The sequence below is a fragment of the Rutidosis leptorrhynchoides genome, chromosome 11 (genome assembly GCF_046630445.1).
Source record: "Rutidosis leptorrhynchoides isolate AG116_Rl617_1_P2 chromosome 11, CSIRO_AGI_Rlap_v1, whole genome shotgun sequence".
NCBI classification, from domain to species: Eukaryota; Viridiplantae; Streptophyta; class Magnoliopsida; order Asterales; family Asteraceae; genus Rutidosis; species Rutidosis leptorrhynchoides.
Window position 1 is genome coordinate 336,950,154 of NC_092343.1, and position 72,089 is coordinate 337,022,242.

General features: G+C 34.0%; 2 protein-coding genes across 2 annotated transcripts; both read right to left on the bottom strand.

The window, feature by feature from the left end:
* Nucleotides 1–26,002: 26,002 nt before the first annotated feature.
* LOC139875801 (uncharacterized) lies at nucleotides 26,003–26,533 on the bottom strand. Its single transcript, XM_071863097.1, has one exon. The coding sequence runs from the start codon at nucleotides 26,531–26,533 to the stop codon at nucleotides 26,003–26,005; it is 531 nt and encodes a 176-aa protein (XP_071719198.1).
* Nucleotides 26,534–26,751: 218 nt separating this feature from the next.
* LOC139875802 (uncharacterized) lies at nucleotides 26,752–39,183 on the bottom strand. The gene is made up of 8 exons (XM_071863098.1): nucleotides 39,167–39,183; nucleotides 38,767–39,048; nucleotides 38,644–38,703; nucleotides 38,271–38,578; nucleotides 37,911–37,975; nucleotides 37,256–37,599; nucleotides 36,458–37,157; nucleotides 26,752–27,099 (listed from the first exon to the last, which is right to left on the bottom strand). Exons 1-8 carry the CDS (start codon nucleotides 39,181–39,183, stop codon nucleotides 26,752–26,754), a joined length of 2,124 nt encoding a protein of 707 aa, XP_071719199.1.
* Nucleotides 39,184–72,089: the final 32,906 nt, after the last annotated feature.

Below are 72,089 nucleotides of genomic sequence, written 5' to 3' on the forward strand. Positions count from 1 at the left end.
CAAGTAACTTGAGTTAGTAACCTTGTTCATAACCTTATTCGATTCATATTTATATAGCTATCTTATTTTGTGTTGTAAAATTTTAACAACAAGAACATAGTTTGAATGATTTCAAACTTGTTTGCAAACTAAATAGATCCTTCTAACTTAACTTTTAAAACACTTCAAGACCTGTAATATATCATAATGATATGCTAACTTAACAAGATATAACTTGGTTTTACAAAGAACACCTTAAAAACTGAATCTACGTCGTCGGAGTGCAACCGGGGGCTGTTTTGGGTTGGATAAATAAAAACTATCTTGAACTTTGAATTAGAAGTTCATGTTCTGGAAAAATGATATTTCTTATGAATATGTTAACACATAAAAATTTCATGGTTTAACTCAAAGTGTAAGTATTTTTTAGAAAAATGATCATTAAATGTTGTTTTAATGATGGAAAATGATCACTTTCATAAGTTTCACCAAAGTTTGATCTATAACCTGTGATTTTGAATACAAACTAAGGTATTATCAGTTCATATTCTTAAAATTTGACTCGATCCAAGGAAGTGGCAAGTTGAACCAACAAAAACGGAGTTGTAATGAAGAAACAACGACTAAAACAAGATAGGGTATCCGAAGCTAGTTTAGCTACGAAAATATTTGGAGAAAATTAAATTAATCATATATTTCTAATTAATATGATATTTCATATATATTTACTTATGATTTGATTTTATATATTTCAGGACCACCCGTAAACAACACGAGAAGATTAATCATAAGACCTCATGATTGTACGAAACACGTCATTTGACAACACTGTACTTTATGTACGCAACACGTCACTTGACAACATGGTACCATGGGTCGAGATTAATTCTGATCAATATGAATACGATGGGGTCTTTATTTATTTTATTTAAGCAACTAATTGTGGACCACTAATATCGGACTGCTAACTACGGACTAAGAAAATATTTAAAGTATTAAAAGTGTATATATATATATATATGTAACGATTACTTAAAAAGAAAATATGTTGATATATTATATATATGGTTAGGTTCGTGATATCTATCGGAGACCAAGTCGTGATAAATACCTTCAAGGCAAAAGTGAGTATATAGTCCCACTTTTAAACTCTAAATATTTCGGGATGAGAATACATGCATTTTATGATTTACGTTATGGACACAAGTGATTAAAAATATATATTCTACGTTGAGTTGTACCACTAACATACTTCCCTGTAACTTGGTAACTATTATTTACATGAGGTATTGTAAACGCGAATCCTGTTGATAGATCTATCGGGCCTGACAACCCCAACCGGACTGGACGACCAGTATTCAACGGTTGCACAGTACTTCGTTTCGGTAACTACACTTGGTACGGTGTAGTAAGATTTCATAATAAAGGGAATATGCGACGTTGATTAAATGTTAAGTATGGTTATCAAGTGCTCAACAACTTAGAATATTTTTATTAAAACGTTTATATATGAAATCTTGTGGTCTATATTTATAACGCTGCCGGCATTAAACCTATATCTCACCAACTTTATGTTGACGTTTTAAGCATGTTTATTCTCAGGTGATAACTAAAAGTTTCCGCTGCAACATGTTGAATTTAAGCAAGATCTTGAGTATGCATATTTGTGTCAAAAATAAAACTGCATATCGGAGGATTTGTAATGTAAAATATGTTGGAGGTCGTATTGTTATTATCACATGTAAAGTTTGTAAGTCTAAGATTATCGCTAAACGATAATCATTATTAAGTTGTTTAAACCTTGTATTTGTAATAAAAGCTATGGTTTGTATTGTGAAAACGAATGCAGTTTTTGAAAAATGTCGCATATAGAGGTCAATACCTCGCGATAAAATCATATGTTATTGTATTCGTCCTTATGGTTAAGGTCGGGTTATGACATGCCGCGACCTAACGACACCGCGAAAATAAAACCGTCCGTTTCGGCCATATCATAAGTAGAAGTAAGTTTTTGGCGCCGCTGCCGGGGACTTATTTTCTGTCTGTTAAGGTAATCGTTGATTCTATTGAGATATCTGAGATTCTTGAGTGGTGTCTAAGAAAGACAATTATACACGGACTTGGTTATTGGATTTTCCGAACAGTCTCCAATTATATTGGAACCAAAAGGATCCTGCCTCTCAGGTCGTCTGCCTGGCCACTTGTTTTAAAGATAAATTGACAAGAATCACACATGCTTAGCAAACAGAGAGTTTGTCGGTATAGGATTTAAAGCCGCCATTATAGTAAACCCCTTTCATATAAATATAAAAATAAAAATATTAATTATGGTTTTTATTTCTGTAGTTTTCAGTTCAAACTTAACCGACTACGAAGAAAGTGCGAATGGCAGTTGCTCTCCCACGACTTCGAAAATCGGCGAAGTTTTTCTTTTTAAACCTAAAACAAATCTAAACCCTGATGAGTCTCATCAAGACTTAGTTCTTGATTCTTTTAGTCCAAGAAGCCAGATAATTTCATCTGACTTGGAGATTTCATTGCTTTTGGATAAGTTTTACTCAAATGAACCAGGATTCGACCCTCTTCACGATCCAAAAGGGAGGCTCAGTCTTAACGAACTCCTGATTATGGAAGATGAGATAAGGGAAGAATATCCAACTATTTTCAACTAACCAGACTTGTTCGAATTTAATCCTAAAGAGATACGAAACCCTGATAAAACAAACGCTCCGTTTATTGGAAATCTGTTAAATCCTAGTAGAAGGTTAGACTTCTATAGATAATTCGTTAGGCACCTCTATTCCTCAGACTTCCCATTTTCAACATTTCAAATCAATCTATTAAAAGAGCTGCGTTCTCAGACTCGTTCTCTTCACAAACTGTTAAAAGAATGTGGGGATGACCTTTTCGTCAAGTATCGGGATGCAGAAATTAATTTCAAATTTGATTTAGAATCATTCGTCGCTTTTCTCCCTCATTTCACCAATAAGGAAGTTTCTCCAATTCATATAAACCGTTATGTATCGGCAATGATATCTGAACTAGAATTTTGGATTGAAAGCAAGACACCTAACCCTATTTCAACCTACGGGAACCGAGATTTCTTTTACTTTGATCCAGCCTCATTTCTTATCAAAAGATTAATTGAAGCTTTTCCGGATTCTACCGAGGAAAGAATACATCAGAATTTCTTCGCAAAAAGAAAGGAAGTATATTCAGAACTCGTGAAAATCCTCACTATGTCAAAATTTCCATTTACAAACCCGCAAAGGAAGATCATTCAAGAAATATCTTCAAACTTTAAATTTACTATCGGTGATCCTGACTGCGCGGAAGATCTTTTATTTCAAGACACATTGGCAAAACTTATTTTTGAACTAAATTATAGAGATACTGGGCCAAGGGACGGAATTTCAAATACTAAAAAAGTTAAAAGGGCTTTGGTTAAACTTATGGACGATATCGGAGATTTACAGAAGCGCGAGCGTAAAATGTTAAGTGATTTCGAAATATTTTCAGTACACTCCGCGGATCTGCTCTGGATGGTCAAAGAAGCTTTAAACTTGTCTTTCTTTCCGCGTCATTTATGGAATTTAGTTGTAGAACCTGTGTAATTTGTGTTTTTAATAAAAATAAAATATTTTAATTTTTAGTTGTCTTTTCTTATTTTATTGCAATACACCTCAGAAAATATAAAAAAATTATATATAAAAATAACCGGATTAAAATCCGAGGTTTTATTTCATTTATCTTTTCTTAAAACCCTTTAAATTTTAAAATGATAAAAACTTAAAAATTGTGCAAGTCGGGTCGGGGAAATAAGCCCGCGAGCCACACGGGCCTTTTTCTTCTCCTTTCTTTCTCGTTTCCCTTTTATTTTGTGAGCTTCTTCTTCTCCCTCTGCCATCGAACCCGTCGCACACCACCACCATCCCAAAACCCTCAAAAATCAACCATTTTTAACAAATCAAAGCTTGAAACCTATTCTCTCGAGCCTCCTAAACACGATTCTACTATCAATTTCGAACAAAAGGTACTCTTTCTTGATAAAAATTCGAATTTTCTCTTAGGGTCAAATTTTTGACTTTTTAGAAAAACTTGATTTTTGACTCAATTTTGGATTCCTTTATGCTTAGATAGATAATGTGATTGCTTTGTGTTAGTTTTTAGGCTTGATTGAGGCAATTTAGATAGTTTTTGGCTCTAGACTTGTTACTTGAGGTTTTAGGGTGAAATTTGGTGAAATTCTTGGAAATTTGATGTTTTGCTAGCTCATTTAGGCTTAGTGATTCGTTAGGAGTGTTTAGAAACTGAATTTGGAACAAAGTAGGCTTGTTTACTTGAATTTGGTATTTTGATCAAACTACACGTAATTAGGACTTCGGTTTTTCCTATAGTTAAAACGTTTTTAAAACTTAGGATTGCCTTAAAACTAGTTCAAATGATGGAATCATTGATTTGCTCGATGTAGCTTAATCCTTGATTTTCCTTATTTTGTACGTTTTGAACAAAATGAATATTTTTCGGTCAAACGGCTCTAATCTTTGACTTTAACATGTTATAGCTCAAGTTTGATGTTTAAAAATATTTAAGGTAATTAAAAATGGTCTTTAGGATCATTGTATGCTTAAAAATCATCACATTTGGTTAAAAATTGCTTATTACGACTAAATGACTATAATTATTATTTATTGCATTATTTATTGTAATCACGAGTACGCTTTGAATTTTGCTCAAAAGTAAGATTATAGTTCGTTTAAATGTTGTTTGCGGTAATTTTGGCTATATTTGACTATAACAGGATTTTGGAAAACTCCATTTTTAAAGCCCTCATTTCGAATTTTTTTTCGAAAAATATAGGCATTTTGGGATTCTTAATCTTAATTTTTGGAGCATAACCTATTTTACTTAATTTTTGCAGATGGCCAATCGTCGAAATCATGTCGAGTTACCTCATTGTCTTCGTGGACAGGATAACCCGGAGGAAAATGAGCCCTTCATGAGAGTTTGGGTTAACCGAGAGAAATCGGGAAATAAGTACATAAACTGGACGATATTAGAACAGTGTGGTTGGGATGATGAGCTTAAAAGAATGTTGTCTTTCCAAGCCGAAGGGAGAACGCACAGGGCCTGGAAAATGTTGTTTGAGTTAAACGAAACAACATATAACGAGCCATATGTGGAGTTTATGGCTACATGGAGTTTTGATTCAACAGTTGATCCGGCTGATTATAATAATCAGGAATGCATCCACTTTCGGCATCGAAACCAAATGTATCACTTAACTCTTGCACAGTTTGCGAGACACCTAGAGTTGTACAAATCGACACAACTCAACCGGCGAATATTTAGGGATGGATTGACCACCTTGAATTACATGGATCACCAGACTTTTTGGCAAGAACATACCACAGATCACGGGCAATGGCAGTCAAGTAAAAAGGCGTCAAAGTTCGCCAACCCCGTGCTCCAAATCCTCCACCACCTAATCACCAAAACCCTCCATCCGAAAGCCAGATTTGGCGGTGCTGTTACAATCAGAGACATGCGCCTGATGCACGCCATCATGAACAACCAGAATCTACAGGTGGCGCATCTCCTAGCTCAGGCCCTCACCAGCGAGAAGAGTTCGGCAAGCACGGTTGTGCCAGTTTTAGGGGGTGTTGTGACTAAGTTACTCAGGAGCATGGGTGTTTTAGGGCATGTTGGACGGCTTAACTATACGATTGGGGCCGTATCAGAGGAGATTGGTGTATAAGTTGTTAAGTTACTGGAAGTATATTCGCGTGGAGGGTGAGCAGTTGATCATCCAATCGAACCCAGAGATACTCGATTCCGAAGAGCGGACGGTACCAAGGGTGAGAGTTCAGGGATTCAGACCTAACACTCAGACACGGGATGGCAGTAGGAGGCGAGGTTCCCAGGAACCTATGGATGAGGATGACCTGACGGCCCATGAGCTGCCCACTGACACCCGCCAACACTCATTAGTCGGAGAGGGTGATCGTCCGCGATATCCGCCGTACGGCTATCAGTACCACATGGGGGATGTGCCAGGATAGGAGAGTTGGTTTTCCCATCACGTGATCCTTGAAAATTTGGATCATTTTGTGCATTATGCGGGGAGGCAGTTCGACATCCCGCCATTTCCACATGAGTATCTGGTAATGCAAGCCTACCGTGATCCTAGGGGAGCAGGCCTGAGCCATCAGTTTTTAGGACCTACACCTGCACCTACTCATCATTATTCGCAGCGTACAGTGATCCCACCTACACCTCCAACACCACCTCCAGAGACTACAGGGGCCGAGAATTTTATTAATCAGATATTCAGCACTGACCCCCTTATCACGTCTACTGTTGGTCATAACCCTGTGTGGGACCAGGCATTGGAGCAGCGTACGACTGCAGGGGTTACGCAGGGTATCGATAATATGGATGTGAACCAGCAGTGGGGACAAGACAGAGGTTCACAGGATAGTATGGGTTGGCAGGTAGGGCCGATGGTGTTTACGAGCACGTCATTGTTGACTGGGTTAATCGCGAGATCAGATGAGATAGAATTCAGAATATCCTCGGGTGTGAATACAGCAGAGTTGGCAGATTAGTTTACCACAGACAAGGAACTGACCCGCGAGGGTCAATCTAGATTGAGGAACCCGAACAGAGCCCGTACCAGCGTGATCTACTCTCCCCCGTATTCGGCACCTCAGCAGTAATCCTGATTAACTTTTGGAACATTCTACTTTTATTACTGTTACTACATTCTACATTACATTATATTATGTTTCTGTACGCCCGGTTTCGGGCATAACTACTTTTATTTTTAGCATGTATGGTTGTATTTAGAATAAATATTGCATAATAAACTTCACAAAGCAAACGACGATCGAGGCCATACGAGGTGGATACTGGAGCAAAGACGACTTGAACGAGGATGACGTCGGCACAAGAATTGAAAAATCCATAATCAGCACGCCATCCGATTGCACGTCTTGAAACCATAGGGGAGTACTACGTCTTCATCACCTTTTCAAGTAGAATATACGCAAATTACTATACCACTTTAAAAACTAAGTGTGGGATTGGCAACCCCAATAACATAAACTTTTAATAACACAACGCCTCTTTTAAAAATTAAAGTGTAGGATACTCCGTATCCTTAACATTGAGGACAATGTTATTTTAAAGTGTGGGATAGCAAATGTTGCACATAATGATTCTTGTAAAATCCTCAAGTTTTTCACAAAATTTAAAACTTTTCGAATTATAAAACGCTAAGGATGATAAAATTCTATAAAAGATCAAAAATTTTTTGCTACAAAATAGACAAAAAGGGTAAAACAAGGTTGAAAACTTTTTGCGAAAAATCAAAATCAATTTTCTCAATAGAGCATTGCATAACAAAAGGCAAAATTCGACCTGCTATAATTGTTGTGAGGCACCCCCAAATAAGGCTTTATAAGCACTCATTTTTAGTGCTTCACTATATTTCCGTTGAGTGCGCCGATGTTAACAACTCGGAATCAGAACTTGCTCTTGATCTACATTTCAGAATCACACATTTTGACAAGGATGACTAAGTTAAAACCTCAGCTATTCATGAAGACAAAAACTGTAGCGACCCCGACAAATCGTCAAGTGACGGCGTCGGCTACGTGGGTCCCATTACCTGATTATAAGTCTTTAAGATAACGTTTGACCAAAATATGTCGCCTTCATTTCAAAATAAAGATTGTTTCAAAGTTTACAAGAATTGTTCAACCAAAAGTTAAGTTACAACGTTACAAGTACGATTGAAATCCAAGCGACACAGTTTAAAGTAAAGTCAAAAGACGTTCCACGAAAAGCATGTATACTCGACATCCAATGCAAGTATCAAATAATGAGCGGAAGCATGTATCACATATCGTGCAAGACCTGAGAAAAACATAGAAATCTGTCAACGAAAACGTTGGTGAGATCATAAATGTATTTGTAAAAGTATATTTTGAATCACAAGGTTTAGTATCAAGGCGTATACATCTCTAAAGATGTGTTTGTAAATCACACGATTTAGTATAAAGTGAATATCAAGCGTATACATCCCAAAGGATGTTGTCTGTATCACGAGCACCCAATTACCAAAACTTAACTGAATCTTCCCTCTGAATTTTTGAATATAGTGTTAGAACATACACTATGCACGTTGAAATTATATTTCATCCACTAACGGTAGCGAACCGTCTGAATGAGGGTTCGTTAAACCCGTATGGCCACACAACATAATCACTCGCTTACACTTACACCCTGCAAGTGGAACTAATGATAATTGGATTGAGGACTTTTGTTCAAACTCGTCTGTATCTTTGTATTCGTATTTGTGTTCAAAGTATAAAAGTATGAAAAGTATATATACATGTGAAATGTATATAAATATGTAATGTATATGTTTCTCAGCCCACGATTTAAAAGAATAAAAATTGTTGAAAAGGTGGGACTATGATCTCACCTCGAGTGCACGAGTATAAATGTACTTCACAAAGTAAACGTGTGCATGAAAGTTGCTTAGCCTTGACCTAAACAAGTAAGTTATATCAATTAACCGGTTACGACACAAGGTCGGGTGAAATGTGTTCAATTAGTCCTATGGCTCGTTACGACTCGATTAAATATAGCATGTGAATCACGTTGCCAAGTTTCATGCGAGAATCAAGTATAAAAGCATGTTAGAAAGGTTGTATAAGTATTTGGTTAAGTTTGATTAAAAGTCAACTTGGTCGGGTCAAAGTCAACAGAAAAGTCAACGGGGTCGGGTTGGGTATCCGACAATTTTTATAAGTTATATAATCATATATGAGCATGTTGGCCAAGTTTCATGTTAATCGGAGGTCCGTAGCATAGCAAACATTTTTGTGTCAAATGACCAAAGTAACAGCCAGTTTTAGTGTATCAGGACGGCGTCCCAATTTCCAGGACGGCGTCCTGATGTGAAGAGTGGGACGGCGTCCCAATTTCCAGGACGGCGTCCTGATATAAAGGGTGGGACGGCGTCTAGGTGGTTGGGACGGCGTCCCAAGAGACTTACAGACCCTGTCTGCAGAAACCACAAGGCACGAGCCAAACTTCAATCAATCCTAGTTTATGATCCGCAAACAATCAAGACATGTATTTTATATCACCGGAAAGCTCTTTCGACAAGGAACACAACTAGATACATTTCCTAAATCAAATTTATCATTTTAGACAACAAAATCTCGTCGAAAGTTCGTTAAACGTTCCAAAACAAGGTTTCAAGTTCATCAATTGCAATTCAAGTTTCGGGGATCCAATTTATACATATGATATGCCGTTTTGAAGGTAATGAAATATGTAATACGACTAAACACTTATCAATAACATTAATAAGCATTCAACGCATCAAAAGTTCGTTTTAAGAGTTGTCAAACCCTAACCAAACCTCAAAATCACTAATCATGTTAATGTAAGGTTTTCATGTCAATCAACACACCAAAACGAAGCTATTGAAGTAACTAACACTTTGAACACACAAACATTAACATCTAAACACGTTTCATCATCCAAAATCAAGGATTAAGCATACACTTTTCATTTTCAAGCTAGTTACACCAAAACATCAAGATCGAGCATACAAATCATATATTCATGTTATACACGAGCCATAGACACTAACTAACAACATATCAAGTCAAAACACGAATTTAGAGAAATTTAGTGTTTTAGAAATGTTACCCAAAATGGATGAAATTGGTACCAAATCGAAGAGGATGATGAGAGGATCACGAATATGTAATTTGTTTTGAAGTTTGCTTCCCGATCCGAATTTAGATGATGATTCTATGAAGTTGGGGTTTGTGTGTGTTCTTGCTAGAGAGAAAGAGAGAGAGGGAGATGATGGAAATGGTGGAGAAATGGGTTGACTAGTTGACCTAGTCAACTAGTTTGCCCATTTGGCAACTCCGGTCCCTCGAGTTTCAAGGCGGGTGCGGGATTTAACCGATCGAATATTTTTAAAACGCTCGAGTAAACGGGTGATGTCAAAATTAAATAGCGGGAATATAATGAATGTTACTCACGGAAACTATTAATTTAAATACGAAAGATTATGTTTTAAAAAAAAAAAACGGTGTTAAAATTAAATTTAACGGAAAAACGCGGGTTGTTACATTATCCACAACTCAAAAGAAATTTCGTCCCGAAATTTAGTTGGAAGTAGTAGTCGATATCTCTTACTCGGGACTTAGAGTAGTAACTCTACGAATGAGTGAAGGTACTTTCTTGGACATTCCACGAATCCGGATAGTCGGGGTGTTACGTTGTATTGAAGTTCGATTTCACGATCCATGATTTCAACCAGTTTTCCCATGAAGAGGAGTTTGTCATCAATAGTTGGTGCATCTAAAAGGATTACACATTCCTGTTCCGCATGACACGTTTCTAAGTTTGTTACACGAAATGTAGAGTAAACGGAAACTTAATTGAGTCGGCCGTTCTAAATGGTAGGAAGCGGCTCCAATACGCCCCAAGGTTTCAAAAGGTTCAATATTGCGGATATAACCTTCCTCGATTTCCCAAAATGAGTTACACCTTTCCAAGGTGCGGTTTCTCAATATTACGCGGTTACACACTGGGATTTGTGAGGTTTTCATCTAAGTTTGGTATAACTCTTTTGGGCGACTACGGGTCGTCTCGAGCCCTTCTCGGACTTGGATTATCTCAATTGTTGTTTCTTGGATGAGTTAAGATTCGGTGTTTTGTTTGCCACATGCTTTGGTCCAACGAATAGGGGTATGACATTAGCGGTCATATAGGGTTTCGGGAAGTGCGTGTGAACACACGAGTGGTAACTACTGTTGTAAGAGGGATCTACTAAAAGCGACCATGCAAGTTTGAAACATGTCTTTCGAAGACGTAAATCGTTCGTTTGTTCGGTTCGTCTGTTTGTGGGTGGTACGCGGTACTCATGCCTAAGCGGTCTCCAAGGTTTCTTGTAAAACTAGAAGTGAAACGAGTATTTCGATACGGGATAATTGACAAGGATACACCGTGTTGGAATAGAATCTCTTAAGATATGTTTGAACAAGTCAGTTAGGGTTCACAAAAAAAAATGTTCGTTAGGACTATTCACCCTCGTGGCGAATACTAATGTAATATGAAGAGTTTTTTTTTTTTTTTTTTTTTTTTTTTTTCTATCCATTGAGATATGTTACAAAAGTTTCCTTATACGGAAGTGCGAGCGATAAAGATAGGAGCGAAATGAGAACTTTGAATAGGATGAGCTTACATCTCGAGGTTGCCATAACGTGCCTCTAGTTGTCAAAAGTTGAAGTCTGAAAGAGAAACGAGGTAGTACACGTAGTTGTATTGTTCGGAGTTGAATAATAGTTGACCGATTATCAGAAACACAAGGGCGTTAAGTCAAGGAAGAGTGAAGTATCGTTGGATTGTGTGTTATCTTAAATTCCAGTAATATCAGACGGTAATGGTGAAATATCAGAGGTATGTAGTGTGGTACGTGATGACGAGAAAATTGATCGGATCCACAATTTAGTATTCGACTTCTTCGTGCAAAATAACGAATTTAACTAGAAATGTTGGTGTGAAGAATCACGCTCAAGATTCGGGCACGTAGAGGTTTATAGTTTTTCCTTAGTGAGTTAACGAGTTTAAAAGTCGTGTAACAAGAGAAAAGTCAGAAATGAATCTTCGGTAATAACAGACGAGATCTAAGATTTTACGAATACAAGTCTGAGTGGGGAGAGTTTCCTGATTACATGTGGCTTGATTTCGAGATTGATTGTAATGCCTTGACCATTAACATTATGGTCTAGAAAATTGGACTTCGTTCAACAGAAATTCTCACTCGGAGAATTTGGTACAAAGTTGCTCTTTTCTCAAAAGTTCGAGCTTAAGATGGTGATGTTGTTCGTTTTCTTCTTTACTTAAATAAGTTAAGATGTCATCTATAAATACGATAACAGATTAGTCTATATGAATTTGCATACGCGGTTCAAGAGGTTTATGGATACGGGCGAGCCCTAAATAAATCAAGCGGTACTAAGAGAGATTTACATCTAACTTTGCGAGTTCGGAAGGTGGCTTAGGAGACATCGTCTCACTTAACCCCCAATTGATGATAACCGGAACGGAGGTCGATTTGGAACATCCGGGATTCGTGCAAATAATCATGAGGTCATGGATGCGAGGGAGAGGGTATCGGTTTCCAACCGAAAAATTACTCAGTTCATAATAATCTATACAAGACGATGGGGAAACATTTTTTTTTTTTTTTTTTTTTTTTTTTTTTTTTTTTTTTTAACGAATATGTTCCGAGCTCCCTAGTTCTATAGGTGTCAAGTCAAAAGTTTTAATGTATATCCTCCAATAAAATTTATAGGCACACAATATTTTTCCGTTGGTCACTTAAATTGCCTAAGTAGTGTCTAGGGGAAAAAAGTGGAATGTAAAGAGCACTAGTCAAAGACTTGGTTAATAAACATCTAGTGGTAATCGAATCGAATAAGTATGAAATATACAGTTTGTTGTGAAGAAACGTACCCGTGACTAGTCCATCGTCGTCTCGGGCATCCTAGGTATCGATGTTGAAAGTTCAACGGCGTGCGTTGGGGTTGATTTTCTTATTTGGGCACGCACTCCTAAAATGACCCGGTTGGCCACATTCAAAACAAACACCCGTCTTGGGTGCATTGTGCTCCTTTTGGGCGACGGGAGCGGTATTCCTACAATCGTGGGCTACATGGCCACTTCTTTGACACTTCAAGCAAAATGGTTTGCCACATTCGCCTAAATGATGTTTGTAGCACTCGTTACAATACGGTAGGTGTCCGGTATAACCCCTCTTGCCGTCGGAGGTGTAAGGCTTCTTAGCAAAGTTGTTGTTGCTTGATTGAGAGGGTTCCCACTTCCTTTTGTTGCCGCCCGATTTATCCTCGGCCTTAGGTGCCGGAACTACGATTTCGTCAACCGTTTCAATTAGTTGGCGAGCCATGTTCATAGCGGCTTGATGAGTAGTGGGTTTGGATGACATCACCCCTTGTTTGATGCTTTTTGGAAGACCGAGCATGTAGAGCTCAATCCTTTGAGATTCGGGGTTAACAAGATTAGGACACATCAAGGATAGTTCGGCGAAGCGTTGATTATAAGCTTTAAGATCGTTTCCGACCGCTTTCAAAGCTCTTAGTTCTTCCTCAAGCTTTCGGGTTTCTTCGCGCGGAAAATATTCAACAATCATCTTTTCCTTTAGATCGGCCCAAGAGAGGGCATGAGCTTCATCGGTACCCACCGATTGAACATAGGTGTTCCACCATGTTAGAGCAATTCCGGAGAAAGTGTGAGTGGAGTATTTGACCTTGTCTTGGTCCCGACAACCGCTTATGCTAAAGACGGCTTCCGTTTGCTCAAACCATCGGGTGAGCACGACCGGTCCCCCGGTTCCATCAAAAGTGTGAGGTTTGCACCCCATGAAAGCTTTATAGGAGCATCCCTCGTTTGAGTTTCCGGCTCCATTGTTGTTGTTGTTGTTGTTGTTGTGGTTGTTATTATTATTGTTGTTGGATGAGTGACCGGCCATGGCCGCATCTACGGCGGTAGCTATCATCCGTTCGAGAGCTTGTTCGGGAGTTTCATTGCGGCGTACACGACGAGGAGCCATTGTTCCTTAAAGACACAAGAATATCGTTGGTTAGTATTTTCAACAATACTAACCGGAGTATGGAATAAGGATAGGGAGAAAATTTTCCTTGACTCGCCCTAAATTCTTTATGTCATAATGTCGGAACGTCCATGTGAATCACCGTAATATAATCCCGGAAATTATATTACCCTGATTCTCATGTGCATTTAACATTACTTCATAAAGTCAAGGTGGCGCGTCAACAAAATTTATCAACATAAGATCAAGATCGAATACGAGTTAGATATCATAGAAGAGTTCGAGTATAAATGCACAAATAGTCAAGTAATTCCTACTGCAGTCTATATGCCGGTTGTAGTCTAGATTCACCTATGTACCCTATGACTCGGGGTGGACACAAATGAACTCTAAATCCCTACAACCAAGGCTCTGATACCAACTGTAGCGACCCCGACAAATCGTCAAGTGACGGCGTCGGCTACGTGGGTCCCATTACCTGATTATAAGTCTTTAAGATAACGTTTGACCAAAATATGTCGCCTTCATTTCAAAATAAAGATTGTTTCAAAGTTTACAAGAATTGTTCAACCAAAAGTTAAGTTACAACGTTACAAGTACGATTGAAATCCAAGCGACACAGTTTAAAGTAAAGTCAAAAGACGTTCCACGAAAAGCATGTATACTCGACATCCAATGCAAGTATCAAATAATGAGCGGAAGCATGTATCACATATCGTGCAAGACCTGAGAAAAACATAGAAATCTGTCAACGAAAACGTTGGTGAGATCATAAATGTATTTGTAAAAGTATATTTTGAATCACAAGGTTTAGTATCAAGGCGTATACATCTCTAAAGATGTGTTTGTAAACCACACGATTTAGTATAAAGTGAATATCAAGCGTATACATCCCAAAGGATGTTGTCTGTATCACGAGCACCCAATTACCAAAACTTAACTGAATCTTCCCTCTGAATTTTTGAATATAGTGTTAGAACATACACTATGCACGTTGAAATTATATTTCATCCACTAACGGTAGCGAACCGTCTGAATGAGGGTTCGTTAAACCCGTATGGCCACACAACATAATCACTCGCTTACACTTACACCCTGCAAGTGGAACTAATGATAATTGGATTGAGGACTTTTGTTCAAACTCGTCTGTATCTTTGTATTCGTATTTGTGTTCAAAGTATAAAAGTATGAAAAGTATATATACATGTGAAATGTATATAAATATGTAATGTATATGTTTCTCAGCCCACGATTTAAAAGAATAAAAATTGTTGAAAAGGTGGGACTATGATCTCACCTCGAGTGCACGAGTATAAATGTACTTCACAAAGTAAACGTGTGCATGAAAGTTGCTTAGCCTTGACCTAAACAAGTAAGTTATATCAATTAACCGGTTACGACACAAGGTCGGGTGAAATGTGTTCAATTAGTCCTATGGCTCGTTACGACTCGATTAAATATAGCATGTGAATCACGTTGCCAAGTTTCATGCGAGAATCAAGTATAAAAGCATGTTAGAAAGGTTGTATAAGTATTTGGTTAAGTTTGATTAAAAGTCAACTTGGTCGGGTCAAAGTCAACAGAAAAGTCAACGGGGTCGGGTTGGGTATCCGACAATTTTTCTAAGTTATATAATCATATATGAGCATGTTGGCCAAGTTTCATGTTAATCGGAGGTCCGTAGCATAGCAAACATTTTTGTGTCAAATGACCAAAGTAACAGCCAGTTTTAGTGTATCAGGACGGCGTCCCAATTTCCAGGACGGCGTCCTGATGTGAAGAGTGGGACGGCGTCCCAATTTCCAGGACGGCGTCCTGATATAAAGGGTGGGACGGCGTCTAGGTGGTTGGGACGGCGTCCCAAGAGACTTACAGACCCTGTCTGCAGAAACCACAAGGCACGAGCCAAACTTCAATCAATCCTAGTTTATGATCCGCAAACAATCAAGACATGTATTTTATATCACCGGAAAGCTCTTTCGACAAGGAACACAACTAGATACATTTCCTAAATCAAATTTATCATTTTAGACAACAAAATCTCGTCGAAAGTTCGTTAAACGTTCCAAAACAAGGTTTCAAGTTCATCAATTGCAATTCAAGTTTCGGGGATCCAATTTATACATATCATATGCCGTTTTGAAGGTAATGAAATATGTAATACGACTAAACACTTATCAATAACATTAATAAGCATTCAACGCATCAAAAGTTCGTTTTAAGAGTTGTCAAACCCTAACCAAACCTCAAAATCACTAATCATGTTAATGTAAGGTTTTCATGTCAATCAACACACCAAAACGAAGCTATTGAAGTAACTAACACTTTGAACACACAAACATTAACATCTAAACACGTTTCATCATCCAAAATCAAGGATTAAGCATACACTTTTCATTTTCAAGCTAGTTACACCAAAACATCAAGATCGAGCATACAAATCATATATTCATGTTATACACGAGCCATAGACACTAACTAACAACATATCAAGTCAAAACACGAATTTAGAGAAATTTAGTGTTTTAGAAATGTTACCCAAAATGGATGAAATTGGTACCAAATCGAAGAGGATGATGAGAGGATCACGAATATGTAATTTGTTTTGAAGTTTGCTTCCCGATCCGAATTTAGATGATGATTCTATGAAGTTGGGGTTTGTGTGTGTTCTTGCTAGAGAGAAAGAGAGAGAGGGAGATGATGGAAATGGTGGAGAAATGGGTTGACTAGTTGACCTAGTCAACTAGTTTGCCCATTTGGCAACTCCGGTCCCTCGAGTTTCAAGGCGGGTGCGGGATTTAACCGATCGAATATTTTTAAAACGCTCGAGTAAACGGGTGATGTCAAAATTAAATAGCGGGAATATAATGAACGTTACTCACGGAAACTATTAATTTAAATACGAAAGATTATGTTTTAAAAAAAAAAACGGTGTTAAAATTAAATTTAACGGAAAAACGCGGGATGTTACAAAAACAAACTCCACCTTCGCTTCCACTTTCACTCCACAAATCCATTTCACCTTTCCTTATTTACTCTATCCGCTTCATACACGAATAAATCCCGACTAAATCATTCTTTTCGGGAAACCCTCCAAAATTGCAATAGAGAAAAAATGCAAGCATTCAAGCCAATTATCAAAGAAGATCGCCCAAAAGGAGACCTCGAAGAGAAAAGCAAAAGATGCTATCAAAAAAAAAATAATAAAAAAATAAAAATAAAAACTAGAGCAAAGTCTCTATGAATAAAGGCTCTGAGAAAGGGAGCAGAACCAGCAAAGATTCAAGAAAAGAACTCCTGGCAGTCAAAAAGAGGGATGCTCGCCAAGAAATTCCTGATAAAAGCTGAAGGGATCGTTAAATCAATCTTTCAAAAAGAAAACTCCTATCTATCAAAACCCTTCGTACTCTAGAAACATCAACCCCCCCCCCCCCGTTTCTTCAGAAGTTAAGCTGAGTCGATAACCGAAAATTATCGCAAATAAGTGATGGAGATTTGAGTCTTGATCAAGCCTATGATGAAGAATGTAAGCATGACTGGCTAAGAGTGACTTCATTTCTTAGAACTTTAGGACACCCTAAACACTTTAGTGAAATGAGTGACCCGAGTGAGATAGCCTCAGTTATGTAACCTCCTCTCATGCTTGCGGGAAAAGATTTGTAAATAGCAAAAAGAATAAAAGCCAAGTTTCCGCTCTTCCGTCTTGCGAAACAAAACAGCTTGATCACTACGAATTAAAGTCCTCACTTTTTAAGTTCAGAAGTTTGCTTAAGGATAAGTAAAGTCTAAGTGTGAGATATTTGATATCGGCTAAAAAGAAACGTTTTTACCCCCGATATTGAGTCCCAAAAGCATAAAGTTCGAAACTTTGTCGGAAAAATAATCGCTTTTTCGGTTAAACTTGTAGGCAAAGTAATTACAAAGACAATGCAAAAAGAATCAAGAGAAACGGAGCTAAAACGAAGATTCTAGAGCGAAAACGGTGAAAGACAAGAAATCAAGTTACGATCCAGGGAATTTAGACTGACCAGCAAGCCAAACGGCCTGCCAGTATGGAAACGGCCTACCAGATACGTGCCACCACACGAGCTCCCAAACGGATTGCCAGCCAAACGGCCAGCCAAATACGGCCTGCCAAACGGCCTGCCAAACGGCCTGCCAGACGTATTTGGCAAATTTTCAAGTCTAATAAAAGGGTCTTTGTCATTCATTCCAACACACATCTCTCTTCATGCTCTCACTACAATACACTTTCTCCCACTAGAGCTTTCAAGGCCTTCTCACCTCCGAGCGAGAAATTAAGTACCCGGAGGCGAACGCCGAAGATTGTAACAGGAGCGGGCTAGGGGTTGTCAGCACTTGTAATGGTTCAGATCTCGTCTGTAAACGGTGAACGCTTTCCTTAATTTAATAAAGTTATTATCTTGAGTTGCTTTCATCTTACATGATTATCTATCTGTTACAATTGTTTATCATATGTTGAATATTTTATCTGAAACTTGTCATATTGTTATGCTGAAACCTTGACAGTTTAGAGGTTTAATTTACAGATCACCCTTTCCGCTTATTCACGTGGCTATAACCTAGTATTAGGACCTGATCAACCCTAGGATACAAGGTAAGTAGTTATGTGTGCTTAACGTCACAATAGGGATATAGTACATACGTACGAATAACCATTTGTTCGTCATAGAAGAGCTGCCCATTTAGGTTGTGGTTAGAGTTAGCAATAGAGAGTTCAGTGAACACTAGCTTACTCAGAAGCATGATTCGCGTCAGAAGCAATGTTCTTGAGATGTTGTAAGATGATCCGGGGTTGAATAAGTGATCGCAAAGGAGAGACCTCTATCCCAATTAGCAGTACCTTAGGATATCTAAGATTGCACATCTGTTAATGTTAAGGCATAGCATAGTGATTTAGTGGTAGGATATTGCTTTAGTCAGACCAACTAGGATTAAGAAAAGCTGAGACGTTCCTTTATTGGGTAAACCACTTTGTTCATGTACCTAGGATTCTATCCATAAGGTCATTTAAACCTTTCAGGTTAGCGTTGGGAGTAGGGATACCTGTCTTAGCCAGAATCTTCAAAGCCTAAACTATTAGTGACAATCAGTTAGGTTCATAGCCAGTTGATTGAGGTTTAGTGTTTATCCTAGGAAGTTGAACTCTTGCAATAACTCCCCTTCAGGATTCTATTCTTCATACCTATCTTTACTTTTATTGTTTAATTACTATTTTACCTAGTTAATCTTAATCTATCACCTCTTGTCATTAGGGTTAACTATATAGGCACTTTTGTCCCACATTACTGAACAAACATACAAAAATGCGTATCTGAGTTATATTTACCACTTACTCGTTTAAAAGGAAGACAAGTAGGTGAGCTATAGCTTAGAACCCCAGCTAAATATAAATAAAAAACAACCACTACTCCTCCTTGTGATAGCTGATTCTGACGTGCCGCGACCTAACGACACCGAGAAAATAAAATCGTCCGTTTCGGCCATATCAGTTGCGCTACGAATTTCTCTCGGTATCTGTCACAAACCTTTGGATTAATTTTGGAAGTTTTTTTTTATTTTGATATTTGTGGGAGTAAAACATACTGCTCAATTTGCTGATGATACTCGCCAATATTCGGATTTAGGTAATAGTGTGTTGCTGATATCTCGGAAAGTTGTATTTTGGTTGTGACTGAAATATATGGCAGAATAATTAGTATCTTATCGTGTATGACTAACTTAAGAAATATATGTCATGGTATTGTAAAATGATTAAAAAGTAACAAAATGGTAAAGCGGCCATACAATAGGCGATGGGTTCGATGGTCAGTCACCTTATGACAATTTTTGTTTCAATTCTAGTGATACAATTTGAATTTTCTATGTGATTGGTCAAAAATCATTTAACCATTTAAATTGAAAAAAAATATATCATATAGAGTTTACAATTTAAATGGAGCACGGAGTATGTAATAGTTAGCCGATCATAAATCACATATTATGACCCAATAATACACATGGGGTACATGTCTATTGGACATAATAGGGCAACAAAATTATATACAAATACTATGCAAATAGAATATACGCAAATTACTATACCACTTTAAAAACTAAGTGTGGGATTGGCAACCCCAACAACATAAACTTTTAATAACACAACGCCTCTTTTAAAAATTAAAGTGTGGGATACTCCGTATCCTTAACATTGAGGACAATGTTATTTTAAAGTGTGGGATAGCAAATGTTGCACATAATGATTCTTGTAAAATCCTCAAGTTTTTCACAAAATTTAAAACTTTTCGAATTATAAAACGCTAAGGATGATAAAATTCTATAAAAGATCAAAAATTTTTGCTACAAAATTGACAAAAAGGGTAAAACAAGGTTGAAAACTATTTGCGAAAAATCAAAATCAATTTCCTCAATAGAGCATTGCATAACAAAAGGCGCAATTCGGCCTGCTATAATTATTGTGAGGCACCCCCAAATAAGGCTTTATAAGCACTCATTTTTAGTGCTTCACTATATTTCCGTTGAGTGCGCCGATGTTAACATCTCGGAATCAGAACTTGCTCTTGATCTACATTTCAGAATCACACATTTTGACAAGGATGACTAAGTTAAAACCTCAGCTATTCATGAAGACAAAAACAAACTCCACCTTCGCTTCCACTTTCACTCCACAAATCCATTTCACCTTTCCTTATTTACTCTATCCGCTTCATACACGAATAAATCCCGACTAAATCATTCTTTTCGGGAAACCCTCCAAAATTGCAATAGAGAAAAAATGCAAGCATTCAAGCCAATTATCAAAGAAGATCGCCCAAAAGGAGACCTCGAAGAGAAAAGCAAAAGATGCTATCAAAAAAATAATAATAAAAAAATAAAAATAAAAACTAGAGCAAAGTCTCTATGAATAAAGGCTCTGAGAAAGGGAGCAGAACCAGCAAAGATTCAAGAAAAGAACTCCTGGCAGTCAAAAAGAGGGATGCTCGCCAAGAAATTCCTGATAAAAGCTGAAGGGATCGTTAAATCAATCTTTCAAAAAGGAAACTCCTATCTATCAAAACCCTTTGTACTCTAGAAACTTCAACCCCCCCCCCCCCGGTTTCTTCAGAAGTTAAGCTGAGTCGATAACCGAAAATTCTCGCAAATAAGTGATGGAGATTTGAGTCTTGATCAAGCCTATGATGAAGAATGTAAGCATGACTGGCTAAGAGTGACTTCATTTCTTAGAACTTTAGGACACCCTAAACACTTTAGTGAAATGAGTGACCCGAGTGAGATAGCCTCAGTTATGTAACCTCCTCTCATGCTTGCGGGAAAAGATTTGAAAATAGCAAAAAGAATAAAAGCCAAGTTTCCGCTCTTCCGTCTTGCGGAACAAAACAGCTTGATCACTACGAATTAAAGTCCTCACTGTTTTAAGTTCAGAAGTTTGCTTGAGGATAAGCAAAGTCTAAGTGTGGGATATTTGATATCGGCTAAAAAGTCACGTTTTTACCCCCGATATTGAGTCCCAAAAGCATAAAGTTCGAAACTTTGTTAGAAAAATAATCGCTTTTTAGGTTAAACTTGTAGGTAAAGTAATTACAAAGACAATGCAAAAAGAATCAAGAGAAACGGAGCTAAAACGAAGATTCTAGAGCGAAAACGGTGAAAGACAAGAAATAAAGTTACGATCCAGGGAATTTAGACTGACCAGCAAGCCAAACGGCCTGCCAGTATGGAAACGGTCTGCCAGATACGTGCCACCACACGAGCTGCCAAACGGCTTGCCAGCCAAACGGCCAGCCAAATACGGCCTGCCAAACGGCCTGCCAAACGGCCTGCCAGACGTATTTGGCAAATTTTCAAGTCTAATAAAAGGGTCTTTGTCATTCATTCCAACACACACCTCTCTTCACTCTCTCACTACAATACACTTTCTTCCACTAGAGCTTTCAAGGCCTTCTCACCTCCGAGCGAGAAATTAAGTACCCGGAGGCGAACGCCGAAGATTGTAACAGGAGCGGGCTAGAGGTTGTCAGCACTTGTAATGGTTTAGATCTCGTCTGTAAACGGTGAACGCTTTCCTTAATTTAATAAAGTTATTATCTTGAGTTGCTTTCATCTTGCATGATTATCTATCTGTTACAATTGTTTATCATATGTTGAATATTTTATCTGAAACTTGTCATATTGTTATGCTGAAACCTTAACGGTTTAGAGGTTTAATTTAAGGATCACCCTTTCTGCTTATTCACGTGGCTATAACCTAGTATTAGGACCTGATCAACCCTAGGATACAAGGTAAGTAGTTATGTGTGCTTAACGTCACAATAGGGATATAGTACCTACGTACGAATAACCATTTGTTCGTCATAGAAGAGCTGCCCATTTAGGTTGTGGTTAGAGTTAGCAATAGAGAGTTCAGTGAACACTAGCTTACTCAGAAGCATGATTCGCATCAGAAGCAACGTTCTTGAGATGTTGTAAGATGATCCGGGGTTGAATAAGTGATCGCAAAGGAGAGACCTCTATCCCAATTAGCAGTACCTTAGGATATCTAAGATTGCACATCTGTTAATGTTAAGGCATAGCATAGTGATTTAGTGGTAGGATATTGCTTTAGTCAGACCAACTAGGATTAAGAAAAGCTGAGACGTTCCTTTATTGGGTAAACCACTTTGTTCATGTACCTAGGATTCTATCCATAAGGTCGTTTAAACCTTTCAGGTTAGCGTTGGGAGTAGGGATACCTGTCTTAGCCAGAATCTTCAAAGCCTAAACTATTAGTGACAATCAGTTAGGTTCATAGCCAGTTGATTGAGGTTTAGTGTTTATCCTAGGTAGTTGAACTCTTGCGATAACTCCCCTTCAGGATTCTATTCTTCATACCTATCTTTACTTTTATTGTTTAATTACTATTTTACCTAGTTAATCTTAATCTATCACCTCTTGTCATTAGGGTTAACTATATAGGCACTTTTGTCCCACATTACTGAACAAACATACAAAAATGCGTATCTGAGTTATATTTACCACTTACTCGTTTAAAAGGAAGACAAGTAGGTGAGCTATAGCTTGGAACCCCAGCTAAATATAAATAAAAAACAACCACTACTCCTCCTTGTGATAGCTGATTCTGACGTGCCGTGACCTAACGACACCGCGAAAATAAAACCGTCCGTTTCGGCCATATCAGTTGCACTGCGAATTTCTCTCGGTATCTGTCACAAACCTTTGGATTAATTTTGGAAGTTTTTTTTTATTTTGATATTTGTGGGAGTAAAACATACTGCTCAATTTGCTGATGATACTCGCCAATATTCGGATTTAGGTAATAGTGTGTTGCTGATATCTCGGAAAGTTGTATTTTGGTTGTGACTGAAATATATGGTAGAATAATTAGTATCTTATCGTGTATGACTAACTTAAGAAATATATGTCATGGTATTGTAAAATGATTAAAAAGTAACAAAATGGTAAAGCGGCCATACAATAGGCGATGGGTTCGATGGTCAGTCACCTTATGACAATTTTTGTTTCAATTCTAGTGATACAATTTGAATTTTCTATGTGATAGGTCAAAAATCATTTAACCATTTAAATTGAAAAAAAATATATCATATAGAGTTTACAATTTAAATGGAGCACGGAGTATGAAATAGTTAGCCGATCATAAATCACATATTATGACCCAATAATACACATGGGGTACATGTCTATTGGACATAATAGGGTAACAGAATTATATACAAATACTATGCAAATTAACATAAAAAAAAAATTGCCAACTATATTTGAGAATAATTGTAGGATGATGCAGATGCCGGAACCAAAGGACAAATATATACCTATAACAACCAGTCAATAGCTATATCAAAATATCTAAACCGCTCAAACTATTTTTCTTTCATTTCTTCTTTTTTTACTTTTGTACACAAATATTTGCTATGAACATCGTCAGGTAGTTAATTTGTATATGCTACTGTTAAAGTCTTCAAAGTTTTTATACTAAGTGAATATGATTTTGTAAGTCCAACTTGGTTAACTGTTTGTAACTCGCAATCTTTTCACGCTATTTATATATTTTCAGTTTTTTGTAAAAAAAAAAAAAAACAGATAATTCATCAGGTAGGTCAATGTTTTATTGGTCATAAGTTTAGCTTGCTGACCTATGTTGTCCTTCACCCAGCAAGAGCCAATTGCTATCATCACCGGTTTGGGCATGGCATTGTACGCTTCTATGTCGAAATTTGTAGCCATGTCATTCCATATGGTGAACTCAATCGTCATCTCACTGCATTAATATTGTTTCTTTTTTCAGGTATTTTTTTCAGATGTATGTATTGTTTATGTTACTGAAATATTTAATAAAGTTGAGGACTCATACCTTAAATCGATTATGTTCATAGAACGGCGTAGAATTAACTCTCCTTTTTTCCCACGACTTTCTTGAACATCTCCCACGTGCTGTATGCATCCTATATAGTCTGCATAGATAGTATGTTAGTTAGCGAGTTTAAGCTAAAAAGGAGCAGATGAATAATTTTATGATTGCATTTGAACCTGCGACTGTGTAGAGTTTGAGATGCGTGTATGGAGTAAATTCAAAAAAATGTAATGGGAAACCGACAGCTGGTATGTTTTCAAATCGGGTTTCTAGTCCGAAAGCTAAGGATGTGGGATTGGATATGGCTTGATCTATTTTTTGTGATGGTGTACATACGAAGTTCGATATCCTATAAGCCCTATTAACTTGAAGAACGCGTAGCAAAGTATTTCTGTTTCTCCAATCTATGTTAGCCTGAATAGCGTTTCCATGTACGTAACAAAATCAGATTTTTATTATTATATGCCACAATATTTAGTTTATATTCAAGTAACAAAATTTTGAACCACATTTTATCTTTATTAAATTACTTAATTAATCGAAATGTTATACTCTGTACCAAGTAAACACAGCACCGGTTGTTGCTAGAAACATTCTCGTACATAGTCATAGACAGATACCCATAGAACAGAAATAATACGACTCATTTTTGTTACCCATCATCACGGATTTTATACAACAATTCTTTTTCGCTATATAACTTGCATTATATTATATTGTATATCTAATGATCTAATAATTGTAAGCATCAAAATTCGTACAGGAGGAATACCATATGAGTGATTGTATTTATCGGATTTAAGCTATCACTATAAATATAATAATAAGTCGTATAAGTTGTGGAAATAAATGAAAATAAAGTATACGCTATTTGGTAGGTCATATCAGTAGAAATAAATTATAAACAAATTGTAGACACAAAATAACCTGCACATGGAAAAAATTGAAAATGCAGGTCCGCATTACATACGGGAAACTGAATAATAATTGTGACTTCTTTCTAATTTAAACAGTGATATCAGTTTCGGCAAATGAGCCTTTTATTAAGTATGGTTGTGTATCTAAACCGTTATAGGTGCTTAGAATGTGTACCTCCACATCAAGTAGTATGCAGGAATATCCATGAGGTCTAATTTCTTTTGGTCGCTTAGCTATCCCTAGCTTGTATACTATCGCTTCAATGACTTTCAATTTCTGACCCGGGCGTAGTGTTGAGATTGGTACCAGCTCTGCTTGTTGATTCATCCTGCAATAAGAGTAAAGGTTAAGGTGTTAGATACGTATAGGATTCGTAAGCAGTTAGTATAAATATGCAGTTATGTAAAGTACACTTGCTATCAATTTTGATATTAAAACTAACTACTTATTAATGAACTGTTTGCGTAAAATGGTTTGCAAAAAATCTTTATAGACAATGTTTTTAGTCACATTATGACTTTGACCATCTTCACTTTTTATAAGTATTTTGAGACCGTTCGGTGATGTTGCCCTTGAAAGAGCAACGTATAATTGCCCGTGACCAAATACGGGTTTTGGCAAATATATGCCAATCTTATTTAGGGATTGTCCAGGATTTTTGTTAATGGTCATTGCGTATGACAGCTTAACGGGATGTTGTATTCTTTTGAAAATATATGGTAAGACATTGTCATTGTATATTAGGGTAACTCTAGGGATGTGGACTTTCTGGCCAACCCTTGTTCCTGTGATGATCTCGCCTTCAATCAGGTTTGATAGTAATTGGGTTACTATCATTCTGGTTCCGTTGCATAAGCCTCCAGCAACATTTAAATTTCGAAGTAAAATGATCGGAACCCCAACTTTTAAACACAATTCATGTGGGGGAAGCCGTGGAAAATTTTGAGAGTTTAAGTATTCCGTTGGGTAGAGTAACTCAGTTTGTCCACAATCACTGCTATATGGGGTTGCTGTATCGCAACTTGTGTAAGTTCTTTGTGGACCTTCTATGCTTGCAAGAATCGTGTTGTTAATGGCATCAACCGTCTCATTTTTTGGACAAACGATTGCTTGTTGTTGTAATTTGCATCCAGAAATCGTAGCATACTTTCATCGTAAATGAATGATATAAGTTGTGAGAGACCGGCTTCGCCATTTGGTATACAAAATCTTTCTGGAATTTCGACCCAAGAAGCATTGTGAGGATCTGATTTATCCGGAACACCGATATTGCCATTCCCGATTTGTAATAACCATTTTTCGAAATTAGCATTGTCTTCTTTCTGTATCGTGGAAAGGTTTGGCTGATGCAGTCGCATATTTTCTTCTAAAGTGATGATTGTAAATTTCTTCCATAGGTAGGAATTTGCTATAGATGCATTAAGGATTTCACGTTTTCCGCATCTTTTCATGACATGAAGAGTTTGGCAGAAATCACCACCTAATATGAATGTTAGACTACCAAAAGGAATTTCTGGAGAATCGTAGATATCCCTTAACGTCCTATCGAGGGTTTCCAAACACTTTTGGTCATTCATTGGAACTTCATCCCAAATGATTAGTTCCGTTTTTTTAGAAGTGATGCCATTTGCGTTTTTTCCTTAATATTGCACATTCTCTCATTGGTCAAATCGATAGGAATCTTGAATCTTGAATGTGCGGTCCGACCGGCTGGCAGTAACAGGGAAGCAATCCCGGATGATGCCACGGCGAGCACTATTTTTCCATCAGCTTGAAAGGCGGTCGTAATTGCCTTCTAAAGAAAGGTTTCGCCCGTTCCGCCATGACCATAGACAAATATTAGTTCTTGCTTTCGACTGCTATTTGAACTGATGACTAAATTGTAGATCATTAGTTGCTTGTTATTTAATTTTGATTCAAGTATGATTTTTTCAGCAAGCAACGTTTCGCGATCGTAATTCTTTTCTTCCATTATAAGTCTGTTCTGAAGATCATCAAGCAGATGTTGAGGAATTCTAGGGAGACCAAAATCAGAAACGGACTTGGAATACTGACTTAATAAAATCTGCAATTCATAGAGAACGTAACCCTCTAATTCCTCTGAATTTACATATATCCTTGATATACGTAAGGATGACTTATACTGAAAGGACCCGTTCATATACATTATAAACGATTCACAATAGTTGATTACATCGCGAGGTATTTGACCTCTATATGATACGTTTTACAAACATTGCATTCGTTTTTAAAAGACAAACTTTCTTTACATCAAAAATTGACGGCATGCATACCATTTCATATTACATCCAACTATAATTGACTTAATATTAATCTTGATGAACTCAACGACTCGAATGCAACGTCTTTCAAAGTATGTCTTGAATGACTCCAAGTAATATCCTTAAAATGAGCTAATGCACAGCGGAAGATTTCTTTAATACCTGAGAATAAACATGTTTTAAAGTGTCAACCAAAAGGTTGGTGAGTTCATTAGTTTATCATAATCCATCATTTCCGTAATAGTAATAGACCACAAGATTTCAGTTTCTATAAATATCCGTACACTCGCAAGTGTATAAAAGTATTCTATAAGTTGTAGGCACCCGGTAACAAGCCTTAACGTTCATGTTTTACCCTCTGAAGTACACCAGATCAGGTGTGTTTAAAATAACCTCGAAGTACTAAAGCATCTCATAGTCAGGATGGGGTTTGTCAGGCCCAATAGATCTATCTTTAGGATTCGCGCCTACCGTACATAGACAAGTAGTTTAATGTTACCAAGCTAAGGGTATATTTCTGGTTTAAACCCACATAGAATTAGTTTTAGTACTTGTGCCTATTTCGTAAAATATTTATAAAAACAGCGCATGTATTCTCAGTCCCAAAAATATATATAAAAGGGAGCAAATGAAACTCACAATACTGTATTTCGTAGCAATTATGTATATGACGGCACTGAACAAGTGCAGGGTTTGTCTCGGATTCACGAACCTATATTAAGTATATATATTTATATGTTGGTCAATATCTGTCTAACAATTTAGGTCAAGTCATAGTGTATCACAATCCTAATGCTCGAGACCGACATGCAAAAGTCAACAAAAGTCAACTTGACCCAAAATGACTTCCAAAATCTATACATGTTTATTATATAACTTATATATAGTCGTTTTATATATTTAAATATATTTATCTGATCTTATTATACTAAATAATACAAGTCATTTATTAATAAATAAAAATTTATATTTAAATTCATATATGATAAAAATATACTTTTATATATCTCAAGTAATAAAATTTATAAAATTCACTTAATATCATAAAAATATAGTGGTATGTATTATTAATGTAATTATATTACGTGTGGTAAAAATATCTTTATACTCATATTTATTTGATTAAATAATATTGATAATAATAATAATGATAAAAATAATAAAATGATAGTTTCAATAAAAAAATTAATTTTTAGTAATAAATATTAAAATTAATAATAATTAATTTGACCATATCTTTTAATCCGTTCATTGAACCCACATGATTTCTAAATGAAAAGTTATTAATTTTTCTTTAGCTTTTCAACGACATGCATATCATATACCTTATCTCAGTAGCATATGTATCAAATTTGTGATTTATCATAAACTATTTAACGACGAAACTATGCATACAAACATGCATAATCATATATACTCGAGCACTAGTCATGGATACACTATTAATATATAAAAGATAAGATATGAATGCTCACGTATCAATATTGTGATTCAATATTGCAGGAAAGTACGTAGACGCAACGAAAATGATAAACGTTAGGTTGACCTCACGAGCAATACCCTTGAACAATACCCATAACCTCCATAGCTATAACCCATAATTTCCTTAGCTCCATCCCGTTTGAAAACTTATTTTGAAATCGTCTGAATATAACTCTATCGTAGTATTTTATGTATACTAATAATATCTTGAAATAATACTAAGTAAATATATATATGTAATTCGATTGAGAGAGTTTAGAGAAATATATTTTCAAGTTTCTATGAAATAATGAAACCTATTGAATTCTATTTATAATAGATTTTTGAATTATTAAAGTGAATTATTAAAGTATGAATTATTAAAGTGAATTATTAAAGTATGAATTATTAAAGTGAATTATTAAAGTATGAATTATTAAAGTGAATTATTAAAGTATGAATTATTAAAGTGAATTATTAAAGTATGAATTATTAAAGTGAATTATTAAAGTATGAATTATTAAAGTGAATTATTAAAGTATGAATTATTAAAGTTAAAGTAAAGTAAAAGTAAAGTAAAAGTAAAGTAAAGGTAAAGTTAAAGTATAGTAAAAATATAAAACTATGTACGTATAATACGCGTATAAATATATTTAATATTAATTTAAATCATTATATCATAAAACATTTTAGAAAAGTAGAATTATATATATTCATAATAGGTTTCAAGTTTTTAAATTACAGTCTGTTGGTGAAGAATGAGATAAAGTCCAAAGGTTTAATAAACGTATGAAATCATCTTAATGAAAAATGTCGAGTTACTTAACTTGTCGATATCCAACACCTAAGTTATTTACACTCCACTATCTTACTTATAGATCACTTTACCATTTTCCGAATATTGTCAAAAAGAATAGATTTCTTAAATCACAGTGGACCTCATAACATTGGCCCGTAATCATATCATAATGTATCTGATAATTCAATCATTTGATATTATCTCTTAATTCTGTTGATAAATATATTGAAACAAATACGTTCATGTAAAGTATCATATATATCAAATACTTTGTTAATGTTTTCAGTTATTATATATTATATATACATATCTATATACACATAATTGTTCGTGAATCGTCGAACACGTTCAAAGGGTAATTGATTACATGAATGTAGTTCCAAACTTTTTGAGATTCAACATTACAAATTCTGCTTATCGTGTCGGAAACATATAAAAGTTAGGTTTAAATTTGGTCGGAAATTTCCGGGTCGTCACAGTACCTACCCGTTAAAGAAATTTCGTCCCGAAATTTGATCGAGGTCGTCATGGCTAACTTTAAAAATGTTTTCATGACGAATATGAGTTTATAAATAGAGTTTTATCATCATTGAGTAATATAGATAAAACGATTTGATTACGCGAAAAGTATAAGTGAAGCTATCGCAAGAGAGTGAAATGAGTAAACGTATATTCGTTTTAACCGATGACATAGTTATGATTGATTTCTGGAATTCATGGAATTTAAAGAAAATCTTTGCAATAAGATTTGGTTCTTGGGCGATTAAGAAAATCAGGATCTTATTTGATTAAATGCGATAATCTGTCTCGATTTCTCTGTCTGATATTTTACTATAAATCCACCCCCTTCGTTTCTTTATTTCCACAGCTCACACCTTCTAGTCTTTCTCCCCAATTCATACTTTAAAGCATTCATTAATATGCTTCATCCAGTATTGATTCTTGATATACTCTTAACTTTCATATCTGTCATTCTTCTTTTTCATCTACCACCGGAGGAAGTTATTTTCTTCTACCATTACCTTGGGGTTATTGTGTTTTTCATTCTCCCGTGTCTTTATATTGCTATACGCATTGATATACTAGGTTTGTAATTTCGGGGTTGTTATCGGGCTTTATATTCTCCATTATATTTCGGAGCTTCATGCTTTCGTTTTCTCTTCCCGACCTTAAGTCAAGCGGATAATGGTCCAGAATTTGTAGATATGAATTTTTGGATGAACATAGTTAATGTTCCAAGAAGAAAATCGTAATGGCACGATCTTGATTTGGCAAATTACCAGAATATCCGAAAATATAGAGCTATCAAGATGATATGTTCTTAATATGTTTGGAAATTGGGTAGAATGTAAGAGTCGTGTAAATAGTACATGATGACGGTATGTTCTGTGAATCATCACTTTCCATTAGAAACTCAGTATAACTTACTGTAATATAATCACATTGATCAAGTGTCATTATATTATACTAACTAATGCTTCAGTTCCCAACACTACTTCAAAAACATTCCTATTTTAAATTCAAATTTTTTTTTTCTTCAGAATTTAGAAACTAACACAGTTTCTTTTTATGTTGTAACGCAGATATTGCGAATAGATAGAAGATTTCGGATAAGAATAGTTGTGAAAATATCTTCAGGAATATCGAAGATATTTATAATAAAAGATATGACGATATCTTAGAATTCTTAACATAGATGGATGATGAAGAAGATTTGTCTGTGAAGGTTTAGAATAAGAAGTAAGGTGTTTGCTAACGATTTCAGTAGACACTGAATCATTTGGATCCTTTGAAGGCAGGTTTAGTCTTTATGATTTATCCACAGCCTCTTTCATGGTCTGCTCAATCCGTTTTCCAGTTTCAAACCTTCTCTTTTTCTCAGCTTTACCACCATACTATTCTTTATCATCAAACTTTTGACTGTTAAAGTCGTTTACAGTTTTTGCTGCTTCATCAGTATTTTTCCAATTTCGGAGAACTAGTTCATAGTTTGGGATGTTTTTCAGAAAATTCACATTCGAAGTATGTAAGTCTAGGAGATAGACGTTATATGTATACATATAACTTTTGACGTAAAATTGTTGCGATATTCAAAATACTGATTGCTAATTCCCAGTAGTTGGTGTGACAATTATTGTTGCAGGATGTAGGTGAGTACATGATGGGGTTTTAATGAATAAGTATAGTGGCTTTTCGGAGAGGCTTAAGTCGAAGGTTAATGAAGTTGTTGATAAGTTTACTGCTAATGTGGCGAGATATGAAAGGTTCCCGGTAACAATGATGAAGGAGTAATTGTTATAATAAGGTTTATTCGTATAAACAAATGAAGGTGATTTGTTGAAGCTATGACAAAACTGTCTATTTTGGAAAGAGATTAAAACATTATATTTGGTAATAAATATCAAAGGATCTGACACGGATACGTGTTAAACTATAACTTTTGTTTCGAGAGCTTTTCAGGTGCATGACAGTGGGTAATGTGTGGTTGGATCATCATCTTGTATGTCTTTAAGAATTTCGAAGTGTTTGAACACATATTGTAATTGTTAATATACATATGATGTTCTAAGATTTTGAATGATACAAATATTTTTGTGAGTTCCATGAATAGAAATGAGGTTCTAGGACAGTTTTGAAGTCAAAGTATAGTTTTGAAAGATGTAGAAATCTAAGAGTGATGATTTCAGTTATATCTTGAATCGAATTCTGAGATTTCAAAATCAGAATATGTAATTAGATTTTGAATGAGTATGGTTGTTTTGATTTCTATAAAAGAATGTATATTGTTGTGAAAGTAGGGAGTATAATGGATGATTTGCTGAATCAGATTCGAAGAATGTAACATATTAATTGTGAATTTATATATCTCTCGGGTATTACCTACCCGTTAAAAAAATTTCACAATTAATATTTTGTACAAAAGAATTTTATTACAGTCTTTATGGAAATATATATGTGTATATTTCTTCAGATGTAATATTGATTTAATGAGTTAATATTAAATTAAACTCATTTGATTTATGGTTAAGGCTAGTATAGATAATTTCTAAACTTTAGAAATTACATAATCGCCGTAGAATGTTTCCCCAATGAAGTTATGAATCAATACTTCATCGTTGTGGTATTCCTTGGTATCTACATGGCGTATGACGTCGATGCTCGTGGGACAGATTGTGAAGTTGAGGTTTGCGATGCGGTTGTTGTTGGTGGTGGTAATGGTACTGTTGATGTTGTTGATGGTGGTACTGGTTATGCTGCTGGTGCTGCTGCTGGTGTTTGTAACCTTTGCACCATATTCTCCAAAGCCACTACCCGAGCGCGAAGCTCGTTGACTTCTTCTATTACACCGGGGTGATTGTCGGTTCAGACGAGCGGATAAATAAGATCTAGAATTTGGTGTAGTATACAATTATGACGAGATACTCTGGAAATGAGAGAGAAAATGGTGTTTCGGACAGGTTCGTCGGTAAGTGCTTCAGGTTCATTGCCAAGAGGGCAATGTGGTGGATGAAAGGGATCGCCTTCTTCTTATCTCCAATGGTTAAGTAGATTACGAACCCATCCCCAATTCATCCAGAATAGATGATGGCTAATTGGTTGATCCATTCCGGTCACACTGCTTTCGGAGCTCATGTGGAAATCCATATCGGCATAGCTGTCGGAATTCGAGGAACTCGAACTGGTTGAGGGATCCATCTTGTATGATCAGGGAAAGAATTTTTTGGTATGAAATAGATTGTAGAATTTAGATTTGGTATTCTTCAATACATAATTTACATATGTATATATAATACCAAAATCCCATAAATTACGGAGGAATCTTTGAAAGATGTCAGTCAAAGTTCACAGTAACATATATGCTAAGATAAGAATTCGTCTATACACTATTATGCAATAAATGTAGGAAAACGCGTCTAGACTTAAGAATGATAAGCAGGTAATTTCCTAAGGATGGTAAGTAGATGATTTCCGACTAAAAATGATAAGCAAAACTTTTGACATGCAGACACGGTCGAAGTCCAGACTCACTAATGCATCTTAACAACTATCAGTTAGACACACTAATGCAAGACCTGGTTCGCTAAGACCACCGCTCTGATACCAACTGAAAGGACCCGTTCATATACATTATAAACGATTCACAATAGTTGATTACATCGCGAGGTATTTGACCTCTATATGATACGTTTTACAAACATTGCATTCGTTTTTAAAAGACAAACTTTCTTTACATCAAAAATTGACGGCATGCATACCATTTCATATTACATCCAACTATAATTGACTTAATATTAATCTTGATGAACTCAACGACTCGAATGCAACGTCTTTCAAAGTATGTCTTGAATGACTCCAAGTAATATCCTTAAAATGAGCTAATGCACAGCGGAAGATTTCTTTAATACCTGAGAATAAACATGCTTTAAAGTGTCAACCAAAAGGTTGGTGAGTTCATTAGTTTATCATAATCCATCATTTCCGTAATAGTAATAGACCACAAGATTTTAGTTTCTATAAATATCCGTACACTCGCAAGTGTATAAAAGTATTCTATAAGTTGTAGGCACCCGGTAACAAGCCTTAACGTTCATGTTTTACCCTCTGAAGTACACCAGATCAGGTGTGTTTAAAATAACCTCGAAGTACTAAAGCATCTCATAGTCAGGATGGGGTTTGTCAGGCCCAATAGATCTATCTTTAGGATTCGCGCCTACCGTACATAGACAAGTAGTTTAATGTTACCAAGCTAAGGGTATATTTCTGGTTTAAACCCACATATAATTAGTTTTAGTACTTGTGCCTATTTCATAAAATATTTATAAAAACAGCGCATGTATTCTCAGTCCCAAAAATATATATAAAAGGGAGCAAATGAAACTCACAATACTGTATTTCGTAGCAATTATGTATATGACGGCACTGAACAAGTGCAGGGTTTGTCTCGGATTCACGAACCTATATTAAGTATATATATTTATGTGTTGGTCAATATCTGTCTAACAATTTAGGTCAAGTCATAGTGTATCACAATCCTAATGCTCGAGACCGACATGCAAAAGTCAACAAAAGTCAACTTGACCCAAAATGACTTCCAAAATCTATACATGTTTATTATATAACTTATATATAGTCATTTTATATATTTAAATATATTTATCTGATCTTATTATACTAAATAATACAAGTCATTTATTAATAAATAAAAATTTATATTTAAATTCATATATGATAAAAATATACTTTTATATATCTCAAGTAATAAAATTTATAAAATTCACTTAATATCATAAAAATATAGTGGTATGTATTATTAATGTAATTATATTACGTGTGGTAAAAATATCTTTATACTCATATTTATTTGATTAAATAATATTGATAATAATAATAATGATAAAAATAATAAAATGATAGTTTCAATAAAAATATTAATTTTTAGTAATAAATATTAAAATTAATAATAATTAATTTGACCATATCTTTTAATCCGTTCATTGAACCCACACGATTTCTAAATGAAAAGTTATTAATTTTTCTTTAGCTTTTCAACGACATGCATATCATATACCTTATCTCAGTAGCATATGTATCAAATTTGTGATTTATCATAAACTATTTAACGACGAAACTATGCATACAAACATGCATAATCATATATACTCGAGCACTAGTCATGGATACACTATTAATATATAAAAGATAAGATATGAATGCTCACGTATCAATATTGTGATTCAATATTGCAGGAAAGTACGTAGACGCAACGAAAATGATAAACGTTAGGTTGACCTCACGAGCAATACCCTTGAACAATACCCATAACCTCCATAGCTATAACCCATAATTTCCTTAGCTCCATCCCGTTTGAAAACTTATTTTGAAATCGTCTGAATATAATTCTATCGTAGTATTTTATGTATACTAATAATATCTTGAAATAATACTAAGTAAATATATATATGTAATTCGATTGAGAGAGTTTAGAGAAATATATTTTCAAGTTTCTATGAAATAATGAAACCTATTGAATTCTATTTATAATAGATTTTTGAATTATTAAAGTGAATTATTAAAGTATGAATTATTAAAGTGAATTATTAAAGTATGAATTATTAAAGTGAATTATTAAAGTATGAATTATTAAAGTGAATTATTAAAGTATGAATTATTAAAGTGAATTATTAAAGTATGAATTATTAAAGTGAATTATTAAAGTATGAATTATTAAAGTTAAAGTAAAGTAAAAGTAAAGTAAAAGTAAAGTAAAGGTAAAGTTAAAGTATAGTAAAAATATAAAACTATGTACGTATAATACGCGTATAAATATATTTAATATTAATTTAAATCATTATATCATAAAACATTTTAGAAAAGTAGAATTATATATATTCATAATAGGTTTCAAGTTTTTAAATTACAGTCTGTTGGTGAAGAATGGGATAAAGTCCAAAGGTTTAATAAACGTATGAAATCATCTTAATGAAAAATGTCGAGTTACTTAACTTGTCGATATCCAACACCTAAGTTATTTACACTCCACTATCTTACTTATAGATCACTTTACCATTTTCCGAATATCGTCAAAAAGAATAGATTTCTTAAATCACAGTGGACCTCATAACATTGGCCCGTAATCATATCATAATGTATCTGATAATTCAATCATTTGATATTATCTCTTAATTCTGTTGATAAATATATCGAAACAAATACGTTCATGTAAAGTATCATATATATCAAATACTTTGTTAATGTTTTCAGTTATTATATATTATATATACATATCTATATACACATAATTGTTCGTGAATCGTCGAACACGTTCAAAGGGTAATTGATTACATGAATGTAGTTCCAAACTTTTTGAGATTCAACATTACAAATTCTGCTTATCGTGTCGGAAACATATAAAAGTTAGGTTTAAATTTGGTCGGAAATTTCCGGGTCGTCACATATACCCTAATCGGTATGTCATCAGACATTAATTTCCAGCATTGTTTCCATAGCTTTAGAGGGTCCGCGACATCACAGAATTGAAGTATATGAGAAAACAGTGAGCATAATTGGGCCGAAGTTGCTGTTGCGGCTGCTTCTTCCATTGCTGTGAACCATTCCTTATCGTCACCTAATAGGCCCATAGCAAGACACACTTCCCGGTAAGTTGAGTGAACGTTATTGTTTACGGTCATCAGATCTTCAAATGAAGTACTACCTTTCTGATGGCATAATAGCATCCACAGATAAAATACTTCACCGAATGCAGGATGCATGTATGTGAGCGGATCTATAGATGGCTTATTCAGATTACATCTTCTTTTCCACCTTTTATGGTCGTCATCCCAAACAAATTCTAGAGGAAAGTCTAGATACGTTAAATGTCTTCCATCGCTAGAATTTCTATTATAGAACAGCCATTCTGTCAATGTTGTTTTCTTAGAAACCGGGTTGTTCACAATCGATTTTAGACGCTGATTGGAGTGAAACTTAACTAACTGCATATCTTTCAAATGAACAGCAAGTATTTGCACGGCAGGTTCACGACTGTGAATTGGAAAGTTAAATATTCTCCAGAATGCCTCGGGCGCACAGATAAACCAAGCATTAACAAAGTTCTTTATTTCTTTAACGTTCGGATTCTGTACAATGTCGGCAGAAGTGCTACAACCAACGGGTCTGGGAATGTGAGCGGCAACATGATCGGTTCCCTTGGATATATATATTTGAATAGATATTTGATAAGTATCGACCAGCTGCACCATTCAACGTTGATGTGCGCGTGAAAACGTAAACATAATGCACGATTATACGGTACTACATAACCGTTGTCAAGCCTGCAAATCTTCTTGTCAGCTGAGATACCCAGATTGCGCCTTCGGTAATGCACATAACCGTCATTATCGAAATACGTTTGTTCATTGAACGGTTTAGGGAATTTCTTGGAACAAAAAAATTCTTGCGTAGTTTTTGATTCCTCCATACAGGGAGCTTTTTTGATTAGCAAACCGCAAGGACCATGCATCATCATATCGGACACAACTTTAAAACAATCAGGGTCTCTGTCAGGGTCTGGTAATTCAGCTGAAATGAATCGGTCCACATCCTGTGGTTAATAAGATCTCAGAGACGGCTTTATCCATAATAATGTATGACAATGTGGAAGTCCCCTTTTCTGAAACTCGATCGTATAAAGCACTGCACAAACAATAAAAAAATAATTAAATTTTTGTATAAATAAATCACAGTTTAAAAAAGTATGTTAAGAATCTGAACTACACACCACATTTATGTAAAAACTAAGCAATAAAATATAAAATACAACAATGTGTTGTAAATTTAGTAAAAGTTAGCTGCAATTATTCGGCCAATTATTATTCAGCACTTGCATTTCATATCAGCAAATGATAATCACACGTGATATGGACCTACTTTATGTCCTTTACCATAAACGGATATACATACGTAAAATGACCGATAATCTGTCCATAAAATATAATTATACACGATAGCAACCCATTTTATCTTAAAGTGACAATTTTAAAGCCAATCAGCATAGTTCCGTCTCAATATATAGTCTGAACTGCTTATTCATCCTCTTTTACAATGATGGTCTGATAACAATAAGTTATTTGTTTTCAGAATTAAATAACTTATATATGCTAATTTTTAAAAAGGTCATTAAATGTATTAACAATGCGTAATTAGTAATGTCAATACCAAATAACATAGATTTACGAAAAAAACCAAGAGATTATAATAATATTGTAAACGTACCAGCCGTTGAAGGATCGAATAATTCTTCTCGTTTTAGAACAGAAACAAATTGCTTGACTTTCATATTGAAAATCCTAGCGATGATGTCACCACGATCAGTCGAAGTTAACCCCGGAAAGTTACGCAAGTACCTTCTGATTTTCGGCCACTTAGCTTTGCAAGTAAATTTAATGAAAAACTTTGGATTGCCATGCACATGACATATAGCAAGTGCATCCAGATAGTGACTATACATGTATCTCGGACCCCCCGTGAACGATGCGGGTAATATGGTCCTCGAACCAACATCAGCCCCATAATGGTCTCCTCTGTTTATAGCGTCATACAACCCAGACAGATACTCGTTACGTATATTTTGCTGATTATTTCTCACGTAATCCAGCCATTTAACTCAATGCTACAGTAAGCAGTGATAACATACTGTTGAAATAACCTACCACATTTAGATAACAGACCAAAAATATTATACCTATCATGTAATTAATAAGTATAGCACATGTTCATGGTCATCTTATCCTTTCTCCGACCGCCACCTCCACGCACGTTTCTCAGTCTTAGTTCCGGATGGTATCCCGATTGCCCATACATAAATAGTAATAGAAACTGCAAAGACATATAAGAGGGATGCAGTTTATTAACACGTCTAGGCGTACCACCCTTATACTCTATGATCATATCATAATCAGTTCTAGTACTATCACCCGAATAAAAAACAACAGCACCAATAGCATCGCTAGTAGGCAACTCATATTGCCTTGTGCCGACAACACTATAAAGCCTGATACGTGAACATCATTCATCTCAATCCTATCTCTTGCAGTTCTAAATAACTTAACTAATTCATTCTTAGCATCTAGAACTTCTATTAACTCCCTAACAATCTCAACCTTAAGTACATCGGAGTTGTTCCCATTAAAGAACCTCATTCTATTTTTGTAACGACCCGGAATTTTCCGATCGTTCTATACTTATGAGATTAATATTTACATAAATTAAACCTTACCAACATGATAAGCAATCCAAACTGTTGAGACTTATATTTTTGAAAAGAGTTTTACACAACGTTTGACCGTCCAATTTGACCGATGATATCACGAACTCTATAACACACGATAATTATACGATTATGTATATGTACATATCTATACATATTTAACATGATTTAAGGATGGTTTAACATTTCATTGTGAACTAACAACAATGAGTTATAAGTATACTTTGAGACCACTAACTTAAGTTTTCAAAACGATAACTATATGTAACGTTCTTTGACATATATACTTACAATCTATAATGTGTTGTGATTTATGTCACCAATATGATTTAAGTGTAATGGGATTAATTTGTAACCAAAATAATCTTGATAAATATCGAACAAGTTTGGGGAAGTGTGGAGTGCACACTTGTTTGAACTTATCTTGATTATGACGGGGGTTCGGGGGCAGCGCCCCCGATAAGCGGGGTCCAAGGGGTGGCAACCCCTGGCGGGGTCCAAGGGGCAGAGCCCCTGGCTGGGGTCTTATTTGTAAGCTAGCATACATTATTACTCAAAAATTCAACACAATAATTTGTCCTTGTTCCCTCAACAACCAGACTGTCCTATAAGTATCACCATCACCTTGGTTTTTCATTTCATTCTTACAACCATCTTTCTCTAACCAAACAAAAACACACTCTTAGGAACTCTAAGTGTTCTTCACAATCTCAGCAAATACTCATGAAGAACTAGCTTCATGAACAACCTATAATCATCATAAGAAAGTTTGATCAAGATTATTTTCTATCTTTTCCAGTAGCTTTATCCAAGTAACTTGAGGTAGTAACCTTATTCATAATCTTATTCGATTCATATTTATATAGCTATCTTATTTTGTGTTATAAAATTTTTAACAACAAGAACATAGTTTGAATGATTTCAAACCTGTTCGCAAACTAAATAGATCCTTCTAATTTGATTTTTAAAACACTTCAAAACCTGTAATATATCATATTATGACAAAATCAGATTAATCATATCTTGGCTAATTAACATAATATTTAATATATATTTACTTATGATTTGATTTTATATATTCCAGGACCACCCGTAAACAACACGAGAAGATTAATCATAAGACCTCATGATTGTACGCAACACGTCATCTGACAACACGGTACTTTATGTACGCAACACATCATTTGACAACATGGTACCATGGGTCGAGATTAATTCTGATCAATACGAATACGATGGGGTCTTTATTTATTTTATTGAGCAACTAATTATGGACCATTAACAACAGACTGCTAACTACGGACTAAGAAAATATTAAAAGTATTATAAGTATATATATATATATATATATATATATATATATATATATATATATATATATATATATATATATATATATGTAACAATTACTTGAAAATAAAATATGTTGATATATTATATATATGGTTAGGTTCGTGATATCTATCGGAGACCAAGTCGAGTTAAATACCTTCAAGGAAAAGGTGAGTATATAGTTCCACTTTTAAACTCTAAATATTTCGGGATGAGAATACTTGCATTTTATGATTTACGTTATGGACACAAGTGATTAAAAATATATATTCTACGTTGAGTTGTACCACTGGCATACTTCCCTGTAACTTGGTAACTATTATTTACATGAGGTATTGTAAACGCGAATCCTGTTGATAGATCTATCGGGCCTGACAACCCCAACCGGACTGGATGACCAGTATTCAACGGTTGCACAGTACTTTGTTTCGGTAACTACACTTGGTACGGTGTAGTAAGATTTCATAATAAAGGGAATATGCGACATTGATTAAATGTTAAGTATGGTTATCAAGTGCTCAACAACTTAGAATATTTTTATTAAAACATTTATATATGAAATCTTGTGGTCTATATTTATAACGCTGCCGACATTAAACCTATATCTCACCAACTTTATGTTGACGTTTTAAGCATGTTTATTCTCAGGTGTTAACTAAAAGCTTCCGCTGCAACATGTTGAATTTAAGCAAGATCTTGAGTATGCATATTTGTGTCAAAAATAAAACTGCATATCGGAGGATTTGTAATGTAAAATATGTTGGAGGTCGTATTGTTATTATCACATGTAAAGTTTGTAAGTCTAAGATTATCGCTAAACGATAATCATTATTAAGTTGTTTAAACCTTCTATTTGTAATAAAAGCTATGGTTTGTATTGTAAAAACGAATGCAGTTTTTGAAAAATGTCGCATATAGAGGTCAATACCTCGCGATGAAATCATATGTTATTGTATTCGTCCTTATGGTTAAGGTCGGGTTATGACAATTTTGGACCTCGTTTACGGTATCATATATATATAGTTGCAAAAATCGGGGAGGACTACCCTCCTCCGGACACAGTGACCCAATCCAATGATAAACTTGGCCCGATATCTTAAATACATTTTCATAAACCATCCTAATCCATCCAGACGAAGTCCATATTGATTATAAACGATTCACAATAGTTGATTACATCGCGAGGTACTTGACCTCTAAATGATACATTTTACAAACATTGCATTCGTTTTAAAACACAAACTTTCATTTACATCGAAAGTTAACAGGCATGCATACCATTTCATAATATCCAAACTATAAATGACCTAATCTGTCATTTACTTAATAATAATCTCTAATGAACTTCAACGACTCGAATGCAACGTCTTTTGAAATATGTCATGAATGACTCCAAGTAATATCTTTAAAATGAGCTAATGCACAGCGGAAGATTTCTTTCAATTCTGAGAATAAACATGCTTTAAAGTGTCAACCAAAAGGTTGGTGAGTTCATCAGTTTATAGTAATCATTTCATTTTCATCAATTTAATAGACCAAAAGATTTCATTTTTCATAACTAATATCTCAAAATCCGGCATTTCGCAAACGACAGAGATAAAAATCATTCATATGTCGAACACCTAGTAACTGACCTTAACGTCATACATAGAGAATATCCCCATCATTCCGGAACTCTCATCAGAATGATAAATCGAAGTACTAAAGCACCCCGTATCGGGTGAGGCTCGTTGGGCCAAATAGATCTATCTTTAGGATTCGCGTCAATTGGTGTCAGAACACCAATTCTTAGGCTACCAAGCTAAAAAGGGGTATATTTGGTTCGATAAATTCAACATAGAATGTAGTTTCAATTACTTGTGTCTATTTCATAAAGCAGTTATAAAAGTTGCGCATGTATTCTCAACCCAAAGATATAAAGGGTAAAAAGGCAAATGAAACTCACCTAATGTATTTTGTAGTAAAAATACATATGACTACATTGAACAACTGAATAATGTAGGGTTGGTCTCGGATTCAAGAACCTATATTAATTGTGTTTATATTAAAACATATAATAGAAATATCCCAATTTCATTTATTACTTATATAATTTTTATGTGTTTGTAGTTATATAAATTTCTATACTAAAGTTTATTTATTACCTATACTTTAGTTACATGTATTATATCTTAAGTCATATGTTATATATATCTATGCTGTATATACATTTAAAATACTTAATATTTATTCATTCATTAATATATCTATATCTATAATATATGTTTAGTATTATATTAAAAATCGATAGTTTGTTATATGTAAGTATTTATATAAATAATTTTCATAATAATAATAATACTAATCCTAACTGAAATTTAAATAACTTTAGTAAAAAATATGTTAATTTTTGATATTAGGGTAGTTTTAATAAAAATAGTAATAATAGTAGTAATACTAATAATAATAATAATAATAATAATAATAATAATAATAATAATAATAATAATAATAATAATAATAATAATGATAATAATAGATGTAGAATAAGAATGTATACCCTCAAAGCTTTTCTAAAAAGAATGCCCCAGACGAGGCTCGAACCCACCACCTCCCGCTCACCCAAAACACCCTTAAACATATGCATCATGATCATCATTGTAAACATAATCATAATCATACTCTTATAAACCGTCATCACCATCTTTATGCATCATTATCAATATCTTAATCATACTCTAACTCTAAACATCATCATCATCATCCTTATAATCGAATACTATCACCAACTAATCATTCCAACGACATGATATATAAATATCATCATAAAATCATATCACCATCGCATATCTTAATCATACCATTCATTCATCAATTAAATGTCATAACAGCCATCATCAACCCATAATTTTCATTTATCATTGATTAATAGAAATAGAATAAAATTGGAAACAGAAGCGTATATTAATCTTTCCTTAATTCGTTTCACAGCATTCATCAGTTGATGATTGGCCCAACACCACAAGAGTAATATGGCCCATTCCTTACTCAAGTCCATCTAGCAAATTACGGCCCACTTAGAAACAAGTATACAGCCCATAAAGGAAAATCAAACTCAATCGTTTCATCAGGTAAGTTTAAGAGAACAAGATGAATGCATCGGTGGTGTCGGTCCTGATTTAAAAACAGAAAAGTAATACGCACTAACATTCTCCTTTTCTTTCCATCATCAATCTCGCCTACTTTTTGAATACTTAATATTATTATCATCGTCCACTAAACAAAAGTGTTTGATTTTCGTAAACTAAGTAGCATCCTAATTCATGAGTTTAACTTTAACACTTATTAATGTTACCCACTAGCGGAAAAAAAAATGGTAAGTGGGGTAATCCCACTTGATAATAGTCGACCAAAAAGAAAAGTAATACGTAAAAGCAGGTTGAGTTATAATTGCAGGCTATGATTGGAATATATATATACGTTGTGTGGTGTTTTCTTGGTTCGAAATAGATGAACGTGAGCTGCAGCAACAGTAGTTTGATGAGTTGTGTGATGATGGTTTCGAAAACATAAAGAGAAGGGTTGGCGAGCAGCAGCATATAATAGTAGTAACACCCAATGGTTGCAGGTACAATCGAGCATGTGGTCGCAGTTTGTTGTGTGACAAAAAGAGGTAGAGATGGTGGTGAAATGGGTTGTAGGGTTGTGGTGACGGATGGTTGTTTAGAAGTGGTGGTTTCGGATTGGGTTTTGCTTTTGAAGTACACGATGGCAACATAAAATATCGAATATCAAAGGTGGTTCAGAGTTTTGTTGAGTTGCAGCGACAGGAAACAAAAGTAGTTTTAATTGAATGATGATTATGTAAAACGATAGTATGGTGATTTGGGTAATTCGTGATGATCAAAACAGAAATAAAAGCAGCAACAAAGTTGCTGTTCGAACTGCAGGAATAATAACATAAATATGGCATCAACAAGGGTGATCGAACAGTGAACGAATAGAAGGATTTGTAGCAAGAAAAGGGTTTATATTGTGAGACCTGATTAATTGACTCAGTAAAACAGTTGATCGATTGTTTGCAAGGTTGGTGGTCGACAAGGAATATTTCAAACACACAGATAAGAACAAAATAAAAAAATAAAAGTCTGATATCGATCTGTACTGATTTTTGGTTTGTAATGCAAATGAAATTGATATGCTTTAATTTAACAGACAAGAACAAATAAATAAAAAGAAGATAGAGACTGGTACTGAATTTGGAATTGTCTGTATTGACAATGGAATCACGACTTTTAATTCAACAGATAAATTAAAAGAAAAATTAGATAGCGATTTGTAATAATCTTTATAGTTATATGGTTTTGATTTATATTTAATAAATATTAATAATTAATAACTATATTGATAATAATAATAATTATATTGGTAACAATCATAAATAAGAATGATAATAATAATTTTAAAAATACTAATAATAATAATATTATTGATAAGAATAATTTGTATTATTTTCTAATAAATATTAATAATAGATATGCTAATAATAATAATAATATTAATAATAATAATATAACAATTTATACATATCAAATTTCATATTTATATTTTATATATGAAATAATAATATCAATATTACAATTATTAATATCAAGATTAACAATAATAAAAGTAACGATAATAATATTAATATAACAATTACATTCAAACTTGCAATCAATTTAGTGTAATACCAGTTATTATTTATGTAATATTATATTCTATGATAACATTTACTGAATAGTTAATATTTATATATTTTATATATATTTAATAGAAATTATACATAAATTCATAATAACATATATATATATATATATATATATATATATATATATATATATATATATATATATATATATATATATATATATATATATATATATATATATATATATATATATATATATATATATATATATATATATATATATATATATATATATATATATATATATATATATATATATATATATATTTATTTATTTATTTTAACAGTAACCTAATTACTTTATATATTATTTTACATATTTAATTCTAATGATTAGTTTATACTCGAGAAATTATTGTAAAGCACACATTGAAAGTTAGGCAGGAATCTCCACTAACTTTTGACTAACTCTCGATAATCGGTACCTTGTTCTCACATGTAAAACACTTTACCATTTATTCTGAATATTGTTAAAAAGAACAGATTTCTTAAGTCATATTGGACCTCTCAACAGAGACTTATCATCATACAATGTATCTGATAAATCAATCATTTGATATTATCTTCTAATTCTATCGATAAGCATATTGAAACAAATACGCTCATGTATAATATTATACATCTAATACTTTGTTAACGTTTATATATATATGTACACACACACATATATATAGATATATATATATACATATATATTCATATCCAATTATATAATGGTTCGTGAATCGTTGGAATCTAGTCGAGGTTAAATGAATGTATGAACACAGTTTTAAACTTTTTGAGATTCAACTTAACAAAATTTGCTTATCGTGTCGAAAACATATAAAGATTAAAGTTTAAATTTGGTCAAAAATTTCTGGGTCGTCACAGTACCTACCCGTTAAAGAAATTTCGTCCCCGAAATTTGATAGAGGTCAGCATGGATAACAATAAGAATGTTTTTATGACAAATATGAGTTGATAAATAGAGTTTTATCATCATTGAGTAATATGGATAAAAACATTTGATTTTGTGAATAGTACGAGTGAAGCTATCACCAAGAGTAAAATGAGTAGGTATAGATTCGTCATATCTTTTGACGTAGATAGGATTGATTTCCAAGTTCAAGAGATTTGGAGAAAATCTTTGTAATAAGATTTGATTCTTCGGTAATTAAGGAAAGTCAGGATCTCCTTTGATTTAATGCGGAAATCTGTTTCGATTGTTATGTCGGATATTTCACTATAAATCCACCCCCTTCGTTTCTTTATTTTCCACAAGTCACACCTTCTATTATTTCTCCTTAATTCCTACTTTAAATCATTCGTCAATATGCTCCATCCCATTCTGATCCTTGATATACTCTTAATTTTTACATCTGTCATTCTTCTCTTTCATCTACCACTGGAGGATTTTATTTACTTCTACTATTATCTTGGAGTTATAGTATTATTAATTTTCCCGTGCCTTTACGTGGCAATACGTATTGATATGCACGGTCTGTAGTTTCTGGGTGGTTCTTGAGTTTTATATCTTCCCTTATATTTCGAATCTCTTTGCCTTTTTATTCTCCTCTCGATCTCTAGTAAAGCGAGTAATGGTCCAGAATTCGTAAGTATACATTTTGAAATGAACATAGTTAATATTCTAAGGAGGAAATCGTAATGGCAAAATCTTGATTTGTCAAATTACCAGAATATCCCGGAAAAGACCGAATCATCAAGAAAAATATTTTCTTGATATGTTCAGAGATTAGATAGAATGTAAGAGTCATGTAAATGGCATATGATGACGGTATGTTCTGTGAATCATCACGTTCCATTAGAAACAATGCATGAATTAATGTAATATAATCACGTTGATCAAGTGTCATTATATTATACTAACTCATGCTTCAGTTTCCAACACTACTTCAAAACATTCCTATTCAAATTTTTCAGAATTTAGAAACTAACACAGTTTCTTCTATGTTGCTTATATTACAGAGAGATAAATGATTTCAGATAAGAATGCTTATGAAAATATCTTCAGAAATATTGAGGATATTTATAATGAAAGAGGCGATGATATCTTAGAATATTTAAGATAAGATGATGATGAAGAATATTTTCCGCAAAGGGTTAGAGTCAGGAGCAAGATATTCATTAATGACTTCGTCAGAAACAGAATCCTCAAGATTCTTTAAATACAGACTTTGGTCCTTGTATTTGTCCTTGGTCTCCTTCGCGGTCTACTCAATCCGTTGTTCAGTACCAACTCTTCTCTTTTTCTGGGCTTTACCAACACATTATCCTTTATCATCAAACTTTTGACGGTTAAAGTCGTTTACAGTGTTTGCTGCTTCATTAGCATTTCGAGAACTAGTTCATAGTTTGAGATGTTTTTCAGAAACTTCACATTCGAAGTATGTATGTCTAGGAGATAAACGTTATATGTATACATATAACTGTTGATGTAAAAACGCTGCGAGATTTCAAAATACTGATTGCTGATTTTCAGTAATTGGTATGGCAATTCTTGTTGCAAAATGTGGATGAGTAAAAGATGGGGTTTCAATGAATAAGTATAGTGATTTTTCGGAGAGGTTTAAGTCGAAGGTTAATGAAGTTGTTGATAAGTTTACTGCTAATGTGGTGAGATATAAAAGGTTCCCCAGTAACGATGATGAAAGGCAAACTTATATATCAAGGTTATAATAAGACTAATCCAAATGAATGTCGAAGTTGACTTGCTGGAGCTGTGACAAAATTGGCTAATTTGGAAAGGAATCGTAAGGTTGTTTTTACTAATAAATGCTAAAGAATTCGACGCGGGTACGTGTTAAACTATGACTTTGGTTTCGAAAGTTTTTCAGGTACAAGACTTCGGGTAATGTGTGGTTGGATCATCATCTCGATTGTTCATTATTTGAAGTGTCTTCCGAAATTTCGAAGTGTTTTAAATGCAGCTTGTCATTGTCAATATCCAAAGGATGAAATCGTCATGAATCTCGATTGATTCTCATATCTTTCTGAGTGTTACAAATAAAAGTGATGTTCTATCACAGTTTTGAAGTCAAAGTATATAGCTTTGAAAAAAAATGTAAGGATCTAAGAGTGATGATTTTTGCTTATATCTCGAGTTGTATTCTGAGATTTCAAAATCAGAATATGTAATTGAATGAGTATGGTTGTTTTTGATTTCTTATAAAAGAATGTATACTGTTGTGAAAATATGGAGTATAGTTGATGATTTACTGAATTAAAATCGAAGAATGTAACATATTAATTGTGAATTTATATATCTCTCGGGTATTACCTACCCGTTAAAAAAAATTTCACAAATAATATTTTGAACAATAATTTTCATTACAGTCTTCATGAAAATATATGTGGGTATATTTTCTTCCAATGTAATACAGATTCAATGAGTTAATATTAAGCTCATTTGATTTTCGGCTTGAATTAGAAATGAAATATCTCTAAAACGTTAGAGATTACATAATCATTGCGGAGTATTTCACTAATGTAATCAATACTTCAATTTTTATTCTTATAGATATTTCCTTAGTGAATCATGCTGATGCTCATGGAACCCTTTGCTAACTTCGCAAGATATGTATGTTATTTTCCCGTAAGTTTCGAGTACATCGAAGATGAGAGTGTGAAATCCAACATGTTATTGAATGGTACACTTGATTTATTATGAAACTGAATTCATTTAATTGAAACAGAGATTGTAGTTAACGATAATTAGGTTGTTAACGAAAGATGTACATCATAGCATATTAGTAATATGAATTTAACCGAGTATTATATACCCTTTTTCAATTCATACTCAATAGCTTAGTACGAAAGATTTATATTGTTTCGGAATTCATATATATAAAATATATATATAAATTCTTCCGAAAGAATGAGTTATTATTTCATAACTCGTTGATACAATATACTCGTTGTTGATCAGTGATGATGTCCACGGCGATTCTTGAACTGGCGGAGCTCGTGATGCTATAGGTGCTGCTAGTGCTGATGATACTGACAACACTGACGGTGCTGGTGATGCTGACGATATTGTTGGCACCGGTGATACTAATGGTACTGTTGATGCTGCTGGTAAAATAAGTCTAGCTTGTAAATTGCATGCCATTTTTGTCAGGGTTTCGATTCTTCTTTCTATCATCTATGTCCACTTATCTGATTTATGGTTAAGACAGAGATAAATAATCTCTAAGACTTTAGAGATTACATAATCACCGCAGAATGTTTCTTCGATGAAGTTATGAATTAATACTTCATCGTTTGTTGTTGTTGGTATTCCTTGGTATCTATGGTGCGTGTGATGTTGATATCTGAGGTACAGATTGCGATATTGAGGTATGTGATGCGGATGTGATTGTTGGTGGTGGTAATGATACTGTTGGTGTTGATGATGGTGGTACCATTGATGCCGGTGATGCTGCTGGTGCTTATGGTATTGAGGCATGCCATGTGGATGTTACTGGCGGTACTGGTTATGCTGCTGGTGCTGCTGATGGTGTTTGTAATCCTTGCACCATACTTTCCAAAGCCGTCACGCGAGCGAGAAGTCCGTTAACTTCTGCTACTACACCGGGATGATTGGCGGTTGGAAAGAGTGGATGAATAAGATTCATAATATGGGATAGTATATAATCGTGACGAGATACTCTAGAAATGAGAGAGAAAATGGTGTTTCGAATAGGTTCGCCGGTAAGTGCTTCAGGTTCGTCGCCAAGAGGTGATTGTTGAAATGTCCCGTTCTTATTGATTAAAAACGTTCCATATTAATTGATTTCGTTGCGAGGTTTTGACCTCTATATGACACGTTTTTCAAAGACTGCATTCATTTTAAAACAAATCATAACCTTTATTTCATCAATAAAGGTTTAAAAAGCTTTACGTAGATTATCAAATAATGATAATCTAAAATATCATGTTTACACACGACCATTACATAATGGTTTACAATACAAATATGTTACAACAAAATAAGTTTCTTGAATGCAGTTTTTACACAATATCATACAAGCATGGACTCCAAATCTCGTCCTTATTTAAGTATGCGATAGCGGAAGCTCTTAATAATCACCTGAGAATAAACATGCTTAAAACGTCAACAAAAATGTTGGTGAGTTATAGGTTTAACCTATATATATCAAATCATAATAATAGACCACAAGATTTCATATTTCAATACACATCCCATACATAGAGATAAAAATCATTCATATGGTGAACACCTGGTAACCGACATTAACAAGATGCATATATAAGAATATCCCCATCATTCCGGGACACCCTTCGGATATGATATAAATTTCGAAGTACTAAAGCATCCGGTACTTTGGATGGGGTTTGTTAGGCTCAATAGATCTATCTTTAGGATTCGCGTCAATTAGGGTGTCTGTTCCCTAATTCTTAGATTACCAGACTTAATAAAAAGGGGCATATTCGATTTCGATAATTCAACCATAGAATGTAGTTTCACGTACTTGTGTCTATTTTGTAAATCATTTATAAAACCTGCATGTATTCTCATCCCAAAAATATTAGATTTTAAAAGTGGGACTATAACTCACTTTCACAGATTTTTACTTCGTCGGGAAGTAAGACTTGGCCACTGGTTGATTCACGAACCTATAACAATATATACATATATATCAAAGTATGTTCAAAATATATTTACAATACTTTTAATATATTTTGATGTTTTAAGTTTATTAAGTCAGCTGTCCTCGTTAGTAACCTACAACTAGTTGTCCACAGTTAGATGTACAGAAATAAAACGATAAATATTATCTTGAATCAATCCACGACCCAGTGTATACGTATCTCAGTATTGATCACAACTCAAACTATATATATTTTGGAATCAACCTCAACCCTGTATAGCTAACTCCAACATTCACATATAGAGTGTCTATGGTTGTTCCAAAATATATATAGATGTGTCGACATGATAGGTCGAAACATTGTATACGTGTCTATGGTATCTCAAGATTACATAATATACAATACAAGTTGATTAAGTTATGGTTGGAATAGATTTGTTACCAATTTTCACGTAGCTAAAATGAGAAAAATTATCCAATCTTGTTTTACCCATAACTTCTTCATTTTAATTTCATTTTGAGTGAATAAAATTGCTATGGTTTCATATTGAACTCTATTTTATGAATCTAAAAAGAAAAAGTATAGGTTTATAGTCGGAAAAATAAGTTACAAGTCATTTTTGTAAAGGTAGTCATTTCAGTCGAAAGAACGACGTCTAGATGACCATTTTAGAAAACATACTTCCACTTTGAGTTTAACCATAATTTTTGGATATAGTTTCATGTTCATAATAAAAATCATTTTCTCAGAATAACAACTTTTAAATCAAAGTTTATCATAGTTTTTAATTAACTAACCCAAAACAGCCCGCGGTGTTACTACGACGGCGTAAATCCGGTTTTACGGTGTTTTTCGTGTTTCCAGGTTTTAAATCATTAAGTTAGCATATCATATAGATATAGAACATGTGTTTAGTTGATTTTAAAAGTCAAGTTAGAAGGATTAACTTTTGTTTGCGAACAAGTTTAGAATTAACTAAACTATGTTCTAGTGATTACAAGTTTAAACCTTCGAATAAGATAGCTTTATATGTATGAATTGAATGATGTTATGAACATCATTACTACCTTAAGTTCCTTGGATAAACCTACTGGAAAAGAAAAAAATGGATCTAGCTTCAACGGATCCTTGGATGGCTCGAAGTTCTTGAAGCAGAATCATGACACGAAAACAAGTTCAAGTAAGATCATCACTTGAAATAAGATTGTTATAGTTATAGAAATTGAACCAAAGTTTGAATATGATTATTACCTTGTATTAGAATGATAACCTACTGTAAGAAACAAAGATTTCTTGAGATTGGATGATCACCTTACAAGATTGGAAGTGAGCTAGCAATCTTGAAAGTATTCTTGATTTTATGTAACTAGAACTTGTAGAATATATGAAGAACACTTAGAACTTGAAGATAGAACTTGAGAGAGATCAATTAGATGAAGAAAATTGAAGAATGAAAGTGTTTGTAGGTGTTTTTGGTCGTTGGTGTATGGATTAGATATAAATGATATGTAATTTTGTTTTCATGTAAATAAGTCATGAATGATTACTCATATTTTTGTAATTTTGTGAGATATTTCATGCTAGTTGCCAAATGATGGTTCCCACATGTGTTAGGTGACTCACATGGGCTGCTAAGAGATGATCATTGGAGTGTATATACCAATAGTACATACATCTAAAAGCTGTGTATTGTTCGAGTACGAATACGGGTGCATACGAGTAGAATTGTTGATGAAACTGAACGAGGATGTAATTGTAAGCATTTTTGTTAAGTAAAAGTATTTTGATAAGTGTATTGAAGTCTTTAAAAAGTGTATAAATACATATTAAAACACTACATGTATATACATTTTAACTGAGTCGTTAAGTCATCGTTAGTCGTTACATGTAAGTGTTGTTTTGAAACCTTTAGGTTAACGATCTTGTTAAATGTTGTTAACCCAATGTTTATAATATCAAATGAGATTTTAAATTATTATATTATCATGATATTATCATGTATGAATATCTCTTAATATGATATATATACATTAAATGTCTTTACAACGATAATCGTTACATATATGTCTCGTTTAAAAATCATTAAGTTAGTAGTCTTGTTTTTACATATGTAGTTCATTGTTAATATACTTAATGATATGTTTACTTACCATAGTATCATGTTAACTATATATATATCCATATATATGTCATCATATAGTTTTTACAAGTTTTAACGTTCGTGAATCACCGGTCAACTTGGGTGGTCAATTGTCTATATGAAACATATTTCAATTAATCAAGTCTTAACAAGTTTGATTGCTTAACATGTTGGAAACATTTAATCATGTAAATATCAATCTCAATTAATATATATAAACATAGAAAAGTTCGGGTCACTACAGTACCTACCCGTTAAATAAATTTCGTCTCGAAATTTTAATCTGTTGAAGGTGTTGACGAATCTTCTGGAAATAGATGCGGGTATTTCTTCTTCATCTGATCTTCACGCTCCCACGTGAACACGGGTCCTCTACGAGCATTCCATCGAACCTTAACAATTGGTATCTTGTTTTGCTTAAGTCTTTTAACCTCACGATCCATTATTTCGACGGGTTCTTCGATGAATTGAAGTTTTTCGTTGATTTGGATTTCATCTAACGGAATAGTGAGATCTTCTTTAGCAAAACATTTCTTCAAATTCGAGACGTGGAAAGTGTTATGTACAGCCGTGAGTTGTTGAGTTAACTCATGTCGGTAAGCTACTGGTCCGACACGATCAATAATCTTGAATGGTCCAATATACCTTGGATTTAATTTCCCTCGTTTACCAAATCGAACAACGCCTTTCCAAGGTGCAACTTTAAGTATGACCATCTCTCCAATTTCAAATTCTATATCTTTTCTTTTAATGTCAGCATAGCTCTTTTGTCGACTTTGGGCGGTTTTCAACCGTTTTTGAATTTGGATGATCTTCTCGGTAGTTTCTTGTATAATCTCCGGACCCGTAATCTGTCTATCCCCCACTTCACTCCAACAAATCGGAGACCTGCACTTTCTACCATAAAGTGCTTCAAACGGCACCATCTCAATGCTTGAATGGTGGCTGTTGTTGTAGGAAAATTCTGCTAACGGTAGATGTCGATCCCAACTGTTTCCGAAATCAATAACACATGCTCGTAGCATGTCTTCAAGCGTTTGTATCGGCCTTTCGCTCTGCCCATCAGTTTGTGGATGATAGGCAGTACTCATGTCTAGACGAATTCCTAATGCTTGCTGTAATGTCTACCAGAATCTTGAAATAAATCTGCCATCCCTATCAGAGATAATAGAGATTGGTATTCCATGTCTGGAGACGACTTATTTTAAATACTGTCGTGCTAACTTCTCCATCTTGTCATCATCTCCTATTGGCAAGAAGTGTGCTGATTTGGTGAGACGATCAACTATTACCCAAATAGTATCAAAACCACTTGCAGTCCTTGGCAATTTAGTGATGAAATCCATGGTAATGTTTTCCCATTTCCATTCCAGGATTTCGGGTTGTTGAAGTAGACCTGATAGTTTCTGATGCTCAGCTTTGACCTTAGAACACGTCAAACATTCTCCTACGTATTTAGCAACATCGGCTTTCATACCCGGCCACCAAAAATGTTTCTTGAGATCCTTGTACATCTTCCCCGTTCCAGGATGTTGATAATGCTAAAAACGAACATATATTTCATAGCATTATTCCTCAAGAAAGACAAGCTTTTAGTTGCAATTGTTCTATTTACAAGTGATATTCGTTTAAATAATAAAAGGTGAAGACAAAAGACAGATTCGACGAATTGAAGACGCAAACGACCAAAAAGCTCAAAAGTACAAAAGACAATCAAAGAGGTTCCAATTATTGATAAGAAACGTCTCGAAATTACAAGAGTACAAGATTCAAAACGCAAAGTACAAGATATTAAATTGTACGCAAGGACGTTCGAAAATCCGGAACCGGGACCAGAGTCAACTCTCAACGCTCGACGCAACGGACTAAAAATTACAAGTTAACTATGTATATAAATATAATATAATATATAATTAATTATATTAATTATATATATATATATTATATTTATAAATAAAAACCGTCGGCAGAGAAAGACTCCAAAGTGTGAGCTGGAATTTCAAACTCCGCGACTCGCGGAGTTTGAAGGCCAAAATGGCCGCGAGTCGCGGAGCCCCCAGTTTTGAAACTCCCTATAAAGCAAACCGAAATCTGATCATTTTCATCATCTTTTTCTTCTTCTCCTCATACGTAAAATATATATATATATTTATAATTTATATTTTAATTTTAATTATAATTCTAATAATAAGGGTATGTTAGCGAATATTGTAAGGGTGTAAGTCGAAATTCTGTCCGTGTAACGCTACGCTATTTTTAATCATTGTAAGTTATGTTCAACCTTTTTACATTAATGTCTCGTAGCTAAGTTATTATTATGCTTATTTAAAACGAAGTAATCATGATGTTGGGCTAATTACTAAAATTGGGTAATTGGGCTTTGTACCATAATTGGGGTTTGGACAAAAGAACGACACTTGTGGAAATTAGACTATGGGCTATTAATGGCCTTTATATTTGTTTAACTAAATGATAGTTTGTTAATGTTAATATAAAGATTTATAATTGGGCGTCCTTATAAATTACCATATACCCTCGATCGGACACGATGGGCGGGGTATTTATATGTACGAATAATCGTTCATTTAACCGGACACGGGAATGGATTAATAGCCACTAGAATAATTAAAACATGGGTGAAATTACATTCAAGGGTAATTGGTGTAATTGCTAACAAAGTAGTAAAACCTTGGTTTACACGCAGTTGATAACCTGGTGTATTCATTAAACAAAGTATTAAAACCTTGTTACAATTCGAATCCCCAATTAGTTGGAATATTTAACTTCGGGTATAAGAATAATTTGACGAGGACACTCGCACTTTATATTTATGACTGATGGACTGTTATGGACAAAAACCAGACGGACATATTAAATAATCCAGGACAAAGGACAATTAACCCATGGGCATAAAACTAAAATCAACACGTCAAACATCATGATTACGGAAGTTTAAATAAGCATAATTCTTTTATTTCATATTTAATTTCCTTTATTTTATATTTAATTGCACTTCTAATTATCACATTTTTATTGTTATTGTATTTAATTGCACTTTTAATTATCGTACTTTTTAATTATCGCAAGTTTATTTTATCGCACTTTTATTATTCGCAATTTCATTATCGTTATTTACTTTACGCTTTAAATTAAGTCTTGTATTTATTATTTTACATTTGGTTTTAACTGCGACTAAAGTTTTAAAATCGACAAACCGGTCATTAAACGGTAAAACCCCCCTTTTTAATAATAATATTACTTATATATATATATTTGTATTTTTATAAAAGTAAACTAATATAGCGTTAAGCTTTGTTTAAAGATTTTCCCTGTGGAACGAACTGGACTTACTAAAAACTACACTACTGTACGATTAGGTACACTGCCTATAAGTGTTGTAGCAAGGTTTAAGTATATCCATTCTATAAATAAATAAATATCTTGTGTAAAATTGTATCGTATTTAATAGTATTTTCTGCTAAAATTAATAACTATTTTATATACTACCCCGCTGCACATCAAGTATTTTTGGCGCCGCTGCCGGGGAACTTTCTAAACGCCGGAAGCGCAACGCTAATAAAAAAAAAATATATATATATATAAATCTAGTTTTAAGATTTTTATTTATAAAATTATAAAGTGATTCTATTTTTATTTAAGTTTTAAATATAAGTTTTATTTATACACATATTTTTTTTTATAAACAGAAAAAATTAAAAACAGAAAATAAAATAAATAAATAAATAAAGAAAAACGCGTTGAAGATTAAACCTGTCAGTTGAAATTCTGAACCCCGCGACTCGCGGGGTTTGATGTTTTAAATACCGCAACTCGCGGAGACACTCTGACACGCGACAGAACCCTAATTCAGCATTAATTACGGGGTATTTAATAATAATTATTATTATTAACCCTAATTATTATTATTATAATTAATTTTATTTTAACACTTACTTTTTATTTAATTTATGTATTTAGTATTAATTAGTTTAATTAAATTGTAAAATTAATAGTTTTAATAAAATAAATAATATAAAAATAATATTTTTATAAAAATTGTACTTTTTACAACTTTTTGTATATTTTTATATTTTGTCCCTTTTCAATCGTTTTAACACAATATTTGTATTTTTAGCTCATATTTAATTTTAAACTTAGTTTTTGCCATAGTCATTTTTACTCCTAGATTTTTAGGCTTTGCCGTAGAATTCCTTAAGTGCTTTTTCTTTAGACTAAGATTTAGGTACTTTAGAATTCTGCGACGCCTTTTTAAGTTTTAGTTTCTTTTTAAGTTAATTCCATTTGGGATTTAGTTTTTCCTGTAAGCTTTAATATTTTTAGACGACTTTTTACCTATGTATCAATTATCATTCCAATTAGTAATTTCAATTTGCGATTATAATTTTAAGTTAGTTGTAGTAATAAGGTTAGGTTAGTCAAGTATTTTTAAGTTTTTATAAGTTTCTTTTATTTTTCCGTCACCTTTTATTTTTTCAACCATTTTTCTTTTTCAACTTTTTTTCGACGAACTCTTTTTCTTTCTTATTTCTCGCTATTCTAGTTTTAGGACATAGATTTTTATTCTACTTCTTATCTAAATTTCTTAAAATTACGAAAATTTATTTTGAGTGGTTAAATTGATAGACATCAAAATTTTCTGGTTCGTAGTAATAGTTGGATTTGTACGTGGACCGGGTTATTGGAGCCAAACAGTCCTCAATTATATTGAGACCAAACGAATCCTGCCCCTCTGCTGCATCTTTTGGCTATTCGAAACGTGGGCAAAATCAGAAAAGTCTATTGATTGGATAACTTATTATAATTTTTCTTTCCTTTTTAAAACTAATAGGATATTCAGTGAATGCACCGAGCAAGACGTTCACCACCTTTTGTACGTTCACCACCTGTAACTAGATCAAGACATTTAGCAAATATAACCGCCGTTGATTTTTCTTTAGAATCGTCATCCAGTAGACCAAGTACTTCAGTTCAAATTTCCGATAATCCATTTTTTGAACCCAACCTCACAATTGAGAATCCGGAAAATATTCAGGAACGGTTCGTAGATCCTGAACCACTAAACTTTCCTCCGGAACCACCAATCATTCAAACAGAGATTGTTGAGGAACGAACCATTAAATCAGAATCATCTAGTGATACCGATTCAACAAATTCAATTATGGAGAATCTGGAACCTTTAAGTATGGAAGACCGAATGAGAGCTAAACGCACTGGCCAAGGTCACGCAATTACTCATCCAGACATTAATGCGCCAGATTATGAAATCAAAGGACAAATTCTACACATGGTGACTAATCAATGCCAATTTAGTGGTGCGCCGAAGGAAGATCCAAATGAACATATTCGTACCTTTAATAGGATCTGCACACTATTTAAAATCCGAGAAGTGGAGGATGAACAGATATATCTCATGTTTTTTCCCTGGACTTTAAAGGGAGAAGCCAAAGATTGGTTGGAATCGTTACCTGAAGGGGCGATCGATACATGGGACGTTTTAGTTGACAAATTTCTTAAACAATTCTTTCCTGCATCTAAAGCCGTAAGACTGCAAGCAGAAATTGTTACGTTCACACAGAAACCAAATGAAACTCTATATGAGGCATGGACAAGATATGGAAAGTTGTTAAGTGGATGTCCGCAACATGGTTTAGACACCTGTCAAATAGTACAAATATTCTACCAAGGATGCGACATCACTACAAGAAAAGACATAGATATAGCAGCTGGTGGTTCTATTATGAAGAAAATCGAAACTGATGCTTACAAAATTATTGATAATACTGCTTCCCACTCACATGAGTGGCACCAAGAAAAAGACATCGTTAGATCATCTAAAGCAGCTAGAGCCGATTCTAGCCATGACTTAGATTCCATTTCCGCAAAGATAGATGCTGTGGAGAGACGAATGGAAAAGATGACTAAGGATATTCACTCAATACGAATTAGTTGTGAGCAGTGTGGAGGACCACATTTGACAAAAGATTGTCTCAGTATTGAATTAACAATGGAACAAAGAGAGAATATTTCATACATAAACCAAAGGCCTGGAAATAATTATCAAAATAATTATCAACCGCCAAGACCGATTTACAATCAAAACCAAAATTATAACCGAAATATTCCATACAACAACCAACAAGGTCCTAGCAATCAACAAGTATCTAATAATACTTACAATCAGCAAAGACCTAATTTTCAAAACAAACCACCACAACAAACCGATGATAAAAAGCCGAATTTAGAAGATATGATGACAAAGCTAGTTGAAACTCAAACGCAGTTTTTCACATCTCAGAAACAAACCAATGAACAAAATGCTCAAGCATTTAGAAATCAATAAGCTTCTATTCAAAATCTGGAACAAGAAGTGAGTAACCTAGCAAGGTTAATAGGTGAAAGAAAATAGGGAAGTCTACCTAGTGATACAAATGCTAATCCCCGAAATGAAACAGCTAAAGCCATTACCACAAGAAGTGGTACAACACTTAAACCACCGGAAATACCTGTAACTTCTGATGAAACTATTCCTACTCCACAAGAACCACAACCTGATCAAGATAAGGAAAAAGAACCGGTATTTGAAAAGGTTAATGAAGATAACACAGTTAAGGATAAACCTTATGTTAAACCATATCAACCACCACTTCCTTATCCGAGTAAAATGAAGAAAGAAAAACTTGAAGCCGAGCAATCCAAATTCTTGGATATGTTTAAACAGATAAATGTAAATCTTCCTTTCATTGATGTGATTTCAGGAATGCCTAGATATGCTAAATTCTTGAAAGATCTAATTTCAAATAGAAAGAAAATGGAAGAACTCTCGGCTGTTACTATGAATGCTAATTGTTCAGCAGTGCTGTTGAATAAGATACCAGAAAAATTATCTGACCCAGGAAGTTTCACAATTCCATGTTTTCTGGGTAGTCTTAGTTCAATAGAAGCATTGGCAGACTTAGGTGCTAGTATAAATCTAATGCCGTATTCACTATACGCTAAACTAGACCTTGGAGAATTGAAACCAACCAGAATAAGCATACAACTAGCCGATAGATCAATAAAATATCCTAGAGGGATAATGGAGAACATGCTAGTTAAAGTTGGTACTTTAGTATTTCCAGTAGATTTTGTTGTTTTGGACATGGAAGAAGATTCTCAAGTTCCTCTCATATTAGGAAGACCATTCTTAAACACGGCTAAAGCAATGATAGACGTGTTCGGTAAGAAATTGACCCTAAGTATAGAGGATGAGAGTGTTACCTTTTCAGTTGATAGAGCAATGCAACAACCACAATCTGCAGATGATACATGTTATTATATTCAAACTATAGATGCACATGCAGAATTATTAGAAGAATTTCCAGAATTACAAGGAACAGGAGAATGTTCTTTAGGAGAAGGTAATGAACCAATTGATGAAGCTGAAATGTTAGCTACACTTATAGCTAATGGATATGAACCAACAACAGAAGAAATTCAAATGCTAAAAGAAGAAGACAGATATCGATACAAATCATCGATAGAAGAACCACCGAAATTAGAGTTAAAGCCACTTCCAAACCATTTGGAATACGCTTATTTACATGGTGAATCTGAATTACCTGTAATAATATCGTCTTCTCTTACTGAAAATGAGAAATCACAACTCATTTCTGTGTTGAAAGCTCATAAACCAGCCATTGCATGGAAGATTCATGATATTAAAGGAATAAGTCCTTCGTATTGCACACATAAAATCCTTATGGAAGAAGGTCATAAAACGTATGTGCAACGCCAACGAAGACTAAATCCTAATATGCAAGATGTTGTTAAGAAGGAAATTATTAAACTGTTAGATGCAGGTTTAATTTATCCAATTTCTGATAGTCCATGGGTAAGCCCAGTTCAATGCGTACCTAAGAAGGGTGGCATGACTGTCATTACAAATGAGAAAAATGAGCTTATTCCTACTAGAACTGTAACAGGATGGCGTGTGTGTATTGATTATAGAAAATTAAATGACGCCACCAGAAAAGATCACTTTCCCTTACCTTTCATAGATCAAATGTTGGAAAGATTAGCCGGAAATAGTTACTATTGTTTTCTAGATGGATTTTCTAGATATTTTCAAATTCCAATAGCACCCGAAGATCAAGAGAAAACCACATTCACGTGCCCTTATGGTACTTTTGCTTACAAACGCATGCCATTTGGACTTTGTAACGCCCCTGCAACCTTTCAAAGGTGTATGATGGCGATTTTTCATGACATGATAGAAGAATGCATGGAAGTTTTCATGGATGACTTTTCAGTCTTCGGTGATACATTTGAATCATGTCTAGTTAATCTTGAACGAATGCTTATTAGATGCGAAAAATCAAATCTAGTACTTAATTGGGAGAAATGCCATTTCATGGTTAAAGAAGGCATCGTTCTTGGTCATAAAATTTTAAAAGAAGGAATTGAAGTGGATAGAGCTAAAGTAGATGTAATTGCTAAACTTCCACATCCCACCAATGTTAGAGGAGTTAGGAGTTTTCTAGGGCATGCCGGTTTTTACCGACGTTTCATAAAAGATTTTTCTAAAATTGCCACTCCTATGAATAAACTCCTAGAAAAGGATGCTCCATTCATCTTTTCAGATGAGTGTATCAAATCTTTTAATATTCTTAAAGAGAAACTCACTAATGCGCCAATCATGATAACACCAAATTGGAATCTACCATTTGAACTAATGTGCGATGCAAGTGATTTTGCAATGGGAGCCGTTTTAGGACAAAGGATTGAAAAACGATTTCAACCTATATATTATGCTAGTAAGACGTTACAAGGAGCACAAACGAACTATACAACTACTGAAAAAGAACTCCTTGCTATTGTCTTTGCTTTTGACAAATTTCAATCATATCTCGTTCTATCAAAAACGATAGTCTATACCGACCATTCTGCTCTTAGATACTTATTTTCAAAACAAGATGCTAAACCAAGATTAATCCGTTGGATCTTACTCTTACAAGAATTTGATATTGAAATCCGAGATAAAAGAGGAGCAGAAAATCTCGCCGCTGATCATCTTTCTCGTCTTGAAAATCCGGAATTAGAAGTTCTGAATGAATCAGCTATACAAGACAATTTTCCTGATGAATATCTATTGAAGATAGATTATAAAGAAATCCCATGGTTTGCAGACTATGCAAACTACTTAGTTTGTGGATTCCTTGAAAAAGGATTAACGTACCAAAGACGAAAGAAATTCTTCAGTGATATAAAACACTATTTTTGGGAAGATCCACATCTGTTTAAAAGTTGTCCCGATGGAATAATACACCGGTGTGTATTTGGAGATGAAGCTAGTAAAATATTAAACCATTGTCACACAGGACCAACAGGAGGGCATTATGGGCCTCAACTAACAGCAAGAAAAGTTTATGAAGCTGGATTCTATTGGCCTACAATTTACAAAGACGCACACCTTCTTTACAAATCCTGTGATGCATGTCAAAGGGCCGGAAAAATAAGTCAACATGATGAAATGCCACAAAATGTCATCCAAGTATGTGAAGTATTTGACATTTGGGGTATTGACTTCATGGGTCCATTTCCAAAATCTCATAATAATCTATATATACTCGTAGCCATTGATTATGTATCTAAATGGGCGGAAGCACAAGCTCTCCCAACTAACGATGCACGAGTTGTAGTCAACTTTTTAAAACGTCTTTTTGCAAGGTTTGGAACACCGAAAGCTTTAATAAGTGATCGGGGTACTCATTTTTGTAATAATCAACTTGAGAAAGTTCTTAAAAGATATGGAGTAACTCATAAAATCTCCACCGCATATCATCCACAAACAAGTGGACAAGTTGAAAATACCAAACGAGCTTTAAAACGTATTCTAGAGAAAACCGTAGGATCAAATCCAAAGGAATGGTCCATTAAATTGGAGGATGCACTCTGGGCTTTTAGAACAGCCTACAAAACTCCAATTGGAACCACACCTTTTAGACTTATTTATGGAAAAGCATGTCATCTTCCAGTAGAAATTGAACACAAAGCATTTTGGGCTTTGAAGACATGTAATCTTGATTTACATGAAGCCGGACATCTACGATTAAGTCAACTAAACGAATTAGAAGAATTAAGACATGAAGCATACAAAAATTCGTTAATCTATAAAGAAAGAACGAAGAAATGGCATGATAAAAGAATCAGAAGTTCAAAAGAATTTAAAGAAGGAGACAGAGTTCTTCTTTTCAATTCACGATTCAAGCTATTTCCTGGAAAATTGAAATCAAGATGGTCTGGACCATTCATAGTCAAAAGAGTTTTCCCATACGGAACGATAGAATTAATAAATTCAAATGGGATTGAATTTAAAGTTAATGGTCACAGAGTTAAAAATTACATACATGGTCCGATGGAAGTCGACAACGAAGTTAATCACAATTTCGACACCACAGCTAACTAAGTGTGGGGAGAATCAAGTCTTTAAAGGATAATATGTATTTCTGTTAGAGTTAGATTGTCTGTTTTCGTGTAGTTCTCGAAAATGGAACCCGAATGGTCTTTCCCTAGCAGACCCTAAAGAACTAGTCTTCTCCCCCCATTCTGAATTTTTATTTTTTTTTAGGAAATGAAGACTGCCTGTAAACTAAACCATGGTCTAATGCTACACGCTTTGATCACTAAAAGAAATAATGACATACTACCAAGTGAAATAGTATCAGTAATCAGAGAAAGAATGGACGGAGTTAGAAAAGAATCCAGATGCGAAGATAATAAGTTACAATTTGGTAAAGGAAAATCAAAATCCGCAGCGAAAAGAAGAGCACGACACCTAGAAAGATGTCACAAATGCGGAAAATGGTCACATGGAGGTAAATGTTCAAATAATCAAACCTATTCAAATACCGAATTTGTTACTTTATGCAGAGACGGACCGTTCATATGTTTAGAAGAAAAGACACTGAATGCTCGAGGTTACGCCTATGTAGCTATGGAAAACCAATTAAACCGACTATCTTATGAATGGGATAGATCATATAACTAAGAAATGTATTTCACAGGTATGTCTGTACAGTTTTTATTTTTATTTTTAACCTTTTGATAATAAACGCTAATTTGTTCACTAAAAAGTATTAAATTGGTATTGAATAAAATTAGGTTTGGCGACCGAAATTATTGATATCATTCAAAAATTTATTACATCACTGCGAAATTTAACGTTTATTCTTAAGGTATAAATATCTTTAAACAATCAACCCAAAATATTTCAAAAATTCGTCATGAGTTAAATTAGGTTTTGGAACCGAAATTACTTTACCGAAAAGAGGGGCGCATATTTTTGATAATATTTGATTGATTAAAGTGGGATAAAAAGCCAAAAAGATTTTTAATTTTATTTTTACCATGTTTTTAAAAATTAATATTTAAATCTTAAATTAATATTGTAAACTTTGTAAAAACAATATATTTAAAATTGTAAATATTTCAAAAATTAATATAAGTTTGATATGAATTTATAAATTTTTAAATTAAGTTTGGTGTGAATTTTTAATTTTTAAAATATAAATTTTTAATTTTATGCATTTTAAATTTTAAGTTTGGTGTGAATTTTTAATATAAATTTTGAATTTTATATTTAAGTTGTGTGAATTTAAAAACAAAAATTTACTTTATCTCATTAAGTTAAAAATATGATTTTTAAAATTCGTCGTAAGTTGAAGACTAGGTCTTTGAACCGAAATTGCTTTACCCGAGGGAGGGACGAGAATTTTTATTATCATTATTTTTAATCTTATTGAATTAAAGTATGCCAAAAACATTAAAAAAAACCCAAAAATCTTAGCTTTTAAAACAATCGCTACAAAAAGACAAATTTTAAAATTTTATCGAAGGACCGACTAGGACATCGATCCGAAACGACCTCGTCCTAAATAACAAGGGAAACAAAATTTTAAAATTAATTACTTAATTGTTTTAATAAGTTAATGATTATAAAAAAAAAAAAAAAATAGCAAACTCCGCGACTCGCGGAGTTTGAAGGGTATTTCACCGCGAGTCGCGGAGGGACTAAAAATCAGAAAAAAAATATAACCGCAGAACAGATCAGTCCCCAACCCACAAAAACTAAAAACCTGCGAAAATAGCTGCGAAAAACCCGAGAAAAAACCCCAAAAATCACAATTTTTAACCGTTAATCACCAAATCTTTTACTAAAATCATGTTGAGAAGGATGCTATCTAGGAATTACTCAAGAAAAACGGTAAATTTCTACACCTAAACACCATTTAATCCGAAATTTGTGTTCTTGAGCAATTTTTTTTCCCAATTTGATTTTGATGCTTTTTAGTGTAATTAGGCTTAAATTGTTTATGTATTATGCTTGTATAACCTAGATTGATGCTGTTTAATATGATTAGAAGCCTTAAACTTCAAATTTTGAGTAATCTAGGGTTTGTGTTCTTGAGCAATTTGGGGCTTTTTGATATAAACAGGTTATGGCCGATTTTTGTCATGAATTGTTGCTAAAATAAGTAGTGTAACATGTTTAGGTAGTTAAATGATCCAAACTTTGAGCCTAAACATGATTTTGAGAATTAAAGTGGACTTTTTCAAGTCTAAAATTCATGAACTTGATTTTGAAAGACAATGCCATTTGAAACTTGTTTAATTACTAGTAATGATTATTTTGACATGTTATTTGAGTTGAATGCTTATGAACTTGGCGAACATTTTCGTATATGCTTATTTGAAAAAGTGTAGATTTGATAAAAATGTGAAAATGAGCTTAAGTTTGATATAAATTGATCATGTCATTGTAATTATTTTGATTGATGATTTTGCTGACACTAATGCATATTTGGATGCACAAAAATTGTGTTTGATGTGTTTTGCAGACTGAAAGGGGTGAATCTTCATCCCAAGCCCGCAATGCTCCTGCTGAGAATATGGAACAACAGGAGGTAGATAACTACTACAAGCAGGATATACCTCATCCAGTCATGACCTTTTCTGATATGCACTTGGAAGAGTTGCACCCGAACCTGAGATTTGACAGACTTTGGATAGATTATCCAAAATATCAAAGGGGTTTGCATACTCTTCATTCTAAGGTTGTTGAGGTACCGAGGGTCATAGGATGGGGACCCTTAGAAGCTGTAGAATTGGCCGGGCCAATTAGGGAATTACTTGTACAGAGGTATGGTAATTCTTCTTTTAATGACTGGGTACGTTTATTCACCATGCGTAGACCTGTATATAAAGTATGGTGTGAAGAATTGTTGTGTAGTATAGAGTTGAATGATCGGGTAGCTAGTTTAACCGATCGTTCTTTTATTAGATTTTTGTTAGGCGGTTCGATGCGCCACATGTCTTTACTGGACATGGCTCAGGCTTTACGTATATATACGCCTGAGGAGTTAGCATCTGCCGATTGTAGAGGGTTGATACTAAACGGTAGAAAGATAGATGAAAATTTTGATACACACGGTGTGTGGAGTCAAATGACAAGCCATCACTGTTTCAAAGGGGGAAATTACTCTTATTTGGATATAGATAGAGCCGAATTATGAGTGATTCACAGGTTTTTAGCTAATTCGATTACACAAAGGGGTAAAAACAAAGAAAAAGTAAATGAACAGGATTTGTTTTACCATATGTGTATTCGAGACCCACAAAGCGCTGTAAGTATACCATATTGTGTGGGTTATTATTTATCAGCTATGGTTCGGGGGATGCGACCGCATAGCATAATAGGAGGTGGTATTTTTATTACTTTGATTGGTGAATATCTCGGTGTGGATATAAGTCGGGGAGGATTATTAGTAGAAGACCAGAACCCCGCGATACTATAGGTTTAAATGTATACCATGGTGCGAAAGTTTTGAAGAGGCGAAATAACGCCGCAGTACGATACCATGGTAGACATCCACAGGTGGAGAGAAACCAACAGCAAGGTAATGTAGGAGGGGGGAATGAGATGCAAGAAATGCAAAGGTTTATAGCTTCTCAGGAATACGAAAATGCTAGACAGAGAGCATTTGAAGATTGGCAAGTTCATCAGAACCAAATCATAGCTCATTGCCAACATATAGGTAGAAACTATATTCCTACACCGAAACCCATCTTCCCTCCCTGGTCTATAGAGATGCAGCCACCGTATCCTACGTATGACCCTGCCGAAGCATTCTATAGCACCTACGGTTATGCCTGGAACCCCTATTAGTACCAGTATCATCCCTAGTATACTTAGTTTTATTTATTTTTGTAATTTGTAATTATTGATACGTTTAATACTTTTGTTAATATTGTAATCATTTTTATAATTGTCTAACTTTTATTCTTAGATTTTAATAATTTTTGAATGTGGGGTAATAAACCAAACTTCAAAAATATGTATATATGTTTGCAGTTTATCTTATGTACACAACAGGGTAAAACAACGCATTTTCAAAGACTGGCATTAAGTTCAGCAAAAGCAACTAATTTTGACGACAAGAAGCAAAATATATGTGAAATAACAACAAGACGGAATGAACAAATGATGTGCACCATTTATCATTCAGCAAACAAACGCCAATATATTTGGAAACTTTGGTAAAAATTTAATCATTTTCACACAAATCACCCTCAATAATTTAAATTGTTACTGATTTCTTGCAAATGAGGGCATTGCAAGATCTTAAGTGTGGGAAGGGGTTAAATTCTTTCGGATTTTAAAATTTTTTACTTTATACACTTGGTTACCATTAAAAATTTTACTAGTAAAGCAGTAGTTGTATTAGAATCTAGTGCTCTCTGATAAAAAAGAACAGCCCTGGTCTTATATACTGACTACCCAATTCTAGTAAAATTTTTAAAAATTTTCAATTAAATGAACTCAAATTCATGTTTATATATATTTATGAACGATAAAACTAGGTTTTAACACCGAAATTAATGTTACCTCGGAAAGGACATAAATTGAGAAACAAACCAAAATGTTAAAATTCATTTAAAATGGAATAGAGGACGATAAAAAGGAAAATAAAAGCCAAGTGTGGGAAAATTTACCAAGTTATCTTAAACATATGTCACATATATCTGTAACAAATAACTGAAAACACTTTTGCTTTGGACTAAACTAAACTGTTTTACCCGATAAAAGAAAAGAAGAGATGGATCTACACGATGAATCAATTCCATCGTTAAAAGGAAGTAAAGTCTTCTGAAAAAGACACGCGCTTCTTGATTTAGGTCAAGAAGTTGTCGTCCAGACCAGCTGTAGGTTGATGAAAAATCTAGAAAAGTCATCACTAAAATCAGCAGGAAATCCACGGACCTCAGCATTAAACAGGGTCGCCAAGTGGTCAGATTTATCCTAACCATGAGAAGGATTTATCTTGTACAATGGGGGGGGCACCATGCAAATTAACTGGATAAGACTAATTAATCAGATCCCCAGAAAGGATAATCTCCTTAAAGATTAAAAATCAGCTTTTAAGACTGATATTACTCAATCCTTGAGATTGACCTTAAAGATTGAGAATTCAAACTCATGGAATTCAATGATATCTAAACTCGAGCTTGAACGAGAAAATATTTTGATCAAAATTACAAACCGATTTGTTTTCTGAAAACCCTATTTTCAATGCGTTCATTACCATTGAACGTAAAATCCTAGGAATTCACCTGGAATTCATTAGGTCACCTGAACTAAATCGGGTGTCAACTGTAAGAACGGTGGTTGCATAGCATGGTCAAAGACAGGACCTTGTGCCATACCGAAAAATTATAAGGGTGAGCTTTACTATTGCTCCTACCAAGGATAGTAATTGCGTCCGACACGTTATAAACCATAATTAAAAGCATGTCAGGGGACATTGCCTTAACAGTTGCTTGTTCAATGCTTTCGTTTACAACCGGACGGTAGTTTATCGAAAGGTAATATACGGGACAAGTAAACTGGACGTGTTGCTTTCCAAATACAAGGTTAGCAAGTGGGTGACACAAAACCGCAAGTTTTGAGCTAAAATTTTCAAATCTGAAACCCACCAAACCCACAAAAATATTTTGCAAACACCGGTAAAGGGTTATCCCGGAAAACTTATCTAGGGTAAAAACTAGATTTAATTTTCAAAAGATCAAATGTTTTCATAAAGATACAATTTCCTTAATGGATCTAAATTTTTATAGTCATGTGGGACTGTAAACCATATCGTTACTACCATTGTTCATACCACCGTATAGAAATCACTGATGTACAAAGTGTGAAGAATAAAGAAGTGATTCTAGTATTTCAAGACGATATTGCTTGAGGACAAGCAACGCTCAAGTGTGGGAATATTTGATAATGCTAAAAACGAACATATATTTCATAGCATTATTCCTCAAGAAAGACAAGCTTTTAGTTGCAATTGTTCTATTTACAAGTGATATTCGTTTAAATAATAAAAGGTGAAGACAAAAGACAGATTCGACGAATTGAAGACGCAAACGACCAAAAAGCTCAAAAGTACAAAAGACAATCAAAGAGGTTCCAATTATTGATAAGAAACGTCTCGAAATTACAAGAGTACAAGATTCAAAACGCAAAGTACAAGATATTAAATTGTACGCAAGGACGTTCGAAAATCCGGAACCGGGACCAGAGTCAACTCTCAACGCTCGACGCAACGGACTAAAAATTACAAGTTAACTATGTATATAAATATAATATAATATATAATTAATTATATTAATTATATATATATTATATTTATAAATAAAAACCGTCGGCAGAGAAAGACTCCAAAGTGTGAGCTGGAATTTCAAAATCCGCGACTCGCGGAGTTTGAAGGCCAAAATGGCTGCGAGTCGCGGAGCCCCCAGTTTTGAAACTCCCTATAAAGCAAACCGAAATCTGATCATTTTCATCATCTTTTTCTTCTTCTCCTCATACGTAAAATATATATATATATATTTATAATTTATATTTTAATTTTAATTATAATTCTAATAATAAGGGTATGTTAGCGAATATTGTAAGGGTGTAAGTCAAAATTCTGTCCGTGTAACGCTACGCTATTTTTAATCATTGTAAGTTATGTTCAACCTTTTTACATTAATGTCTCGTAGCTAAGTTATTATTATGCTTATTTAAAACGAATTAATCATGATGTTGGGCTAATTACTAAAATTGGGTAATTGGGCTTTGTACCATAATTGGGGTTTGGACAAAAGAACGACACTTGTGGAAATTAGACTATGGGCTATTAATGGGCTTTATATTTGTTTAACTAAATGATAGTTTGTTAAGGTTAATATAAAGATTTATAATTGGGCGTCCTTATAAATTACCATATACACTCGATCGGACACGATGGGCGGGGTATTTATATGTACGAATAATCGTTCATTTAACCGGACACGGGAATGGATTAATAGCCACTAGAATAATTAAAACAGGGGTGAAATTACATTCAAGGGTAATTGGTGTAATTGCTAACAAAGTAGTAAAACCTTGGTTTACACGCAGTTGATAACCTGATGTATTCATTAAACAAAGTATTAAAACCTTGTTACAATTCGAATCCCCAATTAGTTGGAATATTTAACTTCGGGTATAAGAATAATTTGACGAGGACACTCGCACTTTATATTTATGACTGATGGACTGTTATGGACAAAAACCAGACGGACATATTAAATAATTCAGGACAAAGGACAATTAACCCATGGGCATAAAACTAAAATCAACACGTCAAACATCATGATTACGGAAGTTTAAATAAGCATAATTCTTTTATTTCATATTTAATTTCCTTTATTTTATATTTAATTGCACTTCTAATTATCACATTTTTATTGTTATTGTATTTAATTGCACTTTTAATTATCGTACTTTTTAATTATCGCAAGTTTATTTTATCGCACTTTTATTATTCGCAATTTCATTATCGTTATTTACTTTACGCTTTAAATTAAGTCTTGTATTTATTATTTTACATTTGGTTTTAACTGCGACTAAAGTTTTAAAATCGACAGACCGGTCATTAAACGGTAAAAACCCCCCTTTTTAATAATAATATTACTTATATATATATATTTGTATTTTTATAAAAGTAAACTAATATAACGTTAAGCTTTGTTTAAAGATTTTCCCTGTGGAACGAACCGGACTTACTAAAAACTACACTACTGTACGATTAGGTACACTGCCTATAAGTATTGTAGCAAGGTTTAAGTATATCCATTCTATAAATAAATAAATATGTTGTATAAAATTGTATCGTATTTAATAGTATTTTCTGCTAAAATTAATAACTATTTTATATACTACCCCGCTGCACATCAGATGTATTGAGTATCTGGTTTTATGAGTTTCTCTAAGTACCATTTCTCTCATATCTCCAAATTTTGATACCCAAATCCTTTCAGCCCTATACCGGGTTCCGTCTTCCCGAATATTAAGATGCTTCTCCGATCCTTTGGGTATTTCATCCTTTAAATTTCCCTCTTTTAAAACTCCTTGTTGCGCCTCCTTTATTTGAGTAGTAAGGTTATTATGAATCATTATATTCATAGATTTTACTCGAATGGGTTCTCTGTCCTTCCTGCTCAAGGCATGGGCTACCACATTTGCCTTCCCCGGGTGGTAACGAATCTCAAAGTCGTAATCATTCAATAATTCAATCCACCTACGCTGCCTCATATTCAGTTGTTTCTGATTAAATATGTGTTGAAGACTTTTGTGGTCGGTATATATAATACTTTTGACCCCATATAAGTAGTGCCTCCAAGTCTTTAATGCAAAAACAACCGCGCCTAATTCCAAATCATGCGTCGTATAATTTTGTTCGTGAATCTTCAATTGTCTAGACGCATAAGCAATCACCTTCGTTCGTTGCATTAATACACAACCGAGACCTTGCTATGATGCGTCACAATAAATCACAAAATCATCATTCCCTTCAGGCAATGACAATATAGGTGTCGTAGTTAGCTTTTTCTTCAATAACTGAAACACTTTCTCTTGTTCATCATTCCATTCAAATTTCTTCCCTTTATGCGTTA

Coding starts and splice junctions, on each gene's coding strand:
- LOC139875801 (XM_071863097.1), bottom strand. CDS start 26,533: ATGAATGACCAAAAGTGTTTGGAAACCCTCGATAGGACGTTAAGGGAT.
- LOC139875802 (XM_071863098.1), bottom strand. Junction 38,579..38,643: donor GAGTTAAATGGCTGGATTAC/GTGAGAAATAAT, acceptor CGCTATAAACAG/AGGAGACCATTATGGGGCTG. Junction 37,976..38,270: donor ATTCGATCCTTCAACGGCTG/GTACGTTTACAA, acceptor TTTTATGGACAG/ATTATCGGTCATTTTACGTA.